Source organism: Eulemur rufifrons, chromosome 5, assembly GCF_041146395.1.
Source record: "Eulemur rufifrons isolate Redbay chromosome 5, OSU_ERuf_1, whole genome shotgun sequence".
In the NCBI taxonomy this organism is placed as follows: domain Eukaryota; kingdom Metazoa; phylum Chordata; class Mammalia; order Primates; family Lemuridae; genus Eulemur; species Eulemur rufifrons.
In genome coordinates, this window is record NC_090987.1 from 21,215,373 (window position 1) to 21,281,120 (window position 65,748).

The 65,748-nt window shown below is 51.9% G+C and overlaps 1 protein-coding gene across 1 annotated transcript; it reads left to right on the forward strand.

Moving 5' to 3' along the window:
* Nucleotides 1-35,227: 35,227 nt before the first annotated feature.
* ZBTB7C (zinc finger and BTB domain containing 7C) lies at nucleotides 35,228-48,638 on the forward strand. Its single transcript, XM_069468012.1, has 2 exons — nucleotides 35,228-36,438; nucleotides 47,987-48,638. Exons 1-2 carry the CDS (start codon nucleotides 35,228-35,230, stop codon nucleotides 48,636-48,638), a joined length of 1,863 nt encoding a protein of 620 aa, XP_069324113.1.
* The last annotated feature ends 17,110 nt before the right edge of the window (nucleotides 48,639-65,748 follow it).

A 65,748-nucleotide genomic window follows, 5' to 3' on the forward strand; every position in this document is an offset into this window, starting at 1 on the left:
GAATGCACAAGGTCTGTGGGTTCCCCCTCCCCGCCATGCTGCAGGAATTGTGTTTTAAGGGAGCACCGTATCCAACGTTTTTGCTTGGAGGATTTGCCTTCTTACAGGAAATCCAGTGTCCTCCTCGTCACCTGAATGCACTGGAGCTTTCCCGCCCCGTTGCCTTTGTTCGTAGAATTCAGATGGTGTCCTCTCCTGTGGGTCCCCCCATGCCTCTGCCAGGCCTGCGAGCACAGCGGGCCCTCGACAGCAAACAGCTCAGGCTGTGGGGCCAGACCGGGAGGCTCCAGGTTGGTTCCGAGCTCTGCTACTAACTATTTGCATGAGCCTCTGCCGGTCACTTAGCATCTCTGACTCTCAGTGTTCTCATAAGGAAAATGGGGATCATTCTAGTTACTTCTCAGAATAGTTGGGAGGAGTTACTGGAAAAAAAAATGTGTTAAGACTTTGGCACAGTGCCTCACATGAAGTAAGCACTCAACAGATAGTAACTATTATATTAGTATTATTATTATTATTATTTGCAAAATGGGGCTCATGGTACCCACTTTGACACAGTTGTATTAAATAAGATGGCAAATACTGGAGTGTTTGCAAAGTTTAAAACCTGTTTCACATCACATATTCATTCACTTAGCAAATAATACTAAGCCTGCTCGGGCTACCGCAAGATCACAAACACATAAGACGGGGCCCTCAGAATCCGTAAGGGAGATAAAATAATGTTCACGTGTGTCTCCAAGGCAGCAGAGGAGCGACTTCTCCTTGAGCAGGAGGCCCTCCTCACGGTCTACATGAACCCTGGGTACGGGCTCCACTGTGGTGAGGAGACAGGACTCTGGAGGGGACAGGAATAGGAGGGGATGCCAGGCAGCACAAGGACTCATGTGAGCTGTGGGACCACACATGGTGCTGGGGGAACAGGAATCATGCAGATTACAGAACACGGGGTGTGGCCCTATGGGATAGTAGGGAGGAATGCAGGCTCTAGAGCCTGCTTTTGGGAATTCAGTCCCAGTTCTACCATCTCTACCATCTCCTTGTGACCTTGAGTACATTGTTTTATCTTTTTTTTTTTTTTTTTTGCGACAGGGTCTCATTCTGTCACCCAGGCTAGAGTGCAGTGGCATCATCATAGCTCACTGTAACCTCAAACTCCTGGACTTAAGCAATCCTCCTGCCTCAGCCTCCCGAGTAGCTGGGATTACAGGTGTGCACCACCATGCCCAGCTAATTTTTCTATTTTTTGTAGAGACAGGGTCTGGATCTTGTTCAGACTGGTCATGAACTTCTGACCTGAAGCAATCCTTCTGCCTTGGCTTCCCAGAGTGCTAGGATTCCAGGCATGAGCCACAGCGACTGGCCTTTGAGTAGTATTCTTAACCTCTGTACCTCAACGTCCTCATCTATAAAATGGGGATAATAACAGTATCTACCTCATGAAGTTGTTGTGAGGATTAAATGAGATAATGCATGCTCTTGGATCAGTGCAGGGCACGTAAGTCTAAGAGCTCAGTGATCACTCACTGTGGTTACCATGGGGAGAATAGCAGTGAGAAAAAGAAAAGCCCAGGATGCCGGTGGAGGTGAAATAAATGCCATGGGTGGGGACCAATGAAGGTGACCAAGCAAGAGAGTGATGTGATGCAACTTGTTTGCTAGGAGGACGAATCAGCCAGCAGTGTTCAGAGTAGACCAGTGCAGGGAGAGAGGAGAGGCGGCCGCACTCCCTGACCTCTGGCTGAGATGGCCCAGGCATGGTCAGGCACCAGCAGGGCTCCTGGAGCGAGAGCTGGAGCCCCTCGAGGACTCCCACCAGGGCCAGAGTCACTGAATCTGCTGCTGGAGACCAGCAGGGCCCTGGCCAGGCGGGGAGGGGTCTCTGAAGAGCCCAGACATTCATAATGGTCCCAGAGTCTTTCTGTGCTGTAACCACCATTCCTTGCAAGGAGCCCAGAGCTTAGTTCTGCATGATCAACACTCAGTTTTCCTCTGAAGTTATTTACTACAAGATAATAATAATAGCTAATGCTATGGAGCACGTCCCACCAGCCAGGCACTGTTCTAAGTATTCCCAGTACCCTGATTGTTCTTCGAATCCTCACAACCACCCCAAGAGGTAGATTTGACTACTATTCTCCCCACCTGACAGATGGGGAAACTGAGGCACAGAGATGCTCCATCACTTGCTCAGTGTCATACAGCTAATAAATAGCAGCGCAGGAACCCAAACCCTGGTCTAGGGACTGCTTTTTTACATCTTTGTCAGTTCATGTTTGTCAGGTGACACAAAGTCATGTCTGATATTCTTTGGTAAGGGGAATCCTGGGGAGAGAGGTGGTGAAACCCCTGGGTGTGCATCACACGGTAAACATGCTTGGGTGGAGAAATGGGGTCTTCTCCTCCCTCCTTCTTGCCCTCCTTTCTCTAGCACACTCCATCTCTGCCTCCAAAGCCGGCTCTTGGGACAGAGTCTAGGCCCCTGGAAAGCAAGGACTATATCCTCTTACCTTTTCACCCCCCACCCCAAGGCCCAGCAGAGGACCAGACACAAGGGAGGCCCTTGAGTTCCGCTGGGCTGGTTTGAATGAACTCATCCATTCTGAGATGTAATTGACTGATAAGATGTTAATGATACCACTCTCAGGGACTGGGCGTTTTAATGTGGGCTAAAGCACAGGTTTGGCTTACCCCAAAGGAATGAAGGTTTGATTGTGGAATTATAGGCATCAGCCGGCTGGGGAGGGTGTGGGGGTCTGTCTGTAGGAAAGGGGCTAGGGTGACAGCGGTCCTCCCTGGCTCCCAGATAATGTACCCTACACAAGCTGAGCCTCAGCCGGGCTGTTCTGGGGCTGGAGGACATGCCCCCTGCTTGACTCCCAACACCTCGCTCCAGCACAGTGGGACATCCACCAGGGGCAATGAACAAGGAAGCTGAGTACAGACGAGGCCTCGTGCCCACAGAAGGTTCCAGAAGGCTCCTCGAGTGTGGAGGAAGAGGGATGAGGCTGTCTCTGCAGCCACCCTGGAGAGTCTGTCTCAGTTTGTCTTTAAAGGTCCCTTTCAGCCAGCACGATCCGCAGTTCACTGTGGGCGATCCGGCACGTCTGGCTGCCCACCCCAGGCCCACGGAAGGCCTTCCTTTCTTCAGGGACGAGACAGGAGGGGAAAGTCGGTTCCTCGCGTGGGTTGCTAACATACGGCTCTTCACAGGCTCATGATCGGCAGGGGCAAAGGGGTTTCCTTACACAGGCACCGTTGACAGTCAGGGAACTTCTGTAATTCCATCGTCGTCAGCACTCTGAAATGGATTTTGCTGCCGTATTGGGCAGGAAAGCCCTGTTCCGACAAATTCCATTACAGAGAAGAGTTCAGCGATAATAAGAGATTTCCATGTTCCTGCAAACGGCCTGCGGAAGGGCTCAGCTGGTGGGGTTGGAGGCAAAACCTGGCGTGGCAGGCTCTCTCTGACAGCATGCCTTCCGTGGAGAGAAAGGCTGCGTGTTTGCTTTGCTGCCTCTGTGTGAGGAGGAGGGGTGGGTGAGGAGGGCAGGGATGAGGGGTTAATGAGAGAGGACAAGGGAATGCTGGGAAGGGAAGAAAGCTGGCCTGAGAGGTGCTGATGGAATTTTAGTTTGGTATCAGTCATAGCCCCTCGGGCTGTGAGTTCTGGAGAGCCACTTGGAAATCAATCATTTAGGGCAGTGTTTGTCAAACCGCAAGTGGCACTCTGCTGTGGGTCATTTGATCAGTCCAGTAGGTCACACCACTATCTTTCAAAAAAAAAAAAAAAAAGAAAGAAAGAAAAATAGAATAGAAAATAACATGCATCACATGTGTAGGAAGTATTGTTCAATACCACTTTTATTTATTTCAGGATTGCATACATAGATTTATATCTGGTCATGAAGAAAGATAGTATAGTGGATTATAGTTGGAAAAAGTTTGAGAAACACTGGTCTTGTCTACCAATCTCTGTGTTTTCATTTTAAGAACACTGAGGTTCAGAGAGGGAAAGCCACTTGCCTAAGATCACCCAAACTGAGAAATTCAAATTCAAGACTCGTTACTTGTGCTGTCCAACCTGGAAGTCGTAGCCATATGGAGCCACTGGGCCCTTGAAATGCAGCTAGTCAAAGTGAGATGAGCCGTGAGTGAAAAATACACACTAGATTTTGAAGACGTGGTACAAAAAAAAAAAATAACGTTAAATATAGCATTAATAAGTTTTATACAAATTACATCTTGAAAATGCTACTATTTTGGATATACTGGGTTAAATAAAATATATTACAAAGATTAAAGCCAACTATTTCTTTTTATTTTTTTTTATGTGACCAGGAGGAAAATTTTAAAGTGAATATGTGGCTTGCATGCTATTTCTAAAGGACAGGGCTGGTCTATGCCTTAGGGACGCTACTGCCTGTGCTGGCCCCTGGAGCATGTTTTTTTGTGCCTGTGGCTGTCTGACCCTTTCTGCTGTGGCCCCCCGGGGAGAGCTGTGTGGCTGCCCAGCGTCACCATCCTGGGGAGATTTCAGCGATGCTTGATGAGTGGTTACACTAGGGCAAGTGGGAGAAAGAAGGCATGAATCCTCGGGAGAAGAGGCAGGAGGGAGCACAGGGGCTCGCCCAGGCCTCCCGTGTGCAGCCCTGACGGGACCCACTGAGACCACAGCAGCCTGTGTGTGGGGACAGCTTGATCCATGTCACGTGGTACCACGCCAGCCACCAGACTACATAGCAAAGCAAACAAAAGAAATATGAGGGTCACAGCACCTTTGGGTTTTACTGGGACTCTCCCTCTTGAGGACTCTTTCCCCAGGGCAGGACCTGGTACTTTGCGGGTGCTTGATAATTCCTCGTTGAATGAATGAATGGATAGTGGAATCATGAGTGATGAGCCAGAGGGCCCAAATCCAGCTATATGCAAATCTCCCATCACCTCCGGCCCTGAAGGAGCTGTCTGAGGATCCAGCTTGTGGCCGTCAGCTCCATCTGACTTGGGGAGATCATGGCTGGAGGGCAGCTTGCTCCTTCATGCAGCAGAGGCTGGGTCAATGTCATCATAGCCACTGTCACATTCAGCGGCTGCACCTTTGAGGTGCCCACCTGCCCAATGGAAACCCCCCCCACACCCAGCACCCCTCACCCCCACCTTTGAGGGCTCACCTCCCCCGACTTCCACGCATGCATCTGAGGCTGAAAGCAGCTAAATGCTTTGGTATCCGTTCGGGGTGCCCTGGCTGTGCTTCCTCCCCTCACTTCTTTGTTCATTGGTTTATTCAACAATTCGCCTCGAGCAGCCGCTCTAGGCCAGGCCCTGTACTAGGCTGAGGCTGGCTGGCTGGGGCAGGGTACTCCCACATGTCTCACTCCAGCTTTGTGTGCTTATTGCAGGGATTATCAAGGAGAGGCAGGGAGTTTGGGGTGTGAGCGCATTGCGGGGGTTCCATATCAGAAATACTGGTAGGATGTCTTTAAGTATCACCCCATTGCACCCTCTAAATTGCCACCCTACTCACATAGTTACATGTGTGGTGAGAATATTTAAGACTCAGCAAATTTCAAGTATACATTATTATTAACTATCGTTACCATGATGTTTATTAGGTCTCTAGAACTTACTCATAACTGAAAATTTGTACCGTTTACCCAATATTTCATTTCCCCCGACCCCCAGGATTTTCTGATTTTTTAGGAATGAACTTGTATTGCCTTTAGAAAAAGAAAAAGAAAAAAAACAAAACGGTAGAAGGGGAAATGCTTTTCTTTTTTATTTAACCATATGTCATAAATTTCTTTCTATTCTGTTCCTATTGCCTTTGCTGGAAGGGAACTTCAGTGCTGTCTTGGCTAAGTTCGGACACATGTAGGAAGTTACAGAGGTGTTAGAGCCAGGTTAGTGCTTAGTTGAAACTTCCTCCTCGTTTAATGAGATTAGTTGAAAAATTGAACGTGGTCAGGACTCTGGATGGGGCGTAGGGGCCACGTGCTCCTGCAGCCCTGTGGGCTCTCGGCAGAGCAGTGCATTTTGGGACGCCTGGATTCAACAGGCAAGTCCCAGGTTCCTTTTGGAGCCATTTTAGTAGCTGTCTCAAGAGCTCCCTAGGTCAAGGGGTTGCACGTCCCTCCGTAACTTGAACTAGACTCCTGCCAAGGCCACAGCCCTGCTTCCTGCTCATGGGGTGCTTGCGTCTTCTCTGCTTGGGTGGCCGGTCAGCCACAATCTTAGTGACTGGCGAGGTGCTTGGAAGTATTTGGGGTCAGTGTCCTGCATATTAAAAAATTGCTTTTCTATTTGGGGTCAGTGTGCTAGATGTAGCCTGGATACAGAAAAACTACTAGTGGCCCTTAGTTTTTCTGGAAAAACCCACTGGAAACCGCCCCCCACCCCCAGCACCCCTCACCCCAACCCCGCCCCCCTTTGGGCACCCCAGTGCTTTCTGTTTTGCTTTTTCCCCAGGCCCTCACCACCTTGAACTCTATGGTTATATATAAAGAACCTGTTGCAGTTACCAGACTGTCGATTCCTTCATTCACTCTTTGAGCCTCAGTTTCATCATAAATTAAATTAAGAGACTAATTAGCTGCCTCACAGCTTTGTTGTGAAAATTAAAGTCAGGTCACAGCAGTAAAGTGACTCACAAGGCGTGGGGACATAGAAGTGGGGTCCCATCATCCCCCCACCTTGGGGATGAGAAACGTTCATTTTTCATCCCTGCCTCGCCTCCCCAGGGCCTGTCCCACAGAAGGGGTTCAGCGGGCGTTTGCTGAGCTTGCCCGAGCAGGCCCTGGGGAGGAAGGAGTTAAGGGAGGGCGGGGTGAGGGAGCAAACCTTCCTCTGGCTCCCAGTGCTACGTGCCAGGCACTCTCTCGGGTGCACATAGATGGATTATGTGTTCGGTCTGAGAGCAGAGCTGGGGACTCCTGGGAGAGTGGGCGTTGGGAGGATGGGGCGTCTTCAGCCCGTGTTTCTGATGTCTGCAGGTGCTAGGGGATTAGCTGACAGCAGGTGAGGCCTCTCTGTTTAACCGGAACATTCTCCTATTCAGATACAGAAAGGAGTCACCTGCCCCTTCCCCACTGGGACGCCAGCCTGAGGGTTCCTGCTCTTCCTGGAGCGGAAGGTGAAGCCCTCAGATGCCATCCTGGGAGTGGGGAGGCGGGAGGGGGCCTGGGGGCCTAAATCAACCCAGAACTGTGACATCGCTGAGCCAATGATCTCAGCCAGGCCCACCACACGGGAAGAAAGGCTGCTCTGTGGCTTCTTGGAATTCCAGGCACCAGCAGATCCTGTGGAGGTTCTAGCAGGTTCTTCCTCTCTGGGCTGGCTGTTACTACCTCCATCTTGCTCATCCTTGTTGGGCACTGGGCTAAAAGCCCTTTGTAGCATCACCAACCCCCTTGGACAAGAAGGTGGGCAGTTGCAGCCAAGACTGTAGGGCCCCACTTGTGTCCTTTGTCCCCCATAGGACAAGGTGGTCATTTGGGAGGGGAGAGAGTGACTCGTGGAAGCTCAAGGTCTCTTGAGCGGCTGTTTGGCGATGCAGCCGAGGGCAGCACACTGATGAAGCTCACATGTGTGTGTCTTCGTGATGCCCGGAGCCCTGTGGGTGGGGAGCAGAACTGACAGAACCTACAGAGGCCTGTGCACTGGGGAAATGTCAAACCCCTCTTTTCTCTCCTTGTACCCTGTGCCACCTCCTGCCTCTCTGTGCACTTTGATAGATGACCTACTTTGATGCTGGCGAAGTGTGAGTTCAATTAACTAGAGAGGTCAAAGGATCAAGGGAAATTTGAGAATTTAAATAAAAAGGTGCCAGTATGTTAATAACTATGTGACCATCACGAAAACATCGCTGAATGGAAAGGACCTTGGACAGCAGGAGAGCCAGGCATCGGCTCCTTTGAGCCAAGTGTCCTTGTGCCTGCCGCTTGCCCTCTGTGTGTCCCAGGCTGCAGGGCCCTGAAACCCCCCGGCCGAAGGATGCTTTGATTCTGTTTTCTGTGTCCAGCCACAGAGAGCATCTTTGAAAATAGGCCCTTCCTCTTCTCTCGATCCTATCACTGGAAAGTTTGTGTGGGCTAGGAAAGCCAGGTCACTGTCTCAAACCGAGTTCCACCTGTCGCTGGCCTGAGGGTGTCACGAAAGCCCTCCTCGTCACCCAAGAAGGCTGCCACGGAGGCGGCCTCCATGCGTGGCTGCACACAGGGGGCTGCGAGGCTCTCTCTGGAGGTTCCCTTGGTGCTGTGTGGTGCTCACCCCTTCCTGCGACAGACACCTGCTGAGCCCCTGCTACGTGCCAGGCCACTGCTGGAGGGCCAGAGTGTCACGAGGACAGGGGAGGTCCTGCTCCTGGCTGGGCTTGTTGGGAGGAACGATATCTCGGGAATGACTGACCACCAGTGGAGGGGATCTTAGCTGAGGCCTCGGTGAGGACAGAAACCCACTGCAGGCCCAGCCCGGGCCTGAGAGGCAGGGACAGGGCCTTCGCCCTGTGGAGCTTGTGTCTCTGTCGAGGACTACAGGAGACCAGTCAGAGCGAGGAGAGGAAGGGGAGGACGAGCAGAGGGGACAGGGCACTGTGCAGGAATGTGGGCCAGGGGCCGACAGGCCGCACCAGGCCTTGCCCCCAGCTCCAGCCCAGCCGCAGGAGGGCGAGGCTCTTAAAGAGAGGGGGTGGGAGGCCAGGGTGGAGACCAGCTGGCCAGCCACAGCCAGACTTAGCCCTGAGAAAGGAACAGCAAAGTCTCCTTGGGTGGGGGGGAGGGAGGGCAGGGAAGGAGAGGAAGAGGCCTTCTCCCTGCTCAATCTCAGGACTTGTCTTAATCCTTTGGCCCAGAAGAGCGGCCTGCTGGGAGCCTGTCTGTACCTGTCCGCACCCCCTGCCTGTCCCAGCCCTGAGGACTCTTCTGTTTGCATTGTTCCCTGCACCCCACACCCAAGCCCGAGAATAAAGATAGCCACCCCTGCCCACCACCGCCCGCCCTCCCCGCCCGGTGACTCAGGCCAGGCGCCTGGTGGCAGCGGCCCTGCTCGGCCTGGCCCGCAGCGCTGCCTACATCTGCTCCTGATTTGCCGCCCGGCCAGTGGCCCTGTACGTCTCTGGGACCTAAATGAGGGTGGGGTTTTTTTCCCCTCTAGATTAAAAAAAAAAAAAAAAAAAATGGTACCTCTGTCCCCCTGTGGTGTGCAGATTATTATAGTGTCTGCTTGCTTCGAGGGGACAAGAAAGACAGTGAACTGGGGCAAGTCCAGTCTAATTGCGACGTACAGCTGCCCGAGGCCTCCTGTCCACTCTGGCCAGTTCTGAGCCAAACCAGTTCTCCACGGCCAAACTGAGCCTGGTTTCCACATCGGTTCCTGTCAGGAAGCTCCTCCGCCCAGTATGTGCTGTTAAATAGGATCCTTTTCATTCCTTTTCCTCTTATAAACTTCCCTTTCAGGTCATCCTGAAGGGAGAGTGGCCCTGTGGCCTGGAGGGGGAGGGAGCTCCACGCTGCACTCCCAGAAGGGAAGTGGCTCTGGAGGGGAGGCCGGCAGGGGCTGGCCAGGGTCAAACATCTGAGGTCCCAGCCCAAGGACACAGCCCGGAGGGACTTCCTCCTCCACAGAGAGTGCGGCTGCCTCACTCACCCCGGGGGCTCCCCGCTGCCACCTTTCCTCCATTGCCCCCAGGGAGGTGGGATTTGAGGGGCATGGAAAGAGTATCCCATCCTAAAAATACCCCCCACCTTCTCCCATCCTAAAAATATCTTGGCCACAAACTTCCCACAGACGGTGGAATTCTACCTTCGCCATTTTGGTCTTTGCTTGTTTGCTGGTTGCAAGAGCCCTGGGGAGGCACTACCAAGGCTTGGCCTGCTGCCCCACGCTTGTCTATTGAGTTGCAAGAAACTGGCGGCCTCCCTCAGGAGTGGGACCTGGGAGGAGGCTGATCTCAGCCTGGGAAAGGTGACCTGGAGTTGGCGCCCAAGCCAGCGGATACAATCGCCCAGTGCTGGGGAGGGAGAAAGGAGAAAGGGCGACAGCTCAGGGAATTACCTCCTCCTGGTCCTGGGCTCCAGGCTTCATATACATCATCTCATTTAGTCCTTGAATCCATTTGGTGACACAGGTATCTTTATCCCTGTTTTGGGTCTTCCTATCCCATTTTACAGATGATGAAATTCAGAAAACAAAGTATCACCCCAATCTCACACAGCTGGGACTAGGAATCACAGCTCTCTGATTCCAAGGGTCGATGCCTACCTCCTACCCCACACTGGCTCAAGGGAACATCCATGCTTCATTCATTTATTCCTGCATTTATGGAAAAATTATACGTAACATAAAATTCACCATTCAGGTATATAATTCAGTGGCATCAAGTATATTCACAATGTTGCACAACCATCACCAATAGCCATCTCCAGGACTTTTTCATCATCCCAAATGAGACTCCGTCCCCAGGAAACATGAATGCCTCCCTTCCCCTAGTCCCTGGTAACCACAACTGTACTGTTTCGGTGAATTTAACTTTTCCAGTTACCTCATCTAAGTGGAATCATACAGTATTTGTCCTTTTGCATCTGGCTTGTTTCAGTTAGCATACTGTCCTCAAGGTTCATGCACGTTGTAGCAGGTGTTAGAATGTGCTTCCTTTTTAAGACTGAATAATGTTCCGCCATGTGTATATATCACGTTTTGTCTATCCATTCATCCACTGATGGACTTTTGGGTTGTTTCCATCTTTTAGCTATTGCAAGAAATGCTGTGAATGTGGGTGTACAAACATCTATTCAAGTCTTTGCTTCCAGTTGTTTTGGTTATCTATCCAGCAGTGGACTTTCTGGGTCATGTGATAAGCCTGTGTTGACTTTTTTGAGGAACCACCATACTGTTTGCCATAGCAGCTCTGGCATTTTCCATTCCCACCGGCAGTGCACGAGGGTTCCAATTTCTCTGTGTCCTTGCCAACACTTATTTTCTATGTTTTTGATAGCAGCCGTCCTAATGGATATGAGGTCGTATCTTCCTGTGGCTTTGATTTGCATGTCCCTAAGGATTAGTGATGTTGAGTATATTTTCATGTGTTTGTTGGCCATTTGTATATCTTCTTTGGAGAAATGTCTATTCAAGTCCTTTGTCCAGTTGTGAGTTGAGTTGTTGGGGGTTTTTTGTTTGGGTTTGTCTTGTTTTGTTTTGTTTTGTTTGCTGTTAAGTCATCCACACTTCTTTACTCAAAATTACAAATAACCAGAACTTTTTGAGAGACTCTAACGTCATCATTTATGTTTCTAAAGAGAACCCCTGGGTAAGCACAGTACCCTCTAGATCTTCTAAACAGTACCTGTAGTGGTAGTGCTTTTCTGTAAAGTATGTTTTATTACATTCAAAATCTCTGGAAATCCATAGCTGTTGTGAAATTTTCATTTTTCATACACGTATTAAGTACCTACTATATACCAGGCACCATGCTACAGTCATAAAAAGGAATATGACATGGTCCTTCTTGTTAATAACCTTAAACTCTGCTGGGGAAAGTTACAATACAAAGTGATTTCTGAACCCTGCATCTCAATGTATAATCCGATGGGAATTTTTGCTGTATTCGGCAGGGCTCTGAGATAGGCAGGGGCTCCAGGGACAGGGCAGAGGGCAAAGGGCAGAGGGGAGAAGCCAGGCTCAGCAGGAAGCTAAGGAAAGGGTCAGAGCAGAAATACAGGAGTGGCGGGATAAGCCCTTGCTCCCCACAACACGCACAGATGCCCGTCTCTCTTGGGCTTCTAGTCCCTGCAGACCTGTAGGGGAGCAATGAGATGTGTGGATGTGAAGCATGACTCGGGGGATCTGTGGCCTCCTTGGTCCTGTTTCGGGTGGGGGATTTCCCTTCTCCAGGAGCACGCTGTGCTGGAAAAGGTGTGGGCTTTTTCCACACTGAGATGGGGCAAGTTCTTTCCAGTTTTGCCAGGGCCTTGGCTGGTATCCACTGAAATGGGGGCAGCCTTCCTCCTCCTCTTCCTCCTGCTGCCTGTCAACCTGGACCAGCAAGATCATGCCAGTCCTTTTTTCCAGATGACACCATTTCATGGGAGTATTGTAATGGCTTTCACAGCTGGAGGCCAGGGCCAGCCTACAGCTGGGCTTCAGGGAGCCAGGCCCTGGTGAGGACGACTCCAGAGCCGGATGGGCAGGACCAGCCTTGTCACCTTCCAGGACACTATGGCCTACAAGTATTGCTCCATCCCTCATTCACTAGTCTGTGAGCTCATTGCAGCTGACGCTTTTGTCCACGGCTATATGTCTAGCAATGCCCGGCACACAGACTGGCTTCACATGCATTTGTTGGGTGAATGAAGGGATGAGTCCCTTTCTGCCTTCTTGGCACTCACTTTGGTGCCCTTTGAAGTCACAGAGACCTGGGTTTGGGTCCCAGCTCCGCCACACGGGAACACTGATGTTTTGGGTGAGTTCTTCAGCTCTGTGAGCCTCAGTGGCCTCACCTGTGAAATGGGTTAGTGATTCCCTGGCAAGCCCCATGGACAGCACGTGCATAAAGGGCCCAGCAGGATGCCTGCATATCCCTTCCCTCTTCCCTCTCCAGGGGGGAGACCTGCCTCTCCTGAAGCTATTTTCCAACCATGTTGCTCCCTGGGCCTCATATCAGATCTTCTTTCTCATTTGCCACCTTGGCTCCAATCCTGCCCTTCATCCTCACCTCTCCCAAGGACAAAAACTGCTCCCCTGCTACTCCACTCACAGTGCAGTGGGGAGGCTTACACACTAGTGGTTAAGAGCATAGCCCAGGATAGGAAGGAACGGGGTTCGAGATGATGCATGTTCAGCACAAAGCCTTGTCCCTGATGCTAATAGAGGTTCCAAGTAAATGGGGGTGGGGAGGGCAGACGTGCTTTCTTAGGCCTCTATTGACCCCAGAGTGGATATTTCTTTGGCATGTGCTGTGAGCTCTCGCAGCTTCCTGCCGTGTGCCCAGCCTGTCCTCAGGCTGCTCACAGTCTAGGGGAAGACACAGGAGAAAGGGAGATGAAGTAACTCAAGGACCACCATGGGGCAGCTCTTCAGGCCTGCCTGTGAGTCCAGACATGTGCAGGGATGAGAGACAGTGGAGGGAAGAGACGAATGGGGCGGGGAGGATCTTTCAAAGGGAGGGAGCGTCAGCTGGACCTGGAGAGTGGCTAGGGCATGAGCCAATGAGGAAGGGAAGGGCATTTTCCGACTGTGGTGGGGAAAATTGGGAAAGGTGAGAGGCGTGCCACCCACAGAAACACCTGGACGGGGTGAGCCCAGTGATTATGGGACAGTGTGCTCATTGATTCAGCCCGTCAGGCCACAGAAATGCATGAGCACGTACTCTGTACCCTGCCCTGCCCTGGGGCGGGGGATACCAAGGTGGGTGGGAGGCCGTGTGGGCCCTCCAAGAGCAGAGGTGGCCTCCCTGGTGGGCGCAGTGTGCCCTTGACAGTGACTGCTCCATGTCACTTGGTGAGCCCTGGAATAGAGCTTGCCCTCTTCTCAAATCCAGGGGCCCTGCTGGTTTCTCCTGCTGTGATGGTCCTCGGCCTCCACCTGAGAGGGAACAGTGTGTTCCAGCCCCAAAACTCTGACCATAGAACTGTGTAGATTGTGAAAGTGAAAAGGTCCCAGAGCTCTCAGACTTTAGGGAGCAGCTGACCAAGATGCTGGGAGCTTGTTAAATCTAGAGATTCCAGGACCCCCCTGTCCAAAGGTTCTGATTCATAGGTCATGGGTAGGGCCTAGGGAATATGCATTTTTGATAAGCTCCAAAGTGACCTTTATTCCTTCTGAGAAGCAGTGGTTCTCAGCCTTGATTGCACTTGGGGAGACCCTAGGACACTAAAGCCTAGAACACGAAAGCCAGGCCCAATCCCCAGAGCGTCTGATTCAGATGGTCTGGGATGGGGTCTAGATGCTTGAGTTTTCTAACAGCTTCCGAGGTGTCTAATGTGCAGCCTGGGTTAGGATGTATAGGGCTCAAGTTTGAGTGCCACTGGTTCCAATCAACCATGTATTAGCCAGGGTTCTCTGGAGAAGCAGAACCAATGGGATGTCAGGGGCAGGGGCAGGGGAGAGAGAAAGAGAGGGAGAGAGATTTGTTTTAAGGAATTGGCTCGGCCGGGCGCGGTGGCTCACGCCTGTAATCCTAGCACTCTGGGAGGCCGAGGTGGGCGGATCGTTTGAGCTCAGGAGTTCGAGACCAGCCTGAGCGAGAGTGAGACCCCATCTCTACTAAAAATAGAAAGAAATTATATGGACAGCTAAAAATATATATAGAAAAAATTAGCCGGGCATGGTGGTGCATGCCTGTAGTCCCAGCTACTCGGGAGGCTGAGACAGGAGGATCGCTTGAGCTCAGGAGTTTGAGGTTGCTGTGAGCTAGGCTGACGCCACGGCACTCACTCTAGCCTGGGCAACAGAGTGAGACTCTGTCTCAAAAAAAAAAAAAAAAAAAAGGAATTGGCTCATGCGATTGTGGGGGCTGGCAAGTCCAAAGTCTGCAGAGCAGGCTGGCAGGCTGGAGACCCAGGCGAGAGGTGATGTTGCAGCTTGAGTCTGAAGGCAGTCTGGAAGCAGAGTTCCCTCTTCTCTGTCTTTTTCTCTTAATGACTTCAACTGATTGGACAAGGCCCACCTACATCCTGGGGGCTGATCTGCTTTACTCAGAATCTACTCATTTAAATGTTAATCTCATTCAAAAAAAAAATAGTTTACAGCTTCACTTATTTGTGTTTGACCAAATATCTGGCTACCATGGCCTGGCCAACTTGACACATAAACTTGACCATCATACCCCTCATTTCACAGCTAAGGAAGCAGCAAAGTGGAACAACTCATCTAGGGTCCCAAAGCCGCTTCGTCCATTGCTGTTGTGTTAATACTTGTCGTAGTCTTATAGATTATAAAACAGTGAAAGGACCTGTAAGGTAAAGTCCAATTCTTTCACTCACAGAGGGAAGCTATGAGTCAGGAGGCTAACCAGCCTTTCCAAGTCATGCATTTTGGCAGGGACTAGAGCTAGGTCTTAAGCCCAAGACTCCTAACATCCAGCGGCTGCTCCTCCTCTACTTTAAATGGCACCACAGCAAGGGCACAAAGAAAAGTACCTTCCTGTGAACGTGTGATTGTGGCAGGGAGAATTGGGAACACGGGAGGGGGAAGCTATAAATTGACTCTGCCTCTAAGTAGAGGGGAGAGTCGGGAGGCCTGCCAGTGGTGGCCAACTCCCTGGATTTATAGCCAGGTCCGGATGGTATCTATAATTTTGTGGCTGCTTCATCTATGCTTGCGTTTGCACACTTAATGCCATAACCTACAGATATGGTCTCTGCACACTCGCTTCTCGCTTAGCATTAAATATGGCTTGTGAAATAGATTTTGCTTTAAATCTAAGCCCAGATATGATGGTTGATCTTGTGAGTAACACATTACCCCCACCCCCGCCCCCCGAGGGCCTGGCAGCACCCACACCAGTGGGGCGTGTGGATCCTCTGAAATATGCATGTGATGCCCAGAGACTGAGATCCAAAGAGAGGCGAGAGGAGGCAGGCTGTGGGCAGATGGGGGCTCCGGAGACAGGGCCGCAAACCACGGCTGGTGGGGCCAAGGTGGGTGCTAGCCCAGGCCCCTGGGATGCCTGCAGAGATTATGGGGGTTTGGGCATGTACAGCATGGAAGCCAAAGGTAAGGACTGGCCAGGAAAGGATGCCTGGTGGGCAGGTAAAAGAGAGCAGCTTCCACATGCTGGAGACAGGAGACCTCCAAAGACAGGCTGCCTCATACTAGAAGCTTCTGGGCATTGCCGGCTGGGGCTGGATCCAGGCACTGGTTGGGAAGGGAAAGAGGGACAGGCAGAGGGCAGAGCTGGCCAGTCCTGACACTGAGCTGACTCCAGGGGTGGGGGTGGATTGGAAGATGAGCTGCCCCACACCGCCCCATATGCCGCTCCTCTCTGACAACAGAGAGCAGGTGTCCTCGGAAAAGACCACTCCTCCAGGAGCCCTAGAGGGAAACTGGCACATAGAGGAGGCCACAGCTACCTGTGTGACCTCAAGAGGCTGGTCCAAGCCAGTGCCAGGGCAAGAGGTCAGGCCTCCAGGCTTGTATCCCAGAGGGCTCTGTCCTCTAGTTCGGAGCTTCCCAGCCAGTGGCTCTGTGCCCAGATACTGGCCGCTCACCCCTCTTGTCAGCTGAGCAGGCCAGCAGCGTCCTGAGAGCCCTCAGACTCCCGTGTGCCGTGAAAATGTTTCTCTATGAATTCCATGCCTGAAAAGGTTTGGAAAGCACAGCCTCGGCTAGTGTCCCCTGAAAGTGTGCTTGTCACACCAGTTCTGCAGGATATTAAAAGGTGTTAGGCAAAGTAGAAAGATTAAACAAGTTTGGGAAATGCAGAGTTAAACAAAGTTAAATGTGTTTCTCTACCATGGGCTTTCTCATGGGGGTGTGTGTGTGTGTGTGATATTCACTGTGAATCTCCACCAGGGCTCTGGTATTCAGATATCTCCAACATTTGGGTCATTTGAAGTTCATAGTTGCAAGTGTCACTCACTTGAGATTCAAAGTCCTGGCAGCAGGGTCCAACTGGCTGAGCCTGGTTTATGTGCTCATGAACTCATTGCCAGGGGGTGGGAGTGGAAGAAGCCCCCTCTTCCGAAAAGGGAGGCAGGATTCTGCTTCCTGCCATCAAAGCTTTCACCAAGGGGCCTCTCCCAAACCAAGAAGACCTGCAGGATGCTTGGCAGGCAGAATCTTTGCGGAGTCCCTTTCTCGGGTACAGATGGAGGATGCTTAAGAACACCCCGAGGGAGCCAGGTTATGCGAAGCCTTCTGTGGGCTTTGTTGCTCTGTGCCCAGTGTCTCCTGCCCTTTCCTCTAGAGCAGAGCTACTGTGTGCCCCTGTGGCCTCCATCCTGCTCCTCCCACAGAGGCCTTGCCTGCCTTCAGCCCGCCTGCTTCTCCCTGTCCCTATGGCCATTCTTCTCCTTCCCTCAGCTCACATGGCTAGTGGCATGGGCAGAGTCTTCCAAGGAGACAAGTCATGGATCTGATGAGCTCACACACGTACTGCTCTGAAATCCTGGAATAACTTGGGTGCAGGATGAAAGTAGCTTGAGTGGTTTGCACAGTGGAGCTCCTGGTTGAGCTCTCCCCTAGTGGGAATTCCCAGTGGTTGGAATGCCAAACCAGGGAACATCCCATCAGGTGCCAGAAGAGGTGTACATTGGGGTGGCTAGAGCTTAGTGGGGAGCCCTCCACTTCCCCCATCCAGCAGCTGCCTGCGTGTGGAGCCAACTCTGCTTTTGTTTCCAGTGGATTGGGGCCACCTTCTCGTTCTCCATGGCCATGTTGCTCAAATTTCCAAGATAATTATCCAGCTTTGTGTTGACATTGACTCGGAAAGACCTGCTTAAGAGGACTGGATTGCCAGAGATCGGTATCACTATTGTCACCATCCTTACTCATGAACAAACCTGCCATAGAAGTTCTGGGTTGGGTGCAAAAAGGCATTTGACATGATTTGTCCCGTGGAGGCTCTTACCTTCCAGTTGTGTAGGCTTCGATTTCCTCAACATCTGCAAAATGAGGGTGTTAAACCAGGTAATAATCCCCACAGCCCCATATGACTGTCAATTCCTCTCTGCCCAGTGAGCACGTGTTGAGAACCTGGAGCACTTCTTATTGAGAAACCAGCCATGGCAATTGTCCATTCCCTTACTGTACGACCCTATTGTCACCTCTCCTTCCTTCTCTCCTTTTTCCACACCTTCCATATCCCTGCTTCCCCTTGCTCCCTTTTCTCCCTGTTTGAATTCCATTAACTTCCCCTCCTTCCTTCTTCCCACCGCCATCCCGTCTGTCTCCCTGCCTCTGCCTCTCCTGACCCGTATTCCTCTGGGAGCCCCGAGGCAGAGGGCTGCCCCCTCCCAGGTAAAGCACAAGGTGCCCAGGTTGAGCAATCTCTGGTGACAGCAGGAATTCTTTCTCTGGCATTGAACGGGGCAGGGCAGTACCTCTCGGGTGTGGGCTGGGGCAGAAATCACTGCACTGTTTGTCTAGTGACGCTGGGTTTGCACGGTCCTTGAAGGCAGTGGAGGTGGGTGGTATATACAAGGATAGTCCAGGCTGACCTACCATCCCCGCTTGCCTGGGACTGAGGGGATTCCCAGAATGTGGGACTTTCACTTCTTAAACCAGGAAAGTCCTGAGAAAACCAAGATGCGTCGGTCTCACCTTTTGACTTCGTTGGTGGGAAGTAGGGAGGGTTACCTCAGGGGTGAGAATGGTGTCTTTGTCTCCTTTCTGGGGCCCTGGCTGGCAAAGTCACAGACTTCTCCCCGCCCACCAGTGCCTGGGCCTCCACCCCCAGTGGAGAGCTGAGCAGGAAGGGGAAGAAAACTCAGGTTCCGGATCAGTTGCTGTGGCTCCCCATGTCCTGGCCATGACGAAGACAGCAAGCTAAGTGGACACATCATTGTCCCTCCCTGGGCCTCAGCATCCTCAATTGTAAAAGCGTCTATCTAGGAGCCTTCTTCAGACATCTGCAGGCAGCATTCCTAGCTCTGCCAATCATCATCCCAGATTTCAGCCATTGGATGATATCAGATGGAGCTCCTAGAATAGAACAGGTCACTAACATACTGCAGTCTTAGGATATGTGACTTTGCCACTCCTGGTCTCAGAAAAATGGGTGTAAAAATAACCATCTCACAGGACTATCATAAGGATCAAATGAGGCAATATGTACAAAAGAGCCCAGCTCAATACCTGGCATATAGTATGTGCTCAAGAAATGTTACATGAAGTTAAAACTGCTCCGGATATGTCCTGCTGTGCTTGGGATTCAGGGTTCTACGACTGTAGCAGGATATTGTGTTTAGCACAGAGGATATCGCGGACCAACAGTGTGGAAATCAAGCGGGACTTGTGCTTGCAGCTCATCCAGGTCCTCCTTGGACAGAGGGAGAGGAAGCCACGCCCCACTCCCGGGGATCAAGCCCCTTCAAAGGTGTTCCCTCACCTCTCACACTACGCACACTCGAAAACAAAATACAGTGTTTCCCAGTGGCTGTCTTTGTTATGTTTTGAAGTTATACTAATATTGGAGCACTATTGGACCAAAGGTTTTCAGAGGAAATCCTTTTTATCCCAATTTATAAATTGTTTAATCAGAAGAAACAAGACTCTCATATTTCCCTTGGGAGAGTTAGCTCTCGTAAATTTCCTGTCTTAGCATGTTGCTGTCCTTGCCACATGTAAGAATGGGGAACAGCATGTGTCCAGGCCCGGTATAAACCAGCATTTGCTGTTTACTGAGGGCTTTGCTGTCCTTTATTACTTATGTTCCCAGGTCATGCCCTCAGTGTGAACATGAAGGTGAATACTGACTCCTTTAAGGTAAATAGGCCTCCATGTGCTCAATAAGTCGCTCAACAAACATTACACCAAATGCCTACTGACTCGAAGCTCTGGGCTCCATTCTGTAGAGGGTACAGAGAGGCCGCCCATTCTTACTGTCAAAAACTTACATTTCCTTCCTGTGGGCCCCATCCTTTTGAAGATGAGCATCATTTTTGAAGCTCAAAATATTTCATGGGCCCCTGCCTGGCTGTACACTCCTCATGGGACTCAGTAATGTTTTTAACTGCCTTCATGTTGAATCCGTCCCAAACCCATCTGCGTGCATTTGAAAACTAGCCGTGCGTGTATGAGTGTGAAGTTACTGTTCAGCACGCTGATGGAGTGCTGGTTCTGAAGACCCCCTGCTCCATCTGCAACTGCCTGAGGGGCTCAGTGAGTGTTCAGGGCTATTGGAGGGAGAAGAGGGACTCAAGGATAGAGGAGGTGACGGAGGAAAGATGAGGCCAAGAGCTCTAAGGTGGGTGGCCCCTCAGTGGACAGTCCGTGGTGAATGTTGGGGTGAAGGAGTATAGGAAGAAATGACATTTTCCTGGCAGGTTATATGAATAATCCAACCTTTGGTCCATCCTACTGGTGTCTGCTTTAGGAAAGCTTCCTCACTACCCTTGTCTCTGTGAGCTTTCCATCTGGGTACACGTTGTTCCTTTTATCGTCTTCATAATGAAGGTCCATCAGTCTCAAGCTTTGTACATGGCCTGTAGCCATTCCCGGGGTGTCCTGCCTCCCCTTGCCGTGTGATAAGCCCCTTGGCCTGTACGGGCCAGACAGGGTCATATTCCTGTCTCTACCGCTGGCCAGTCCCATCCCGGCCCCAGCCCTCCATGGTGGTGGCTCAGTCACCACCTTTCAAGAGGCTGGGGTTGGACTGGGCTGTGTTTCTGTCCACCCCTGGCAGCCCCTCTCACCCCGTGGGGACGCCTGACAGCCCAACACTTACCCTGAGGCACCCACCCTAGTCTGCCAGTCCCCGACCCAGCACGTCACATCCCAGAGCTACTTCTCCCTTGTGCCCCCCACGCCCATCACGATAACACCCATTTTCCAGCCACATCTCCACGTGTTGAGGGCTGGAACAGGGGGAAGGATGGGGACACGGAGGACAGGCTCCAAATTCAGGAAGCCTTCCTGGAGGTGACACCTGGACCAAGTCTTAAAGGAGGAGCAAGTTAGCCCAATACAGGCGGTGGAGCGAGGAGGTTGGGGGGATTGCGTTTTAGCTGAGGGGACAGAATGAGCAAGGCTGAGGTGGTGGGAGCTGGCACAGTGGGGACGCCTCCCATGGCGAGCGAGGCGGTGGGAGGAGCGGAGCGGCTGGGCCCTGGGAGCACGGAGGAGAGCAGGGCTGGAGCTGGGACCTGGGGGAGGGAGACCCACAGTCACAGCCGAGGCCCAGGAGCCGGGTGGCTGCCTTGGAAACGGAGACAGGCTGGCAGAAGTGGAGGGCAGACTTCCCCAGCCCCGCTCAGGCCACGCCCGCCTGCCTGCCCTTCTGGCGGACTGCAAGGCATCTGTCTGCTCCTTCCCTCCTCCTCCTCCCCTCTGCCTCCCCTGCTGGCACAGACTCCCCAGAAAAGCTAAAAATTCATCTCATTTGACCCAAATCAGAGGGTGGATGAGCTGGGCTTTATTACGCATTGGTTAAAATGGGCAGTGTGGGAGAGGATGGGCTGCGTTATAATTGTATCTTTGGTCACCTCCACCCACCCGGCCCAAAAAAATGGTGGCACTGCCTCTGTTCAGACACCGTTTTACAAAGGGGCTCTCCTCCCTTCAACTTTTGTTGATTAGTCTTGAAAAATAAGCCTCTGGCCTGGGAAAGAGTGGGGAGGAGGGAGGAAAGGTCACATCCTCCCACCGCAGGGCAACAGCCTGGGCGGTTTGGGAGATGTGTCCCTGGGGACAGGGCTGCGGCTGCGGCTCCAAGAGAGGCTGCGGTGGAGGCTGTTTTTGAAGGAGCGGTAGCAGCTCTTTGCAGTGTTTTTCTTTATGATCCTTAAGCTCCTAAATTGTTCTGTACAGTTGAGTGTACAATGTATTTAGAACTGAGCATCAGCAAAACTGAAAGGAAGACTGTCGCTCTGGCTTTGAAAGAAATATCTTTGGAAAGGGCGTGGAGCAGGTTAAGAAATCATGCATAGCAGTCAGCGTGGTAGGAAGTAACAGCCCTCTCCAGGCCCTCTGGCCCCTCCCTCCTTCCAGGAGCCCCTGGGAAGCGGATTTTGAGTCTGACGTGCTATGGGACATTTAGGAAGGCTTGCGTGTGAGAGCTCTGATGTGACAGTGAGCTGTAGGTGCCAGGCGGTGAGGTTGCAGGTGTTCTATGTGTGAGTTGTTTGCATGCTCAGGAGGGCGCCAGCCAAACAAGAAACATTGTTCATTTTCACGTACTTCTTGTTATGCACCTGCCTTCTCTTCACAAATCGTAAGCTGGAAAACCCGTGTGGATCTCTCCTTCTGTTCTCAGCCCCCACTAAGCATAATGGGAGATATAGGGGAATGATAACCACAGATGTTTACTGTCTTGTTGGAGACTCAAGATTACACACACAAAAATCTAGAGAAGACAGTAAATAGGCAAGGGCCAGAGAAGAGCATCCTGCCTCCTGAAGGAGTTAACTAATGTGCATTAGTTAGCTGTTGCTGCGTAACAAAATGCTCCAAAATGTTAGCAGCTTAAAACAACAATAAATATTTATTGTCCTCATGATTTCTATAGTCAGGAAATCAGGAGCAGCTTATCTGAGTTCTGGCTCTGGGTGTCCCATGAGGTTGCAGTCTAGATGTTGACTGGGGCTGTGGGGGACAGAGGGACCTGTTTCCAAGGAGGCTCACTCACATAGCTGGCAAGTTGGTGCTGCTTGTTGGTAGGAGGCCTCAGTTTTACAAATATTTTTCCCAGTTTATTTGTGTCTTGATTTTGTTATGCAATTTTGGACGTGCATAAATTTTTAAATCATTTACTCAGATTTATCAGTCTTCTATTTTATGACTTCCGGGTTTTCTATCTTACTTAGAAAAGCATTTTCTCTTTGTGATTCTAAAATAATTCTCTGATATTTTATTTATTTTCTTTTCATGATTTTTCTTTTGAAGCTTTGCTATATGCATCATGTGTTTTGGTGTAAGGTGTGAGGAAGGGATCCAAGTTTTGTATTGTTTTGTTTCCTACAAAAATCCATCTTAAAAATTGAAATTCCACCTTTATCACATGCTACATGCATACCTACATCAATTTATGTGAGTCTATTTATAGACCACCCATGACTTTCTATTGATCTGTCTTCCTGTTCGTGATCTAGCACCAACTATTTTATTTTTATGGCTTTCTAATATGTTTTCATATCTGGTAGGGCTAGTCCTGCTATTCCTGTTACTCATCTGTTTTAAAAATTTCTTGGCTCTTCTTAAATGTTTATTTTTCTATATGAACTCTAGAATCAGCTTATCTAATTTCAGTAGAAATTCTGGTTGATATTTTTATTGGGATCATATTGCACTTATTGAACTATTTAGGGGGAAATGGCATCTTTACAGTATCACGGCTGCCTATCTAGGTACAAGGTATATCTTTCCATTGGTTTAAGTCTTTGTAAGAAGTGTGTCAGTCTTGTTCAAGACGGTCTTTGTGTGGATCTTGCACGTTACTCATGAACTTATTCCTAGGTGTTGTTTCTATTTTTGTTGCCAAGTAAATGAGGTCCTTTAACATATTTTTGAAATTATCAGTTATTTATATAGGAAAATATCCAATCATAGCATCCACAAATAATGATTCTTTTTTTTTTTTTTTTTCTTTTTGCCAACTCTTTTTTAACTTTTTAACCTAGTATTTCTTATTCAGCATTTCTGATCTGGAAACTTCAAAGGGGAAGACTTCCTAGGTGTGAGGAAATGACTGAGCCCGTCCTGGCTCAGCAGTGGACCAGCCAGGCTTCTTGGGTGGGGGTGGGGAGGGAGAGAGTCTCGTGCTATGGGAATATTTTCACTGTAACGTATGATTGTTTGGAGACCCAAAGTCTCAGAGCAAGTGGATTAGAGGTGGTGGTCAGAGATGGGGGTGGTCAGAGAGGGGTGGGATTTGGCGGAGGAGGTAGTTACCCTGTAAGGTGCTAAAAGGTGAACTATTCTCCCTGGAGGTTAGGAAAGGAGTCCAGTCCGTGGTCGGAGGCAAATGTTGGCAGAGGGAGGGTAGGCTCCTGTCCCCCAAGATTTGCACCAAACATCCAGGGGAGGGCTGGACTCCGTGGGGGCACTTGTGATGCACCATCACACAATGTCCCCATGAGTGCGTCCTGGCACTGGATCCCAGACAGCTGTGCAGCCCAGACACCTGCCCATGACTTATCCCTGAGTGCAGGACCCAGCCCACACTGGATTCCTTACTGGCCCCTACTTCACAGTAACATTTTGCCCTGGGTTAGTCTTACCATTGAAGCCAGCACCCCCCTCAAAAGCAGGTCATTTGTAGACCCTCACACAGCACAAAGCCCAGGCCAAGCACATGGTGAATGATCAATAACATCTGATAATCCACTGATATTCTATGAGTAAACCACTCGTGACAAATGACTTTCCATCTCACATCCTAATTGCCCCCTCCTTGGAAAGGGCTCCCGGAACCGAACAGCTGTCAGCTTCTGCAGTGGGCAGGGGAGGAAATTATAGCAGAGGAGAGACTGGGCTCAAGTATAAATAGGAAAAGGAAATGCTTGGACTTTCTCAGTGCAATAAAAGTTCTATATAATAACATTATACGTAACTGTGCAATTAAGCCTGGAAATTGCAAGCTTCCAGTTTGTTCTTTCCCAGCCAAACGCTAGGTGGTTCTCATGGTGGATGGCGTTTGCTGAGTAGAAAAGTGCAACTTCTGAGGCGAATCTGAGGTTTCACTTCCTTTGGAAAACACAGGCAGGGGTGGGATCCTTGGGCCCATCCGGCTGGGCCTTGTCTCCAAATTGAGGTGGACAACAGCAAGGAGGCAGCAGTGTTTGTCGAGGGCCGAGGCATGACCAGGACATCTTACACCTGTGACGAGTACTTGGCTGCGACCCTGTTCTCCTTCCTCCCACAGCTGCCACCCCCACCGGAGCCCCGCCCCGGCCAATCCCACACTGAGGTCTGGGGCAAGAGAAGGGCAGGGGAGTGGCTTCATGGGTGGGAAGATACAATCTCCTAACTGGTTTCCAGCCGCCCTTCCCTCCCCACTCCAGGACTGCCTGTGCGGACACCGTCCTCAAATCAGCTTCTTCCATCCAGAACCTTCCCTGACTTCCTTCCTCTGGGCTCCTAAACAGTCCAAATGCACGTGAGGCCCCTCATCTCCCTGCCTTACCATCCCACCCATAACCAAGACCCCCACCATGGTGGGCTGCAGCCGTCCCTGCTCTCTGCCCTGCTCGCTTGTCTCTGAACTCACTGAACTCCCGTCTTTGAACCCAGCACCCCAAACCACCTGCTATTCCTGTCTACACCTGCCATGCTCGCTCAGCCTCTGTATCTTCCCTAGCACATGCTGTCCCCTTTGCTGGAATGTTCTCCTTCCCCTGCCCCACGCCCCAGGCTGCCTGGGGCCTCACTTCCTTGGTGGAGAGCCCCACCTGAGCCCGGCAGAGCCCCTGCTCTCTGACGCAAAGTGCTCTAGTTTAGGTCTTGTCTTTACTCGTCTCCTACTCTTCATGAGTTCTTAAGGCCAGGAACTCTGTCCCTGTCACCCTTTTCTCCAGCCCTTAGCACGATGGGTAAACGCAGCTGAGAGGGAGTTTGATTCTGTCTCCTCTATGTTGTGTCTCTGCCAGGCATACCTGAGGTCAGGAGTATGGTAGGATGAGTTGGGTCCCTGTCTGTTCCCTGCCCCACACACCAGCCATTGGGGGTGTTTGTGATGAATCTGTGCAGGTTCTGAAGAAGCGCCACCCCCAACTCCCTGCCTACCTCGGCCACTGTTGCAGTGGCAGGAAGACAAACCCAGAGCCGTCTCCTCGCCTCCCCTCTGGGGCAGGTGGGAGCATATCAAGCATCTTTCGCCTGTGGAGTCGCCATTACTCTACCCATAACCCCACCTTGACCTTGAACATTCATCTTCTGAAAGCCTCACTTTCCTGTGTTACCTGGCAGGTCTCCGAGAGACCTAAGGTAAAGGTGGAAGGAGGGCAAAGTCAAGGTCACAGGAAACCTGCAGTCCGGTGCAGAAGCCCCAAGACATCCCAAGTTGAGCTGGGTATGACCTTGGAATCCAGGGAGCCAAAATATATTTAAGTGGATTAGTGTGTGGGCAGCACGGAACCCTAACAGCCTCCTAGTCTCACATAAAAGAAGGAACTGAGGCTCGAAGCAGGGCTTGGCCGGTCCAAGGTCACGCCATTCATCAGCTGCAGAGCAGAGCTGGGATTTTAATTAGGACCCTCCCCCAGAGGGTTTGGCCCCCCTCTGCTAACTGCACCCCTGGGCACTTCCCAGACTTTGACTTCGTGCTCTCCGCCTTTGTCTACTCCAGCTGTGACCCCACACTTGGCATCACTTCCCTTTCTGCCCAGTGTAAAGCCCCCAGGCCCAGCAGCAACGGACTCGGCTTCCGGAGCCCTGACTGCAGCAGCCGGGGCCTGCGGCAGGTAGAGGCAGCGTGCGGGGGCTGCCACACCTGCAGAGGCCAGCCAGCCATACAGCTGCCTCAGTGCCTTCTAGAACGAATATGAAAAGATCCCCGGGAATGGTAGAAACATGGTACTGCTGTACCCAGGCGTCCACACACAACCCCTTAAATACCTAGCAAAATCTAAACCATTCCCGCTTCTCTGCGGAAGACAGCCCTCTGGGCAGAAATGCTAGAATGAATAGCTGTCCTCAGTGGGCTGAGGCTGTCCCACCCAGCCCCACCCTCCCAGGAGCCACCGGAGACCAGCCAGGGACACCTCCTGGAAAGGCCACCAGAGGCAGCTGGGATTCTGCAACTCAGTAACGCGTGGCCTGGTGCTGTTTATGGGAGACAAGTGATTTATTTTATTATCTAAATTTTCAGTGGTTTAATAAGGTTTAATAAGCCTCCCAAGGAGTTTTCTGGCTCAGGAAATCGCCTGTAATAAACACAAGTAGTAAATCCTTTATTTTGAACATAAAGAAAGAGGTGTGCGATTTTTCTTAAAAGAAAACAAGTCTTCCCCCTTTGTCCCCCCCACCCTTTAATAAATAAAGGAGGAAAAAATAATTAAAGAACAACAGCCTGAAGGGCACCGCTCTATTTGCCTGCCCCAGCCTCCCATGGGCTGTGCACCGGCCTCACAGGGGCCCCTCCCCATGGCTGCGCCCCCCTCAAACGGGACAGAGCCCTCACTCCGTGCCAAGGCCAGGCAGCCCCTGAGAGAAACCTCTTCCTCTGTCCTCCCTGCAAGTCCACGGCACGTAGAAACAGCAATGGCCCCAGGGAAGACGTGAGCTCTGCAACCCATCCCACCCCTTGCTTTGTGGCCTTAACCTCACTTTAGTTTCCTGTCTGTAAAATGGCCTTGCGTGCCACCAAGGAGGTGAAATTGCTTTGAAAGGTAAAAGGTTCTGAGCCACCCCCTGGGTGAGGGGATGGGAGCAGCGGCCCAGCACAGCCACCTCAGGGTCGCCCAGACGCCAGCAGTTAGGGTCCTCCAGGGGCGACTGAACGGCTCTGAGCTCAGGGACCCCCACACCCATCCCCAAAGCCCAGGTGTGACGCTGCCCCTCCCTCACGCTACCCTCTTAGGTCCCCTTCAAGCCTGTCCTTGGTGTATGTTTCATCCCTGCCAAGAATGTAGGGGGCGAGAAGCCCATCCTGCCTATTGCCCCTGCTCTAAACTCCTACAGTGACCTCAGACCCTGTTCTGCTAAAAACCAAACCAGTGGAGGAGCCGGAGGGAGGGTGGAGGAGGAGGTGACGATGAGGAGGCTGGAGTCAACAGGGTACTGGTTCTCTACGGTGGGCAGAGCCTGGGCACCGAGCCGGGAGGTCTGGGGCTCTGTCACTCCACTAGTTCTGTGGCCTTGGGCAAATGAGCTCACCAGCAGGAGCTTGGGCTCATCAGCACAGTGGAGAAACAATCCTTTCTGTATACAGGGATGCAGGAAAGCCTACAGAGAAAACTGCACTGGAAGAAGCTTCTCTGCACGTAAAACTCAGCAGGCACGTGGCATTGTTAGCCCAGGGGCCTCAGCAGGGAATGGGGAAGCAGAAGGAAGAAACTCAGGCCTCCAGATGTGGAGACACGGAGGGAATCAGCTGGGATGAGAGCCCAGGAGCGCCTGCTTCCTGGGCCTGGCCTCTGCGGGGCCACTGCCAGCCCTGTCCTGGGGGCAGGGGACAGGGCTCAGCATGGAGGGGAAAGGGGAAGGGGGGCACAACTGTGTGAGGTGGGGAGGGCCTGGGCCCAGCTGTAGGGAAACATCTGGATGGCCATCGCCTTTGGCAGAGGAAGAAAGCTCAGAGTGATTTGCGCAGAAATGCTGAGGACCTGAGTGGGCCTGGCTGGGCTGGGGACGGCGGGCTCCAGGTGCGTGCTGGCAGGGTGGCAGAGCAGGTGAGGTCGGCTTCACCCAGTGTGGGCGCTCTGCCTGGGGTGCTCGCGGCAGGCGGGGCACAGGCTGGAAGTTGAAGTGGCCCTGCCCAGCGTCCCAGCCCACATGTCTGGCCCCAGCCTCTGGGGCCGATGAGGCCCAGGGGCATTCCGGGGCCAAGGGGTGTGGCCGCCTTGCTTGGGGAAACTGCCAGGACTGGGTGGGGCGCGCCCAGCAGAGATCTGGGACTGGCCAGCTGCTGGGGCCAGTTCTCCCACCCTTTATCCTGCCCGACCCACCACCCCCTTGTGGGTTTCAGTGCTGCAGACCACAGGGAGTCAAGACCTGCTCAAGGGACACAGGTAGCCACTGCCCAACCTCATTCCCAGGTCTGGAGAGGAAATCCACATCCCTTCTCACCCCTGTGTGCACACCGACGCCCCCAGCCCACCCTCACCACAGCCACTAATTCCACCAGGTGGCTTGGAAGCTCCAGGCCTGGGCAGGGGAGGAGGCAGAGGCTGGAGATGGGTGGGGCTGGCGCCGGGGCAGTGGCAGTCTGCCGGCTGGGGCCAGCCTGCTCTGGGGATTTGGCAGATGGAACCGCCATCCTGAGCCCCAGACTTGCTGAGCTGAACAGGATTCAGGGAGGGGCTGGACTTGTGGATCATAGCAATAGAATTGTCCCAAAAGTCACACAACCAAGGCAGCCATGGAGGACAAGAAAGCTACGGGACTCGAGCAGACATCCAGTCTCTGCCCTGCCATTTTCTAGATGGGTGACTTGGGGCAGATCACTTAGCCTCTCTGATTTCCATCAAACAGGGATCATTATACCAGCAGTAAGAATGAAATGAGTTAATATAAGTGCCTTACGAACGGTAGGGTTCTGTTCAAATGTCAGATGTCCCCAAGGCAGAGGGTTGGGGCCATCCCACTGCCTTTTGTCACTTCAAAGCTATCCCCACTGTTTATTTTATTTTATTTTATTTTATTTTATTTTATTTTATTTTGAGACAGGGTCTCACTCTGTCACCCAGGCTGGAGTGCAGTGACCTGATCACAGCTCACTGAAACCTCAAACTCCTGGGCTCAAGTGATCCTCTTGCCTCAGCCTCCCAAGTAGGAGTAGCTAGGACTATAGGAGTGCACCACCACACCTACCTAAATTTTAAATTTTCTGTAGAGACAGGGTCTCACTATGTTGCCCAGGCTGGTCTAGAACTCCTGGCCTCAAGAGACCCTCCGGCCTCAGCTTCCCAAAGCGCTGGGATTACAGGCATGAGCCCCTGTTGCTTACCTGAACTGATCTCATTCATTCAGTGTCTACCACGTTCCTGCTTGCTGGTGCCCTGGGAATAATAGAGACATATAAGAAACAGACCCTGCCCTGGTGCAGAGAAGTGTGTAGACAACCCAAGTGTGTCTGGTGCATCAGGTTAACTCACTCCACTCACACGCCACTCAGTGAGATCCATGCAATTACTTACCCATTTCCCAGGTAAGGCAAGTGAGGCAGCAGGAATTGATTTACCTACACTGAGCTGGGTGCAGTGGCTTATGCCTATAATCCCAGCGACTTGGGAGGCTGGGGCAGGAAAATCGCTTGAGCCCAGAAGTTTGATACCAGCCTGGGCAACATAGCAAGACTCCATCTCTTAAAAAAATGAAGAAAAAATATTAGCCAAGTGTGGTGGCACATGCCTGTAGTCCAGATACTCAGAAGGCTAAGGCAGGAGGATTGCTTGAGCCCAAAAGTTTGATGCTGCAGTGAGCTATGATCATATGATCATGCCACTGCACTCCAGCCTGAGTGACACAGTGAGACCCTGTCTCTAAAAATAATAATAATAATCATTTGCCTACATCTCCACCTCATATTCCTGGTAAAACCAAGCCCAGAACATGGGTTCTCTACTAGCCAGGCAACCTTGCACCTCGTTGGGGGCCCTGTGGTCTAACCGAGGGGGCACAGGCTTGGTCATCAACACATCCTAGTTCTAGTGCCAGCTCTGACACTGATTTGCATGTGGCTTAGGGTACAGGCTTTTCTCTGCACCTCAGATTTCTTGTCTGTAAAATGGAGATACTTTTTTTTTACCAGCCTTACCTGCCTCATTGAGTTAGGAGTACCTGACACAGGAGGTATGAAAGGACCTTAGAAGACTGTCATGCCCTACACATGCCAGGGGCTGGCCCTGGGAGCTGGTAAGGCCCGTTCTCAGAGTGCCTTTGGGGGAGGTACTTAAACAGCACAGATCTCTGCAAAACTGTGTGGAAGGCACATTGGTTTCTGGTATGGTCCCATCCCCACCATGACACCTGTTAGGGGTCTGTGTCCTTCCTGGACTTCCCAATTGCTAACACTGGTTGAGCACATACTACGCATCAGAAGGTACTTCATGTGCATTACTCATTTGATCTTCATAGCAGCTCTGGGAGGTAGACACTGTTATCATCCCCATTGTACAGCTGAGAAAACGGAGCTTAAGGAGGGAAATGGCCAAGACCCAGAGATTGTTAGTGGTGGAGCCGGGATGTAAACCCAGGCTGTCTGGGAGCAGAGCCCTCACCCCCAACCTCTTCATGAACTCCAGGCACAGGGCTGGCTGAGAACAGCTTCTGTGAAATCCCACTCAGGTAATCCATCCAGGGAACACATATTTTCAGAAGGGCTTCTGGAAATCCAAAGCCTTCCAGTTCCAAATAATGTAGAGCACGTTCTTCCTGCCCCTCTGTTCTCTATCTTTCTTTTACAGCTCAGAAAAGGCCACCGCTCCTGGAAGCCTTCCCCGCCCCCCAGCCCCAGGGGTCTGGTGCCCTTCCCTCCACACCTGTCATCCGCACTCAGTACTGAGTCCCCGGACAGCTTCCTTAGTCACCTGGCAAGCGTGCATCTCCGCTCCCTGGTGCTCATCCCTCCAGCCTGGCTCTGATCAAACCCCTAGACTAAGAGACAAGCTTCAGGGGAAGGGGTTCAAATCCCCCTGCCCTGGAGTTGGACTCGTGTGGGCCGGTGTGGTGAAAGGGAACCGATGTGAGCTCCGGCACCAAATGCAGCTGGGTTCAAATCCTGGCTCAGACACCTGCTGGATGCGTGGCAATGGGCGAGTCACCTGCCCTCCCTATTCTTGTCTCTTTATCTCTAAATTGGAGGTGCTGATACAAATACACACCTTTCAGAGTTGTGTTGGTTGAGGAAGGATTAGCGGTTTGATAACTGACCCACGGCAAGCACTGGATAAATGGTAGCTGGCGTAGGTTATTATTGTAAAGGCTGGCTGGCCCCTCGCTGGGGAGAGAGGGGAGCACAGTCTCTCTCTGGGAGTGTAGGCGCTCTCATTTCACAGTTGAATTAGCCGAGGCCCAGAGATGGGAAGTGCTGCCTTTGTCAAACAGGCTTGCTTGGACCTGAGTTCTAGAACCTTCCACTGAGGGCAGAGGCCCAGGGGATGTCCTCTGGAAAGGTGACCACCCCTAAGACAGTTTCAACCCCCTTTTGTTCTTCCCCTTTAACCTCTTCCCTCCGTTTCTCCCCTTCTCCTCTTTCCTTCTTCCCTCTTTATTTTTGATCTGCATATTTCTTTCTGTCCCCTTCCTACCAGAGGTTTGTATTTTGCATCAAGCTTCTACTAGCTGTTGAGAGTGTTTTGTTTCATTTTGTTTTCACGTGTGCATGTTTAATTTTTTCCCCATGGTGTGTTATTCTTAGAGACAGAACTGCCCCAGCTTGGGTGACGGGAGGGCTGTGGGGCAGGGCACTAGGGGCATGGCACCAGGGCATGGGGATCTCAGGGTCACCAGGGAAGCTCCCAGCGTGCGGGGTGGGGGCACTTCTTCCCAAAGAGACAATGAAACAGCAAGTGGCAGCCCCTGCCTCCTGACACAGCTCACGCGTCCCACTCCCACCCATCCCCACCCCTGAGGTGAGTCTCCCGCCTGGAAAAATAACCCCGAACTACTCTGGTTTCATCCTTTCCCCAGGAACAGAACAAAGGCCACAAACCAAGGCACAGTGAGACGTCACTGCTGGGCAGACCAGCCTTCAAGTCCAGGGTCACGGGGCCTATTGCCCCCTCCCTGTAACCGGACCCACTCTGTCCTTCTAGCTCCTCATGGTCATGACGGGTGTTATCAGACTTCTCATGACCATCTGGTCACGTGATGAGGAACCAGAAGCCCAGAGAGGTGGAGGGGCCTCCCAAGGTCACACAGCTATGGTTTCCTGATTCTGTGTCACAAGTAGACGTTGCTCCCGAAGCGCAGGAGATGGGACATTTAGCATAGGACAGCCACTCTCCATTCTGCAGAGGGCTTGGCCACAATTACCGCAGTGAGACACTGCTCACCAGCACATGGTCCAGCGGGTTCCAGCTCCTCTATTCAAGAAGGCAGAGAAAAGCTTAAGGAGTGGTGGGAATTTTCCCTGAAAAGCATTTTAAACCATTTTCATCTTTAAAGGAATAAGCCCTTAGCAAGCAAGAAAACGGCTCTCCATAAAGAACTAATTTCCTGGGGTTTTACTGACTTTGGCTTCTTACTTAACAGTCGGGTCGTTTCATTTACAAACGGTCTTTTCAGATGACAAGGCCCCTCTGAAGGTCAGGACCCTGCTACCTACAGGCTGTCTTTATGGGAATTAGAAAAAGGTGTCACTTCCTCAATACGTTTACTTCCATCAAAACATTATCGTAACTTGCAGATTTTGTTAGATTGAGACATTTAATTGCCATCTGCCAGAAAATTGTCATGATAAATATCACAAATCTATAATGTCTATGAACTAAATAGTGTCCCTAAATTAGCAATCTATTGCAGGGTAACGACACAAAAACCTAGAGGCTTACAATAAGAATAAGCATCTGTTGCTTCACGGTTTCTGTGGATCAGGAATGTGGGCGAGGCTTAACTGGGCAGTTCTGGTTCAGCATCCTTCGTGAGGCTGCAGTCAAGATGTCAGGCAGGGCTGCTGTCATCTGAAGGCCCGACTGGGGCTGGAGGATCCACTCTCAAGGGGACTTGCTCACATGACCAGCAAGTTGGTGTTGGCTGTTGGCAGGAGCCCCTCACTCACTTCCCTCCCACTCGTGGCCCCTCCTCAGTCCCTGGCAACCACTCATCTGTTCTCCATTTCTGTAACTTTGTCACTAAGAATGTCGTGTAAATGGAATAAGATAGTATACAACCCACTGGGCCTGACTTTTTTCACTCAGCATAATTCCCAAGAGATTCATCCAGGTTGGTGCTGGTGTCAAGAGTTTGTTCCTTTTGATTGCTGAGTTGTATTCTGTGCTACGGATGTGTACAGCGTGCTGAACCATCTGCCCATTCAAGGATGTGTGGGTTGCTTCCAGTTGTTGACTGTTACTCACAAAGTGGCCATGACCATTTGTGTACAGGTTTTTGTGTGGACTTAAGTTTTCATTTCTCTGGGGTAAATGCTCAAGAACACAACTGCTGGGCCAAATACTAGTTGCATATTTAGTTTATCAAGAAGCTGCCAAACCTTCTTCCAGAGTGGCTGTGCCATTGTACATTCTCACCAGCAATGCATGAGTGATCCGTTTCTCCACATCCTCACCAGCATTTGGTGTTGCCACTGTTTTGGTGTTTTAGCCACTCTAATAGGTATGTAATGAGATCTCATTATAGTTTTAATTTGCATTTCCCTAATGGCTAATGATGTTGAACATCTTTTCAGATAAGATGGCTTCTTTGCCATCTGTGTACTCTTTGATGACCCTTGCTAGATTTTTATCACAGTGGTTATGTCCCCTTAAGCTCTATTAGAGGAGGGGGGCCTTCTTGGTTTGTTCTCTGTGTGTCTCCAGAATCCAGTACCATGCCTGGCACAGGGGGAATACCCAATAATATTTAGGGAATGAATGCATAGACCGTGGGGTGTCTGGGCCTTTGAAAGATGAGAAGGTGGAAACACAACACGGCCTCAGCTCTGGGAAACCTCCTGAGCACCTGGCCAGGTGGGTGTGCTTAGGGAAGGCCCAGGCTGCTCCGTGACAAAGGAGAAGGCGAGGGGGGAGGAGCACCCCTCACCCTGCGAGTGCTGGTGCCGCACTCACAGCACACTGCGTGGGCCCGGCCCCTCCCCCCGCCTCTGCCCACGTCCAGAAGATAAATGTGTGAGGACCCCCAGAGCTCTGCCCACTGGGGTGCAGGGCTTTTGAGTTTTATTTTGCTTTTTGTTTTCTCTCCACTTTAATTGTAACACGATAAGGGTGAGGCCTTTGCTAGGATTTATCCACGGGCCACGTTCAAGCTTTGCCATGAGGAGAAGGGCCCTACATACTCTGGCATACACTGAGGTCTATCCAGCTCCAGTAGGTTCACTTGGGCAGGGAGTTGTGCTTCCTGAAAGGAAGGGACACTGGTTGTCCTCTGTGCCGCCCCACTGTCTCCTGGTGGCTACCACTGGCCACCCCTCACGTATAACATTTATAATGATAAGTTGTCTGAGAAGAGACTTCTCCCCACAGGGGTTTATATTTTCACAAGGATAACAGAATACAGACATGATAAATTAACTAACAATGCACTTGGATTTGTACTGAATTTAAATGTTTATTTATGGGTGAAACAGCTCACATATATACCTATGTAGGAAGTTAGTATTTTAAATAAACATCAAGAATTGCAAATGAAAGGAAACTTCATCAACTAAGATGAACCAAGGAGTAAGGTCAGTAGGCAAAACATGTGCCATAAGGGCCCTATTGGGGCTGAAAATGGCCTGCAAAATTAGTTTTGAGCTTCCTAGTAGCCAGTGCAATGTGTGAGTCTGTGACAGAGTCAGAGGATCTGTGAAACGAGCCACAGCATTTTCTCAGCAGAAGCAGTGAGTGGTCCTTGACCCGCAGCCGTTGCGCAAGTAAGAGGTGGGGACCGTCCCTGCAGCGTAGGGAAGAGTTGGGTTTCCTGTGGCTGTCTATCATGGTATTCTGCAACTGCACATCAACTAAGTGGAATGCCGTGAACTCAAGCCTACGAGAAGCCCCTACAGCCTTTGCTAAGTAGCTGACACCAGCTGCCCATGAGAAGCCTAGCTCCAAGGGTCTTAGGGGTTAAGGGAAGAGAGCTCAGTGGCCCAGTGAAAAGCCCCAGCTTACGAGCTGGGCTGTGAATTGCAGGTGAGACCAGGCAAAGCTGAGACTTAGGAGGACCGGCCTCATAGTGCAGGGAAGCCCTCACGCCAAGGGGTCATGCTCACTAACGGGTCTCCCTCTCCGTGTGTCTCCGCAGGGCTCTGGCTGAGAACATGGCCAATGGCATTGACGAGCTCATCGGCATTCCCTTCCCCAACCACAGCAGCGAGGTCCTGTGCAGCCTGAACGAGCAGCGGCACGATGGCCTGCTCTGCGACGTACTGCTGGTGGTGCAGGAGCAGGAGTACCGGACCCACCGCTCCGTCCTGGCCGCCTGCAGCAAGTACTTCAAGAAGCTCTTCACGGCCGGCACCCTAGCCAGCCAGCCCTACGTCTACGAGATCGACTTTGTCCAGCCCGAGGCTCTGGCCGCCATCCTGGAGTTCGCCTACACCTCCACGCTCACCATCACCGCCAGCAACGTCAAGCACATCCTCAACGCCGCCCGGATGCTGGAGATCCAGTGCATCGTGAACGTGTGCCTGGAGATCATGGAGCCTGGGGGGGACGGGGGGGAGGAGGACGACAAGGAGGATGATGACGATGATGAAGATGACGATGACGAGGAGGATGAGGAGGAGGAAGAGGAGGAGGAAGAGGAGGATGACGATGATGACACGGAGGATTTTGCTGACCAGGAAAACTTGCCTGACCCCCAGGACATCAACTGCCACCAAAGCCCCTCCAAGACGGACCATCTCACGGAGAAGGCCTATTCAGACACACCCAGGGACTTCCCTGATCCCTTCCAGGCCGGCAGTCCTGGCCATCTGGGCGTGATCCGGGACTTCTCCATCGAGTCTCTGCTGAGGGAGAACCTGTACCCCAAAGCCAACATCCCCGACAGGAGGCCCTCCTTGTCTCCGTTCACCCCGGACTTCTTCCCACACCTCTGGCCAGGGGACTTCGGTGCCTTCGCCCAGCTGCCCGAGCAGCCCATGGACAGTGGGCCGCTGGATCTGGTCATCAAAAACCGGAAGATCAAGGAGGAGGAGAAAGAGGAGCTGCCCCCACCCCCGCCGCCACCCTTCCCTAGCGACTTCTTCAAGGACATGTTCCCTGACCTGCCCGGGGGGCCTCTGGGCCCCATCAAGGCGGAGAACGACTACGGTGCCTATCTCAATTTCCTGAGTGCCACCCACCTGGGGGGCCTCTTCCCACCCTGGCCGCTGGTGGAGGAGCGAAAGCTGAAGCCCAAGGCCTCTCAACAGTGCCCCATCTGCCACAAAGTCATCATGGGGGCCGGGAAGCTGCCGCGGCACATGAGGACCCACACCGGGGAGAAGCCATACATGTGCAACATCTGCGAGGTCCGCTTCACCAGGTGCGCATCCGCAGCCCCCGGGTGGGGACAGGGGTGCCGGGGACAGGGCCAGAGGCCGTGGGGGGCCAGCAGAGAGGGACACAGAGGGCTGGGATGGAGAGAGAGACCCAGCTGGATCCCAAAAACATGTTAAGTTCATTGGTAGACAGGAGTAGGCATCACTTCGTGCGGTGACTTTCAAACTCTTTTGGGGGTTAAAGTATTTCTCAAATACAATATTAGGCGGCAGCCCAAGACATAAAACAGGCCAGGGCAAAGCTGTTCTGGTTTGGAAGGAAGTGAGGGGCCTTAGCACCTTGCATGTTGGGCTCCCCGCTCTCCTTCCCCGTCTGAGGCTCCCCAGTGTGCAGGGCGGCCCCCGCATTTTATTTGGAGAAGCAGCGGCTGCTGTTTCTGAAGCACGTTCTGCCTGCCAGGGCCTGTCCCAAGTGATTACGTGTACTGTCACCCAGCCATGCCCTGGGAAGATGGGGGACACTATTGCCTCCATTTATAATACACCTCCACAGGCTGGCTGGCCGCGTCTAAGCATCTAAGCGCAGCTGGAAAACGGCAGGGCGGGGACTTGAATGCCAGGCCACGTGTGACAGCAAGGTCTGTGGCCAGGAGACTGCAGAGACTCCTGTCGGCTCTTTCAGTGATATTTGGGTCGCACCTAAGGGATGGGCCTCTTTTTATGTTCTCCCCTTCGCCTTTCCTTGTTAGGGAGAGGAAGCACTTAATGCCGTTATAAAATTTGAAGTTTGAAATCAATATATTATTAACCTTTCCTCTTTCATAGACTGCATCCTGTTCAGCAAATGTGTGTTAGGTGTCTTCTCTGCACAGCCACTTTTGCACTCAAACCTGACTGGTGGGATGATGTGGGGTCAGATCTGTCCCCAGCCAGGGGACATTTTTGGGAAATATGGCCTGTTAGTGCCATTTGTGGTCCCTGGTGCAAGGCTGATCTTCTCAGCCGTGTCCACCATGGGGAGGGTTCCAGTGAGTGGCTCTGTCATCTCAGTGTGTCGCCTGTGCACAATGCCTGGCCATACCTGCCCCGTGATCATGACCTGTGAGACAAGGGCCCTCCCCAACACTGTCGCTGCCCCCTCCAAGAGCCTACCTTGAGAGACCCACGCTTGTTCTAATGGCCTGGCTGGCGCCCCACACCCTTGTGGAGATGTATGGTTGGGAATTGCTGGAGGCTCATTCTTTTGATTTTCCTCAGTGGGCCCAAAGCTTTGCACTGAGGATGGAGTGAAACTTTTTGAATCAGGCTGGAATCAGGGACTGTGATTTTCCAGGGGCAAAGAAACATGAGTCCTGTAATGTAGTGAGACCTGCTCTCTTGGGTGGCTTGGAAACTCTATTTGAAGTTGCCAGAGAAGGGTTTCAGAAATGTGTTCGTGACAGTGGCCTTGCTGAAATAGCTCTGCAGGCCCTTCTGGTGACTGCTTTGAAGGACAACACTGATGGCTTCCAGGTGGCTGCTTCTGTGAGGGAAACCCCAAGCAGAATCTGTCCCAGATGCTTCCGGGGGCAGTTGGGGAGAATCTTCCAGGCAGAGGGGCAGGCCTGCACACCCGGGGTGTGTCCCCGTCCCCCTAGCTGCTGACTGCCCCAGCTGCCCACAGAGCTGGCCTCGGGGAGCTCTGCTCCTGTTACCCCACAGAGCAGCTGGACCCCAAGTCGCCCAGATTCACCCCCTCGGTGTCCCTCCAGGACAGCCGGCCAGCCGAGTGCCACCTGGGTGATGCTGCCCTGCCTACCTTGGCCCCCAGGGCTGGCTGGAGCACCAGAGCAGAGCCTGACAAAAGCACAGGGATGACAGGGACAGCCAGATGCACACACCACACCGTTTAGGCGTCTTCAGTGGGCCTGGCTCCAGCCCCCACTCTAGCACCCTGGGAATGACTTCAAAGACACAGGAAGCTCTTCACAGGCCAGAGCCAGGCCAGCCAGCCCAGAATCAGCCTGGAGAGCTCTCTCCTGCCACTATGAGCCCCACCTCCCATACCTGTCCCCTTGGCAGATGGCTGACCCTGGGAGCACCTCTCCCTCCTGGGGAGCCCCGGGCTAGTGACTTCAGTGGGATGTGCATCTCCAGGCACCAGTACCGCACAGGGAGCCCACCCGGCACCCCAAGTCCCCATCTCCTTTCCTTCCCCACCCCTCCCCCTGGGACTTTGCCAGGCACAGCCTTCCGTGAGGCCCACGCCGGGTCTGGCCGCTCTGTGGGCCCTGCCTTCCTAGGGAAAGCTTTAAACTCGTTCAGCCACTGCAGACAGACTTCTCGCCCTCTGGACACGGGAACATTCTCCAGGAGGAGGCCTCCTGGTGTGGGCAGCGGTGCTGTGCTGTATAGGAGGGTGACATTCCAGAATCTTCCCTCCCAGCACATTCCTGGTGGTCACTTGGGGTGGCCTCTGTGTCTGCAGTCCCCCCTCCAGGCCAGATCAGCGGTGGGGCGGCTGAGGCCATCCAGCCATCTGCCCTGCCCTCCCCCGTTCCTCCTGCTGGCAGAATGACAGCCATCTGGCCCCAGGCCTGTCTCCGGCCAAGCAGCTGCATTCCAGCCCCATCAGCACCTCCCCTGGCTCGGTTCCACGGGGCGCTGACCCTCCTGAAAAAGATCAGACAAGCCTTGGGTCCCCCTCTTCCCAGGAGGGGTGGAGGAGGTTGCTCGGGCCTGTCTCCCTTTAGGGACTTTATTGCTCAGAGCAATCAGGGCTTGTCTGTGTCGGACCCTCCCCACTCCCCTCCCCACGCATTCTTCAGAGCCACTGGCCCTTGCTTCCCACCCCTCCCCAGAGCTGCCCTGCAAGGATTCTTTTCTGTGCTTGAAGAGCCCTGAGCCTGGCCTGTCCAGGCTGGGGTTTTCCTGTAGTTCTCTCTGCAGTCCAGGCCACTAGCAGCCTTTCCGTGGGGACCTTCTTTTTGGCAGAATTCCCCCAACCACGATCCATACCCTTCCTCCCACCTGGAGGCTCTTTGGCAGCCACTTAAAGCAGCGGTGTCTGCTTCCCTGACCTAGAACTCCCAGGCTCCCTTACAAGGCCATGCCACTTCCTAAGACTGGGCCCCGAGGTGTCCCTCTTGCTGCCCCCGCCCAGAGGCAGAGAGGGACCCTGGCCACACCGCCCTCGATCCGTCCTGTTGGACCCTGATTCCCTCTCTGTAGTCGCAGCTGAGCTTCCGCGCTCTGGCAGCCCTTGTCTTCTCTCTCCCTGATGCTGGGGAGAGCTGGAGTCCCTCGGGGTGTTGGAGGGACCCACCCTTCCCCTGCACGGGGGTCCTTTTGACCAGGCTCTGAGTTATAGGGTCCCAGATGCCACCTTCCAGAGTGTCCACACCCCATGGGGATGCCAATCCTAATGACTTCAGCAGCTACAGCCAAGGCCGAGGGGTGTGGGAGTTCTTCCAAAGGAGCCCCCCTGCCCTAAGGCCCTGCCTGCTGCTGTCGTCCTGTGGTCTCTGAGAGGAGGGACAGAGGCCTCCCCACACTGCTATGGTCTGTTCTTTGGTGCCAGGAACCCCTCCCCTGAGTCAGCTCTAGATTTCAGCCAGTCCCACCAGTTGTCCCACCACTGACCCGTTCCAGTTATGAAATGCCCCCAGGCAGGGCCTCAAAGACTTCAGCCAGCCCCGTGCTGTCCCCTCCTAGCTCGGATCACCCCATAATCACTCGGGCTCTGAGTCCCTCTGCCTCTGTCTGTGTTTACACTCCCTCAGCTTGGCCCAAGGGCACGGTTCTCCTCCTGTGCTGGCCATAGAGAGACAGCTCCTGTCCCGTTCAGGTCTGACGGGAGGAGGGGAGCAGTTCCAGGGCATAGGGCAGAGGCAGTCTGCTCCAAGGTGACCCCAGGCCCTGTTCATCAGGGCCCCTTTACCTCCTGTCCCCAGGGAGCCTGGGAGCCAGGGCCACAGGTAAGGACTGTAGGGTTCTGCCCAGGTGACACCTAGGACAGGCCTTGAGGAACAGGGACCATGTGATCCAGGGAAGAGTAGAAGGCATTTGTCCTCATGCAGACGGACACTGCTGTGCACACAGACATCACAGGTGGCCCCTGCACGCCTCGTTGCCCCAAGTGCAGCCGTCACTGCCGACTGGGACTGGGTCCTGTGAAGGCCTCCGTGTCTCCATCCTCTGAACTCCCGCCAGGGGGTCTTGCCTCCTGCCTCCCCAGGCCCTTCCACCGGGAGCTCCTAGAAAGCGCGGCTGGCCAGGCTCCCTCCTGCAGCCCCTGCCCTAGCGGCAGCCTGGCTCCCAGGCGGGTGTGCCCAGCCATGTCTGATGGGGCAAGTATTGAGGGTGAGAAACTGCAAGACGAAAAGAGACTGGCCCCAAAGACAACAGATGGGGGACGTGCCATCCTGGGAAGGGCTGGACAACCTCTGCGCCCTAAGAAGTGGCTCTGTGACACGCTGTGCTTTCCCCAGCCCCTGCCGAGTCCCTCTCCAACTCCCAAAGGCTATAACTTTTCGTCCCCCACCTTCCTCTGGTGACAGCTGTCTGCTCTCCAGACAGGGCCAGGAGCCCGCCTTTCGCTTCCCCTCTATTTTCTTTCAGTCCTCCCACTCAGGACGGCTCTGGGAACCTTGTTAAGATAATGTAATGTCGTTAGCAGTGGTAGCAGGAAGAGTTTGTCTCAGACGGTCAGGTTACAAGAAGTGTGGGTGGGCGCTGCCGGGAAGGCCTTATCCTGACGGGGAGCCGCCCTGGAGGCCAGGGGACCTCAGGCCGAGGCCACAGCCCTCTCCTCTGATTCAGGGAATGAGCTCATGGGGACTCGCACATCTTGCCCGAGCATGAGCTCTCCGAGCTGGGAGGGGGAATGTAGATCCAGGCTTGCAGCCTGTGACCTCGGCTGGGCCCCCAGTGCAGGCAAATGGAACGAGACGGCAGACGAGGGGACCAGGCCCAGAGAGGAGCATGTCGGATTTGGACTTGGGGGGTCTGAAATTGCTCCACTGGTCTGTCAGCGAATGCACGACGAGCACGCTCTGTACCTACATTCCGCGCCGTGCACGCGCAGGGCATGATAGAGCATCTGGAAGGTTCTCATCAAAGCAGGCGCCGATGCCATCCTTGCCTCATGCTGAGTGAGGGCTGGAGGGAACGTGCCACGTGGGGAAGGTCACTGAATAAATGAATGGAGGGCTCACCAGCTCTCGGTGGATTGAGGCGTTTTAGAAAGAGCGGGGGGCCCAGGTTCGGGGTCCCGTCCTGTGCTCCTGTGTCTGACAAGCTGTGTGACCTTGCCCAAGTCTCCTCCCCTCTCTGGGCCTCAGTTTCCCATGTGTAACTTGAGGTGGTTGTAGCAGGTGTTCCCCAAGGTTGCTCCCAGTTTTATGACAACGTTGGTATATTGCCCAAGATCAAGGAAGCTATGACCATATGTCTGTACCTCTCTTTGCCTCTGTTTCCTCATGAGAATGAGGGTAACACCAACTCCGTAGGCCTTGGTGAGCCGAGGCTTAACTGCCTGGCCCGCAGCTAACGCCTGGTCCGTGCTAAGGATTAGAATCGGGAGGGATGTCCGTGAGTCTGGGTTCCTTTTCTCATCAGCTGGGGATCGCTGCTTCCCTGCTCGTGAATGTGCCGTATCGTCTTGCTGCCTGCAAGGCAGGGCTCTGGGAGCTGGGCGTGCACATGGCTCTGCTTGCATGGGGGGCAACTACGGGAAATGGCACACGTGGTGGCCCTTGTCCTGGAAGTAATGGCTGCCACACGTGGCAGGCGAAGGTACTGCTGACACATGAGCTTCTGTTGCCCCTCCTTGTGCCGCAGGTGACCTGCCTCAAGGGGCGGTGTTCTGGAAGGTCAGGGACCTGGGTCACAGCATGAGGCCCGGGTGGACAGGGCAGGCTTTGTGGAGGACCACCTCTGAGTTTGATCTTGAAGGATGAGGGGGATGGGATTTGAGCAGGAGATAATTTCTGCCAGGGCAGTTTGCAAGAGAGAACTGGGAGATAAAGAGAAGGGTGCAGGAGGGAAGGGCCAGGAAGGCAGGGGCACCCTGGCTGTGGGCTTGGCCTTCTGGGAGGACCCCAGGGATGGAACATCGGTGTCCAAACACAAGAGACATGCACAGAAGGGGAAGAAGACAGGGCTTACTGAGCATCCACCCTGCAACGTGGCAGCTCTGTGCTGGCGGACTGGCCGTCCAGTGCATGCCGGTGGGTGTTCAGAGATGCAAAGTGGGCCCGAGCGTGGCCTGCGAGGGGACTGGCGTGATCCACGTGGGCCAGGCAGGAGGCTGGCAGAGTCGAGGAAGGAGCTTGTAAAGAGCCTCGAAAGCCATGCTAAGGGATAAGTGAGCACGTGGCCACTGGACAGAGAGCCCAGAGAGGCCTCCGTTCCTGAAGGGAAGTAACTAAGATACAGCCTGGATCATATTCCACCCAAACTCATGCTGTTCCCACATGCAGGCTAAATTTGGGAAGAAGCAAGGGTACAGAGCCGTCACAAGTGAAGCCAACCAGCCGAAACAGACTCCAGAGAGAGATTGGGCAAAAGCCCACTATCCAGATGCAAACACTCACGGAGCACTAGGGGTCAGCATGGTGCAGCCCAGCACCCATTTTAGAGATCCAGAAACTGCGGCCCAGGGCAGTGAAGGGACCTGGTCCAGTTCTTGGAGCACACCTGGCACCAGGCCCAGCTCCGGCAGTGCACATGTCATAACAACCAAATGTCTTTCATTACATGAAAAGGAGGCCGTGTGGCCCTACAACGTCATTCCCTCTCTGGTCCTTGCGTTCCTTATCTTGAACATGAGAAAACTGATTTAGATCAGTGTTTTCAAGGTCCTGGAAAGGGTCCTGCTAATAGTGCAGGTTGCTGGGCTCCTGACTCAGACTGTGAATCAGAATGTGGTCAAGTGCTGCCAGTCAACTAGATGATCCTAAAGTTTTTTCCAGGACTAGCTTATCACGAGCTTTGCCCACTCTCCCCGCTGCTTGCCCCCACTCCCATGAAAAGTCCTGCCCAGGGCCGAGTTCCTCCCATTGGCATGCCCAGTCTTCTGACCACAGTGGCAGAAAGCTGGCTACAAGTGCCCTTCTTTGATTGCTCTGGTCTGTGCTTTTGAGACAGCCTTTATAGGTCACAGGCCTGGGAGTCTTTGACGTGAAAATGCACCATTTCTCATCCCCAGAACAGCCTGCAAGCAAACCACACCCTGGTAGCTGCCCACATATCCTCTGCCCCTAACTGGCTGGATACCTCTTGGAAGCTCTTGACTTCCGGGGGCCTCCTTTCTTCATCTGTCCAAGTGAGGAAATCTCACCAAGTGTGTTGACGCTCACACAAGCCCATCAACCCTGGACAATGGGAATTAATGTCTGGCCCTGGGTACGACTCTGCACGGAGAGGTTAAGTTGCCTAAGGTCACCAGCAAATTGCTGGTGGGTTTGCAGCTGGAGCAGGGCCTCCCAGACTCCCAGAGGAGGCCTACCCCTGCACCGTAACTTGCCTCTGAATAGTGATCTTTCAGGGCCACTGAAATCGTGTATTCCCCTGCCCGTGGCAGATGCTCAATTCAGAGGACATTGTAGACACCTTCTCAGCACTTCTTATGCTGTTGAGCCGATTGCCACTGAAATGAGATTTATTTTAGATGCCCTAATGAAAAGTTTGGGAGAAGTTGTGGATATTTATAGTAGGCTCTTGGCATTTGAAGAGTGACCATTTGCATTGTCCATTGTTTGAGAGTGACCCTAAGGGTCAATGCTACTAATTATGTGTAATAGTGACTTTTTAAAATTTCAGAATATTATGGGGGTACAAACGTTTTGGTTACATGAATTACTTTTGTACAGTTTGAGTCGGAGTTATAAGTGTGTTCATCACCCAGATAGTGTGCATTATACCTGTTAGGTGTGAATTTCCCCATCCCCTCCTCCCCACTCCCACCTGTATGATTTCCATTGAATTTTACTATCATATGTACACATGAGTGTTCATCATTTAGTTCCAGTGATAGTGAGTACATGTGGTGTTTGTTTTTCCATTCTTGCAATACTTCACTTAGGAGGATGGTCTCCAGTTCCATCCAGGTTGTTACAAAATGTATTAGTTTACCAATTTTTTTATGGCTGAGTAGAACTCCATGGTATACATGGTATACATATACCACATTTTATTAATCCACTTATGGATTGATGGGCACTCGGGTTGTTTCCACATCTTTGCAATTGTGAATTGTGCTGCTATAAATATTCAAGTGCAAGTGTCTTTTTTATAAAATGTCTTTTTTTCCCTTGTGCAAATATCCAGTAGTAGGATTGCTGGATCAAATGGTAGGTCTACCTTAAGTTCTTTGAAGTATCTCCATACTACTTTCCATAGAGGTTGAACTAGTTTGCAGTCTCACCAACAGTGTGTAAGCGTTCCTTTCTCTCTGCATCCACGCCAGCATCTGTTCTTTTGGGACTTTTTGATAAAAGCCATTCTCACTGGAGTTAGGTGGCATCTCTTCATGGTTTTTATTTCCATTTCCCTGATGATTAGAGATGTTGAGCATTTTCTCATGTTTATTGGCCATTAGTTTATCTTCTTTTGAAAAACTTCTATTCATGTCTTTTGCCCACTTTTTAATGGGGTTGTTTGATGTTTTCTTGCTAATTTGCTTTATTTCTTTGTAGATGCTGCTTATTAGCCCTTTATCAGATGCATAGCATGCAAATGTTTTCTCCCATTCTGTAGGTTGTCTATTTGCTCTATTGATTGTTTCCTTGGCTGCGTGGAAGCTTTTTAATTTAATCAGGTCCCATTTATTTATTTTTGTTGTTGCTGTGATTGCCTTTGGGGTCTTCTTCATAAACTCTTTGTTTAGGCTGACATCTATGAGAGTTTTTCCAACTTCTTCTAGAATTCTTATAGTTTCATGCCTTAGATTTAAGTCTGTTATCCATCATGAATTAGTTTTTGTGAGAGATGAGAGGTGCGGATCCTATTTCAGTCTTCTACATGTGGCTATCCAATTTCCCCATTTGTTGAATAGGGATTCTTTTCCCCAGTGTATGTTTTTGTCTGTTTTGTCAAAGATCAGATGGCAATATGAGGATGGTTTTATATCTGGGTTCTCTGTTCTGATCCATTAGTCTATGTCTCTGCTCTTGTGCCAGTACCATGCTGTTTTGGTTACTATAACCTTGTAGTATAGCTTGAAGTCTGATAAAGTGATGCTTCCCAATTTGTTACCTTTGCTTAAGGTTTCTTTGGCTATTCAGGGTCTTCTTTGGTTCCATATGAAGCATAGAATTATTTTTAATTAATATTATTTTAATTATTATTTAATTAATATTATTTTAAATTATTTTTTAATTAAATTAAAAAAATCTATCTCCTAAGGTTGTGGTGAGGATTAAATGAGATGATGTGTTTAAAGCCCTACCCAGGTGAGTTGAGCCCTCTGCCAGGCCCTGGTGGGAGAAACTCACTGACCACCTGTGTTTCTATCAGAGCCTGAGCGAATCACTATAGGGTAACAGATGGTACTATGTGTCCCCCCTTACATTTTTACACAGGTCACAGTGCAGTGGGGAGAAGGAGGCCTTGGCTCCCAGGGTCCCAGCTCTGCTGTTCCCTCTGGGTGATCTTGGCAAGTTCCCCTGTCTGGGCCTCAGTCTGCCCAGCTGCAGAGTGAAGGATGTGCTAGGCCATTGGTTCTCAGCATGTGGTCCATGGACCATCCACAGCATCTGGCAATTTGTTAGAAATGCAAATTCTTTGCCCGCCTCCGAACACCCCAGACCTACTATATCAGAACCTCTGGAAATAGGGCCCAGCACTATTTTATCAAGTCCTGACAATGGCTCTGATGCACACTCAAATTTGGGACCCACTGGCCTGGATGCTAAGGCCCCTTCCTGCTCACACATCCAATCCTCTGGGTGAAATCTGGGTTACAGTGCTGGTCCGGGGTGGGTATCACAGCAGGGTACTGTGTAGCCTGGGGGTGGCTGGTGGGGCATAGAAGAGGCAGGAGCAGGGGGATGTGGCAGGGAGGAGGGTCTGGTGTGGGGAGGAACAGCCAGCTTTGGGCAGCAGCATCCCCTTTCCTCCTCCCTGCCCACCCACACTCCTCCCTCTCTCCCTCCCAGGGGCCCTCTAGCCCTCCCGTGAGCATAGGTAGGAAAACTGAATCTGTCCTCTCTGATTCTCCTCCCCTGGTGCCAGCCAGTGTTCATGGGAATGTCCTTTTCTCTCCTGCCCCACCTCTGGGGAACTGTTTTGAAAAGGAGAGCCCGTGAGACCTCTAGTGGCCAGGGATACCAGGAGCCCAGGGCCTGTGTCTACGGTCCAGGTGTGATGGTTTAAATCTGACCATTTTTAGGGAGGACACCTGGGCTCCACACCTGCTCTGACCTCAAAGCCAAGCCTGAAATTATATGCAGACGCTCCACCCAAACCACACCTGCAGGGGGGAGGTGGAGGCTGGACACAGAGCTTCCTGGCCTGCCCGCCCCGCTGGGGAAGGCTGCAGAATAATCTTGAGAGCAATCCTTGTAGCCTGGCTGCCTGCACCTCAGCAGGGCTTGTTTACCCAGTGCTCAGTCTTTAGGAAAACAAGCCCTGAGGTCAGTTTTCCTTTCAAGACCACCAGGAGGTGTGTTAACTCCAGCTCACACAAACCCAGATTCTCCCCGTCAGCCCTGGTCAAATTTGGATTTGGGCAAGGGGCTGAACCTGGGAATCTAGAGGGCCACATGTGGCCTTGAGGCCGCAGGTTACCTACCCTGCTAGGTTCAACTCTGCACAGAGAGGTTAAGTAAGTTGCCTAAAGCCACCCAGCAATTTAGTGGTGGGTCCGCAGCTGGAGCAGGGGCTCCCAGACCCCCGATAGGAGCCCCACCCCACACCATACCTTACCTCTGGTAATACCACTTAAACCCTGAAAAGTATTGCCCTAGATTAGGCTGCATTCTTGTTGCACCTGGCTCTTTTGTAAACCCTGAAATTGTGCAAAGAGGAGAGCCCAGGGCTTAGGATAAGAAACCACCACGCAGGAGACTTGAACAAGGTGTGCCCGGGTTTCTGTAGCCTCCCAGCTTAGTGCCAAAGACAGACAGATCTCAACAGCCCAAGGGCTGGGATGGGATCAGGGGCTTTGGGCAAAAGCACAAGGATGAACCCCGAGGGGAGATTGTTGCCTGGAGAGAGTGGGTGTGAGATTAAAATGCAATCCAGTATCAGAAAAGGTTGCCGCACCATCAAAGAGCTAAGGCCAGAATGCTGACTTAGGGGGAAGCACCTTCCTAGCAAGTCCATATTCTAGTATGTGAGATAAGCCCGGGATAAAGAGGGGGGCTCGGAGCATGTGTGTGAAAAGAGGCTTGGGAGGGCAGGGGGAGGCCTTTCAGGACACTGCTCCTTCCCCGTCTCTCTAATCCAGGTGAGTAGACATACCTGTTTGGGGTGGGGCAAGAGTTGAAGGGAGATCCTAGCATGGGCCCCATTTGTGGGATTTGACTCCAAGGCACTAGGGAGCCTCAGCAAGTTCTGGAGGAAAGGGTAGCAGAGGGTTAGGATTGACCCTTGTGCTCTGCATTGCAGGCAGGACAAGCTGAAAATCCACATGCGGAAGCACACGGGGGAGCGGCCCTACCTGTGCATTCACTGCAACGCCAAGTTCGTGCACAACTACGACCTCAAGAACCACATGCGCATCCACACGGGCGTGCGGCCCTACCAGTGCGAGTTCTGCTACAAGAGCTTCACGCGCTCCGACCACCTGCACCGCCACATCAAGCGCCAGAGCTGCCGCATGGCGCGGCCCCGGCGCGGCCGCAAGCCCGCAGCCTGGAGGGCCGCCAGCCTGCTGTTCGGGCCCGGCGGCCCGGCCCCCGAGAAGGCGGCCTTCGTGATGCCGCCCGCACTGGGCGAGGTGGGCGGCCACCTGGGCGGCGCCGCCGTGTGCCTCCCGGGCCCCAGCCCGGCCAAGCACTTCCTGGCAGCGCCCAAGGGCGCCCTGAGCCTGCAGGAGCTCGAGCGGCAGTTCGAGGAGACGCAGATGAAGCTGTTCGGGCGCGCCCAGCTGGAGGCCGAGAGGAACGCGGGGGGCCTGCTGGCCTTCGCGCTGGCCGAGAACGTGGCCGCCGCGCGGCCCTACTTCCCGCTGCCCGACCCCTGGGCCGCGGGCCTGGCCGGCCTCCCCGGGCTCGCCGGCCTCAACCACGTGGCCTCCATGTCCGAAGCCAACAACTAGGCTGGTCCTGGCCCACCCCAGCCCCCCAGCCCTGTCCCCTCTCCCGCCAGGCCCACTCTGCCCCACCCGGCGGGTCTGAACTTTTTATTTTAAAAACACAAAGGGAAAATGAAAAAAATATATGTATCAGCAGCAAGGGCATTTTCTGGGCCTTCTCAGGCAGCTGCCTCCCTTTTTGCTGGTGTCTGAGATGGGCGTCTCCTCCGGAAGGGCCTGGAGCCCGAGCCCCCTCTCCCTGGCTGTCTCTCTGCCTCTCCCACAGAACTTGCACGGCCCATGCCACCGAGGAGGGCCACACGCTGCGTGCCCGGGAGCACTTTGGAGCTGTGTGGGCTATTAGGAGGTGGGTTGCTTGGCCTGGAAACGAACCAGGTGGAGCGGGGATGAGGGTGGGCCCTGCCAGCACTGCTCTGAGGGGTCGTTTGCCAGTCCCCAGCAGTCCCAGGGTCCTTCAGAGAAATGCCCACCTGCCACATAGACAGAAACACCCTATTGGCAGGGAGGCCTCCCAGAGACAAGACCCTCCTGACAGTTTTTCCCTTACCTGTCCTGTGACCTTGGATAGGTCAGGCCTCTGTACCTGGGTGTCACCCTGCTATGGAAGGCGGGCTGGTAATTTAGGTTCTCCCCCCGCCCCCGTCCCCCCCAAAGAGAACCCTGAAGAGGATAGAGCTTTGCACTCCCAAATCCCTGGTGAGACAGTTTATTTTCCTGGACTTAGTGTTATCACGTCCACCTCTATATTAGCATATTAGCATAGGTGGAACTAGCCAAGAGTGGCGGGAGGTTGGGGGCCTCATTGCCTGACGGTAGCGCACAGGCAGCTCTGGGAACTCGACCTGCTGCCTGCTTTCCGGGCGGGTCCCTGTTCACCTCTGGACCCCATCTCCACACGCCCTCTCCAGTGCTGCACAGAGTCTCTTGGGATGCCTGGGGCCAACATCAAAGGGACGGGGGCCACTTCTTAACACCTGGTGACTGCCTCTCTTCACCTGATTCCTGAAAACAGAAAAAACGCCTGGCTTCCCAGAGTTAATGTTTGCTTTTCGAGTTGTGGGTTCCTCCAGGCCTTGGCATTGCTGGCAGTTGCCTCCTCTGCTGCGTTTGAAACCCCTCAGCTCCTTCCTCCCCACTCTGGGGGTGAAGGAGGAGTGTGTGGCTCCCCAATTTTGACTAAAGGGCTCTGTTAGGACTGACACACGTTCTCCTGGCTCTTGAGTTTGTAGCAGATCGTGAACAGGAAGACAGCTATGCTGGCCCGGTGCCTTCCTGACCGTCTCTCCCCGCCCCTGCCCTCCCCTTGCCTCCTCTTCCCTCCCTGCTGAGCTTACCTTGGTCTCTCAGCAGCCCAGAGAGGAGGAGAGTCCATCCGCAGAGAGGGCCCAGGGCTGGAGTCCCCAGTCCCCATACTGTGGGCACAAGAGACTTCAGCTCTTCCTGTCGCCTTGGCTTTTTCCTGAGCAAACACACAAAACAACAAAAAGGCCAGGGAAGAGCACAGACTCTGTCCCTCTCACAGGTCCTCAGGAGAGACCCTCCTCACACCAGCTGCCATTTCAGCTTTAGACACTCCGGTCCTTGGAAGTCCTCTGCCTGGGCGGCCACCTCTCAGATTCCCGTCTCCATTTCAGACACTTGCCTCCGGGACCCACCAGCCGACGTGCCCGTGTCCCCCCATCAGCCGAGGGATTGGGGCTGAACCAAACTTTCAAAGGAAAAATGAACAAATTGGAATCCAGTGGTGTTGGGGCTTTTGTCTTTATTTTGTAAAGGTAATGACTTCTTATAAACTCAATTTTTCAGATGACTGGTTAGTTCTTTTTGTTTTTTCTTGCTGCAGTTTGGAGTTGTACATTGTAAAATATCCAAAGATGTTGAGTACTGTATGATCAAGAACTTGAAGCAAATGGGTTGTGGGGGGAGGAGTCGTCGTGTTTTTATTTTCTTTCTTTTTTTTTTTTTTCTTTTTTTTCCTTTTTGACGTTTCAATTTCCCTGTCTGTCTATGGGAGAACTTTGGAATTTTTTCTATTTATAACTCCTTTTTTATGTGATTGCTCTATGTAAAATGACACTCAACAAAGTTTGCCTTAGTGATTCAAGGGACAATCTTCCATAACTTTGGTTGCACGCCGCATCCCGCCGAGAAAAACTCTCAGCTAATTTTTCTGGCCTATTTATTAAACAGTATTAATTGACTTGATTAAATTACATTGAGAGTTGCACTTCTGTGAGATAGGACTTCTGGAAGTTCACAGGACAGCAACAAGCCAAGCCAATCTTAAGGTTTTGACTCTTGGGTGTCATAAACTTAAAATAATGTCAAAGGCACCTTTACCAAAACCACAAGTCTTTGATCCTTATTTAATAATTTTTGAAGGACGGTGTCTTAGGTAAAAGCAAGCTATGCTGGCCTGACTCCCGGCTCCCTGGTTAACTTTGATTGTTCCCTTCCAGTTCTCACCTGAGTCAGCAGTGGGCGTTGCGTGGGCGGTGTGGGCAGAACTCGATTCTGCGGTAGTCTCTTACCTGTCAGCCTCGTGAGGGACTTTGGGGCACCTGTGGGCCTGAGTGCAAGGTGTGTGCCCGTGGCGTGTGAGCGGGGAGTGTCACGGGTTGCTGACTTTCAACACAGCCATCCCGCCGGCTCCCTGGCCTGGCTGCGGGCGTGGCCTCCTTCCTCCTGTGCCCTGGCGCTGGACTTGGGCTTCTCTCCCTTTCTTCACCTGAGCCTCTTCCCGAACAGAGGACAGCAGATCCTGAAAGAAGGAAGGAAATACACGTCTCTCATCCAAAGGGGTCAGCTCTACTCAGAAGCCAAGCACAGACTCAGTAAAAGTATTCTTTGAACTGCGTTTCTGGACACCCCAGAGTTACCCCGGGGCCCCTTTCTGTCTCCGATTCCCTTCCTTGCTCTAGTAGGTGCCTTCCAGCCAGCATTTCTCGGTACAGAGAAAAGGACGGATGTGGGTTTCAAATCGGGACTCCCCTGGGCTGTGTCCTCAGTGCCATCACCGCTCCCCTCTGGTCCTCACTTCCCTCCCTCTCGTAAGAAAGGAAATTGAGTGTATCGGGGCGTCTCCAAGTTCAACACCTAGACTCCCCTCGGCAGAGGGCGCAGCCCATGGGTGGACTAGAGGTGGAACTCTAAAGAAATAGCCTGCAGTAGCCTTCCCGTAGTGTGAAACTCCCTTGAAGTCTCCTGCTTTGGCTTTGAACTTCACGCTTCTACATTCTATTACACACATATATACATTTGTCTTAACATAAAAATATTGTCTTGAACTACCTGCCAGTCAAATTGCTTGCCCCTTCCCCAGAAACTTACTGTGAAGTCAGAGTGTTCCTTGGCTGCCTGCAGCTTTGGGGGAACCCCTCTCCCAGCCCTGCTCACGGCCAAGGGCTTGAGGCTGAGCATAGCCCAGAGCAAGAAACATAAGGGCAGGTGCTCGTCCGAATTCCAGTCGGCTCAGGCGTTCTAGGGGAATGGTTTTACCAAAAGTGTACAGATTCCAGGAGGCACCCGAGAGCTCAAATGGAGGAAGATAACCTCCTAACACCTGGAGGTGTCCTAAAGAGGAATGAGGTCCCTTGTGAGGGGTGTGCTCTCAGTCATGGGAGGGGTTCAACTCTACCTTTCAAGAATGCTGGAGAGGAGATTCTGCATGGGAAGGAGGGCTTTCTAGATGGTCTGTGGGCCCCTTCCATCTATTTTGTGAAAAGGTGAACGTATATCCCCACGTGACCACAGACGGACTGTGCCGGGGGCGGGGGCAGCAAGTGAAAAAGCAGACTTTAGGCGCATTCACAAAGCTCGGCTTGGTGGCCCAGGGCTGCCTGACCCTTCTCCCCAACCAGTGACCTACAGCAAATCAGGGCCAGGGAAATGGGACTCCGTAGAAAAGGCCCTGAGTCTTATTTAGAGCCCCTGAACACGTGACAAGGGAACAGGTGCACCAACAGGAAGTGAGACTCTCACCTTGCACCTTTATCTGACCCAGAACCTGCCCCCACCGGGAAGGACAAACCCCTTGACAGACACACACTCTCCTGGGGCCTTGTGGGCTCCTTCTCCCTGAGGGCGCCGGCTTCACAAGGGAGGGTAAGCTGCCACGGCCCCTGGTCTGAGAGTCAGTCGCTCAGCCAGAAGCAGAGAGCCGGGGGGCACAGGGGACCCTGCAGGAGGGAAATGCAGCTCAACACATGTGCGGAGGAACAGAGGCCCCTCCAGGGACCTGGGACACCCCGGGACAAATCCTGGAATGGAGGAGGTTTGTCTCCAGCGACCCCCAACTCCCAAACCCCCCAGCGTTCTCCTTTTCCCTCTCCTGGTGCCCTTCTTACCCCACCTGCCCCTCAGCGGGTGGGCGCCCTTCCTTTCTCTCTGTCCTCCCCTCTGCCCAAACCTGCCCTGGAGAAGAGGCCCTGCCGGAGTCCCCAAGCATGAATGTGACTCACTGGCTCCCTCTCCTGGCCTTTGCAGCCCCTGCACCACCCTGGCAAAGCAACCTCAGGTCTCCAGCAGCAAGCAAGCGTGGCCTCTTTGGGCAGAGGGGCCTGGAAGTCACACCAGTGGGTCGTCACCTGCTCCCACCCATCTCTCCCCTGCCCCACCTAGCTTCCTGGCTCCGGCAGGGACCGGGAATGCCGAGGCTAGCACGTAGCCGCTTTCCCTCCCCTCGAGTTTGAAGGCTGAGGACTGAGTCAGACACGCGTTTCCACAAATTGATGGAAGGATTCCCTGGCGGTGGGGGGGGGTCCTGCTCCTCTTCCCTCCTTGCCACACCCAGGGCAGGGGCTGCCATGACCTTGAGTGGCAACGCCCAGGTGGTGTAAACCAAAATATCTGGGCCCAGAAAGGATCTGACAAATAAAGACAAAACATCTCAAATTTGTCTGGGAAAACCTGGAATCTGATCACTTTATCACGCCAGACACACACACACTCTCTGTCATCAGAGGAGTGGTGCACAGGCTGATATCATCTCTCCTTGTAACAATAGGAGACACGGCAGTGCATGAACAAGACCCGGCAAAGCCATTTCCCCGCAAGTCTCCCTGCTGGGATATTTATGACGCACGCTGGCGTTTTCATCCTTGCAGTTCCTCTCTTTAACCATGAACTCTGACCCTGACAACAAAAACAAAACAACAAACAAATGGGTTTCCAGAATAAGGAAGGAAGATAGAGTGAGTCAAAGCCCTTTCCTGTGTTCCTCTAAAAATTAATGAATTAAGCACGAACCCTCTGAGTACATAGGTGCTTCATGCCTCTCAGAGGACTCTCACACCCATCCATCATCTGGTTTTACAAGGCACATAGCAGCGCCCCCGTTTGTATCAGTTGGGGTTCTTAGTTAAACACCAGAACCCACTCCAGGTAGCTTAAATAGAAAAGACATTAAGTGTCTTACAGAATTTTCACAAAGCCCAGAAAGTCAGGCTTGCAGAGCCACCAAGATCAGTTGTGCAGGTTGCATACTGCACAACACCACCTCATTTGAGATGCCATTCACACCCTTGACAGATTTGTAGATTTGTCACACAGTAGATTTGATATGATGATAATTCTCCAGCAGATGGCAGTAAAGTGTCTCAAAGGGGTGCCCTGGTCTAATTTGCACAAAGTCACTAAATGGACAAGGGGCAGGACGTTGGCTGGAAACCAAGAAGCAGGGGGCGGGGGGGGGGGGAAACTCCCCAAACCACAGAGCATCAGATTCCTCCAGTAGAGACTGGGTTTGCTGATGCCGCTAGGCACAGACCCCCCAGCTCAGGCTTTGGACACTGAGACTCTGTCCCTGTGGCCCACTCTCTGCCACCATCCTCCCTGGAGCACGGATTCCACAGTCTGCACTTCCTCTTTTGCTCTCTGCAGCGTGGAGTCCAGCGCTGCACATCTGGTCGGAGGCGCCCAAGCCCCACGTCTCAGCCTGACTGCAGCCGGCTGGGAGAGTAGGCTCCGGCTCTGGCCTGAGAAGGAACTCTGCATGCAGAAGAGTTCTGGGAATGCTGGTGGCCTCAAACATGTCACATATCCATGCAGTGTTTTGCAGGTGAGAGGCTTGAAGCTCAGTGAGGCAAAATGATGAGGACAGGTGTAGGAAAAGGGCAAAGTCACACCCGCAGGAGGGCAGTGTCTTCTGAGTGGCAGGTGTCCAAACGCTTATCTGTTCCCTCGTCATTGAGACCTCCAACACTACACCGTTCCCTCTGGCTGATTTCCCACAACACCTATGGTGTCCCCACAAACCAGCCCGAGTCCCGATGGAAATCACGGAGGGGAGGATGGCTCAAGCCCTTCACTGTGCCCCTGGGAGCTGCACTGAATATTCTCCCACCTGAAGGTCGGTCTCTCCATGAGTGGGGACAAGTGACAGAGGTGGGGTAACTAGCTGGACACTGAGATATTCTGATGTTTAAAATTTCTTTCCCTGGGGCAAGGCTGTAGGCCCTGGTGAAATTTAATCATAGCCTCCAACTTTATTTTATTTGGACATCAAAGACAAGTGTGTCTCTAATCTTCTCAGTGAGACGTGCATGAGAAAGAGAGCCCAACAAAAGCACTACATGCAGGGATTTGTATAGGCTATTCATTCTCCTGCAAATGCATCAGCCAAGGTTCTTGTATATAAGTGATGAGAGACCAACTCTAAAGCAGAAAGGGGATTTATTTAAAGGATACTGTGAGCCGGGTGCAGTGGCTTGCACTGCCTTTGGGAGGCCAAGGGAGAAGGATTGCTTGAGCTAGGAGTTTGAGACCAGCCTAGGCAACATAGCAATACCCTGTCTCAAAAAAAAAAAAAAAAAAAATTAGCTGAGCGTGGTGGCACGCACCTGTAGTCCTGGCTACTTGGGAGGCTGAGGCAGGAGGATCCCTTGAGACCAGGAGTTTGAAGCTGCAGTGAGCTATGATTGGGCCACTGCACTCCAGCCTGGGTGATAGAGCAAGACTCTATCTCAAAAAAAAAAAAAAAAAAAAAAAGATAATATAGCTCAGAAGACTAACAGGAAATTGGAAAGCCAGTCTCAGAAAGCAGGCAGTGACTAAACGAGGCAGGACATCAGTGAAACTGTCCAAGATCATGCCCCAGGTCTTCCTAGGGGACTGCCCCTGGCAGCACCAGGAGCTGCCACTCCATGACTATTGTCTCGTCTGTGCACCGCTCTCTCCAGATGCAAAGTCCCCGGTAGGAGCAGCCCAGTAGCCAAGGCATAGGTCTCCAACCTTTAGCTGCCAAGAGACTGGAGATAAGATAAAGGAGACTGAAAAAGATATTCCTGGCCCTCTTAGCTTCTGCCGCACACTAATAATGCTCATTTAACGGAAATGTCTTTACACATAGGCGTGTGACTGAATGCAGGATAACCAAAAAGCAGCGAAGGTTGACTATAGTCAGAGTGCTTTTCCTAAGCAAAATGGTCATTTTCTGTTATTCTCATCTGTTTATAGAAGAAAGAAACATCATTACAGCTTCTGATGCCAATAACAGTGTCTAACCCTTTTATATTTTACATGTTTCAAAGAGTCTGACATAGATAATTAGAGTTTTATATTTCAACGTTTCTTATTTATGATTTGGGGATTTTGAAAATTTCCTTTATCATCTATCATTTTCAATCCTTGTTGATCTCCGCTAAAGGTAGCCTGATGGTGTTACCAGGGATTAGGAGGCTGGTTTCTAAGCCTTTCTCTGCCACAGATTCTCCATGCAGCCTTGAGGAAGTCACCTGAGTCTCTCTGTGTAGGGACAGGGGTGAGGTTGGCGGGGATATGGGAACTCTCTCCCCTTTCCACTCAATTTTACTGTGAACATAAAACTGCTCGAAAAAAATATAGTTAAACAAATTAGTGTGATAAAGAATACACGAGTGCCTAACATTTCACTAAGTCATTCAACAGACATTTACTGAGTGCCTACTATGCGTCTGAATTTATAGATAAACAGCAAGAGGAAAGTAGGTATTTCTTTTCTTGCTAGAGTGAGACTTGGGAGCCCACGAGCTGGCGAGAATCTCCGCGCCCCCCCCCCCCCCCGGGGAAAGATGAACCGCCGGGTAGGTCGCCGCGACTGGTGCGCGGGTGTAGACGGACGGGCGATGCGGAGGGTCCCGGCGCCGACCCCTGGAGCAGAGGCAGCAGCGGGAGCGGCGGGACGAGCGAGCTGGGCTGGCAGGCGGGGTGCCGGGGAGGAGGCTCAGAAAGGGCCCTCGAAGCAGAGTCCGCGCCCAGCGGCGAGGAGGAGGAGGGAAAGAAGAAGGAGGGTGGAGGGGAAGAGGGAGGGGAAGGCGGAGGGGAGGGGAAGGAGGGGAGGGCGGGGCCAGCAGGCGCTCCCCGCCCCGCCGCCAGCCCCAGCGCCCCCGTGTGGCCGCCTTCCGCACTGCGCCGCGCGGGGAACAAAGCCCGCGGCGGGGCGGGGCCGGCTGGGAGGTGGGATCGGATCACCGGGACCCCCCGGAGGACTGACGCCCCGAATAAAAGCAACTGTGCCTCTAGACACGCTGCAGATTACTCGGAAGGGGACAAGCAGGGAGGGGGGAAGCAGGGAGGGGAGGAGCGCTGTGACTCAGGTCACCCAGCCCAAAAGCTCCAATCTAAGCGCCGAGCGGGCTGAGATCCGAGTTTGCGGGAGAGAGGGAAGAGCACACTGCTATGGAGCCCGAGCTTCGGTTCCTTCCACGGGGTCCGGCACAACCGTGCTAGGGGAGAGCCCAGAGGGTGGTGGCCTCAGATGTCCCACCCTCGGAGAGGCAGAGAAGCACTGGGCGGGGGGAGGTTCCTGCCCCCGGACTCACGTGCACACAATCAACCGGGAGATGACTCTCCCCTGTCCAGGACCCCCACCACCCCCTCACACTGCTCAGGGACTCCTTGGTTTCTACCATCTCCTGCTCTCAGAGGCTACCCTTGCTCAGTGCCACTGTCCTTATGGGCAGGAGGAGGAAATGCCACTTCCCCAAATAAAACAAAACCCAGAGCTGCCCAAGTTGGCAACAGGAGAAGGCCCTTGTGAGGACAGGCCGTGGGCGCCACCACTCCTGCTTCTATGCTCTGGCCGAGCTGGGCATAGGGCCCTCTTTCCCAGAACCTTCCTGCCTGGCGTTGGCCAGGGGGTCAGGGGTAAGGGAGGCGAAACAGATGCAGACCCTCCTGAATCTAGACGCTCTGCCTTCGCAGACAACAGCCTGTCCGCTCAGCTCCCTGGGCCCATTCACCTTTGCCCACTTCCCAGTGGGGGCCACAGCAGGTCCCCTTTCCACTTCCCAAGGCCAGTCCCAAGAAGCAAAAGTACAGAGAAACTCCTGGGAGCACCCACCTTTTCTCCAGAGACTGACACTCTGCAAGATGGCCTTGTAGACCGTCTCCCTCTTGTACAGGAGCCGGAGAGCCTAAGCAGTTAGTTCCCCCTGAAACCTGCCTCCCACCCCTGCTTCTTAGCTTCTATACAAGCACCTTCCTCTGGTGGTGGTTTTCTCAAAATTACTACCCAGGCCTCAATACTTGCTAAGGCCCTGCTGAGGCTGTAACTTGCAAGCTTTAAATGAACCACCTGCACAGTGTGGTTAACAGTTGATTAAACACAGGCGTTGTGGTCATTTGCATTATTGCTGTGGACTCTTAGACATCAGGCCTAATGACCAACTTTCTTGGGGAAATCTGTCTTGATTTATATATTCTAGACCAGGACAAATGTTTTCTTTAAGGGCCCAGATAAGAAATATCATGGGCTCTGCAGACCATACAGTTTCTGTTGCAACTAGTCAACGCTGCCCTTATGGTAAAAGCAGCCACAGACCATAGTCTGTGGTCTTTGAATGCATGTGGCTGTGTTCCAATAAAACTTTATTTATAAAAACAAGCATCGAGTGCCTTAGATCACTTACCCCTGTTTTAGACCTACAATGTGTATTTTGGCATCATGACTTAATTGTGTGGACCTCAGCTTGGCCTCAGAACATCTGGGTGGCAAGGCCAGGCCTGTGTCTCATAGCTGGGTGACCCCTGAACTTCATTTTCCTCACCAAAAAATGAGAGCAATCATGGATATAGCAGATGAAGGAGATCACTCAGACACCACATTCTTTAGGCCTCTGTTGTGAGCTGAAATTAGCATAAGAGTTAAATGCTCTCCGGAGCACGTTTATAAACTCTGAAGTGCTCTACATTTATAAATTGCCCAGTGTGAGTTTGAGGACCATCTGAGGGCTAAATCACATGGGAAAGAGGGCAAAAGGTCCTGGTAGACCAGCCTGGAGCTCTGTGCTTGACCTGATAGGTCCCCGCAGAAGCCGAAGCCTTGAGAATATCATTACCTGCTTTCTTGCCTTCTTAGGAATACTGTTTAACAAGCTGATGATCCGTTGCAGCTCTTTAATTGCTCCATGCTTCAGTTTCCGCCTTTCGGCTCCAGTGGAGCTGCCTGCAGCTGCAGGCAGAAGTTCTTTCCAGAGCTGTTGCAATAGTGAGCAGAACGAGGTCCCCTGTGATGTGGCCGACCTCAGGCCCTGGACCTAACACCTCCTGCCCAGCTTGATCATTTGTGTCACTCCATCTTACAGCACCGCGAGGCTGTAAGGAAGATGGGGACTGGGCTGTCTCTTTGCATCATTCATTCCTCTTTGGGGCTGGGGACCCAGGCAGGTGCTTCAGAGGGGCTGTGCCGGCACCAGCTCCTCTGAGAAGCACACTGGACTGGTGCCCTCCCTTTCACACGGGCTGGGCCGTCGGAGCTGCAGGGTTCAGGCTACATGGGCAGTTGGGCACCACTCCAGGGGCTTCTGTGTCATTTCCCAGCAAGCTTCAAGCAACAGAAGTTGTTAGGTGGGGCAGACTTTTAAAGGCCCAGCCTCACTGGGGACCCATCACAGCCTTCTGCTCTGGGACTCACGTTCTCACAGTTTTGCCTAACCTCAGAGGGTTCTGCACTCCCAGCAGACGAAGATCCTCAGTTCTAGGCCCACACGCTGATTTTACAGATGAGGAAACTGAGACCCGGAGAAGGGAGGGACAGGCTCTGCCAGGAAGCAACACTAGTTCTAGACTCTGGGACTCTCCCAGTCCGCCGTGGCAGGCAGCTTCTTACATCAGCGTTAATTACATGTTACTTATTGAGTCCCCTCCCTACTCTTCCACACCCCACTGTATCAACAAGACAGCTGCTTGGACCCTCCTGGAAGTAGGGCCCAGCACATTGGGTCTCAGAGCTGTTCGCAGAGCCCTGGGGAGCGGGGCTGCCCTGCGTGAAGACAGAGGGTCTGTCCTCACCTCCCTGGGACCAAGGTGGGCCCCACAGTGGAGCAAAGAAAAAGGTTAGGTCACTGAGAGCAGCCTTCCCAGCCTGGCCCCCTTGCTCTGCCTCTCCAAAGGGAGGTGGCAGGAGGCGTCAGCCATTGAGGGAGCCTGCAGGGTCCAGCTCCCCAGGCCCTGAGGCACGATGACCTCATCAGGCATTTCCAGCTTTTATGATCTGCCAGCAAGGCCAGCAAGTGACGCAGGCCGACCTCCCCTGGCAGCATGTTCTCGCGGGCAGTAGGTGGTGATCTCACCCCTGCTGGAATGCCACTGCCATTCGCATACCCCTGGCCAGGCCACAGGCCACCGGGCACAGGCCCGGGCACTGAGCAGGGGCCAGAGGGAGTGGAGTGGCCCAGATGAAGAGAAGGAGTCAGCAGGTGAGCTGAGGACGTCACCCAGGAGGCCAGAAACTGGAGCTGGGAGGCAGAGAGAGCTCAGGCCTAAGGAGATCAAAGAGTGGGTTTGAAGTGAGTAAAAGTGAGTGAGACAGTTGCCCAGTGGTCCTCCCGCTTGGAATCCCCAGCGTGGCCCTCGGGGGCACCTTCAGCTGCTGCTCACTCTCCGCTTGCCTTCCTCAGCTCTGGGATCCCACACAACCCATGTCCCCCTGTCCCCACGCCTGCCACACACGCACAAACACGGCCTATGCATCTGGGCGGCAGATCACTAGTACTGAGTTCCAATCTTGGATGGGACACCTGATAATGGAATGACCTTGGACACCTTACTTTTTCTCTCTGAGCCTCAGTTTCTTTGCAAAATGGGAATAACACCAACTGTGTCTCCACAGGGCTATGGGGAGCCCATAAATGAGGCAATGCATGGTGCCTGCAAGGGGACACGTGCTCAGAAAAGGGTAGTTATTGCTGTTACTGAGCATATTGTTACTGAGGTAGCATCTGTCTGCCTCACTGGACTTTGAACACTTCAAGAAATTATAATATTATTCCTGTTATTACAAAAGACACAACTGAGGTTCAGAAAGTGTAAACAGCTACTCAAAGTGACACAGCCAGTAGATCACAAAGTCAAGGTTTACACATGATATGTCACTGCTCACAGCCCCACAGGTCACTGAGCTCCAGTGTTTTGGACTCAGTTATACAGGTAGGTATTAATATTAACTCAGCACATTTTAACTGAGTGCTTACTGTCTACCCGACCCTCACCTAGATACCGTCTACATGCAAGGAAAGAAGAGATGATCGGGAAGAGCTACTAACACATAATCATTTATGTAAATGTAAATAAATGGGAAAAACTTCAAAATTATGATGTAATAAAATGACATGAGATTTCATCAGATGGAAAAATCATTTTTATAATTGTATAAAACAAAATACATAACAAGTCATTTTTTCCTCTGGGTATAGTAGTAATAATATAGGCTAAGTTGCTGTAACATAGACCCACCACCGCAATGGATTAAATAAGATTTGTTTCTCTATAATAGTATAGAGGTGAGTGGCCCAGACTAGCAGGACAGCTCTGTTCCACAAGGGCATTCAGGGATCCAAGTTCTAGCCATCTTTTTGCTCTGCCATCCCCCAAGGTAAGGGTTCTCAGCCTGGAGTCCAGGTTGAGATAGAACTCAAAGGGATTTGCAAACTTGCATAGAAAAAAATTACATCTGTAGTTTCAAAAACTTCTACATGAAATTCATCATTTCCTTCAATTGTGAATGTGACAATAAACCACCGTAATAATAGCAGGATCCAGGATTTTGTTGCCAATAGAAATCACGAAGATTTTCATATCACATTACAATGTTGAAGATAGCTCAAAATATCATTTCGTGTTTATGCTATTTTAGAATTATAGTTGTTGTCAGCCCTGCTGCTAGATTTTTTATTTAATGTTAATAAAGAAATAAATTTTTACTATGTCACACATGCATATGTTTGTGTGTTTCAGTTATTTTGATATCTGTATTTTAATACAATTGGGGTTTTTTGTAATCTTATGTATTTTATTTTATGCATTTACAAAAGCATCCCGGTAAAGTCCATAGGCTTCAGCAGACTGCCAAGGGAGTCTATGACACAAACACATTAGAGACCCCTGCCCCAGGGGGTCGCCCTCACGGGCATGGTCAAAGCGGAGTCCCTGCACGTTTGTGATCCAGCACACGGAGTCCAGAAAGAGAAGGAGGGAAGGGTAAGCTGTTTCTGTCTAGGTGAGGGATGCGAAACTTGCCCCTATCATTCCACTCACTTCCTATTTGTGAGAACTTGGTCATGTGGCCACACACAGCTCACTGCAAGGAAAACGGGATAAGGTCCCTAATGTGGGACTGTTTATCAGAGCTATTACAGGAAGAAAGGGAGGAAGGAGGAAAAGAGGAAAGGAAGGAAGGAGGGAGCGAGGGAGAGAAGGAAGGAAGAAAGGAAGGAGGAAAGGAAGAATTTTGAAGCATACAAGAGTTGGGCTTTTCTTATCTGTAAAAGTAGGAGGTGGAGGCAGAGTAGTTGCTTTTCATTTTTGTTCAGTTAGCATCTTTCTTCAAAGGAAGTCCCATCATAGAGATGAAAGCAGGTATCTTGGCTAAGTGGGACCCCGAGCCCTGCCAGCACGGCCTCCCCTTCCTGATCCTCTCCCCAGGGGGCTCCCTGAGGCAGCTCCCAGCAACCCCCAGGCCAAGAAGTTCCCCACCCACGGTCTGGGCAGTCTCTGAGGCCCCTCCCAGCCCTGTCCTCTCCTGATGGATGACCCTGCAATTCGGACGCTCCCAAAACAGAGAGACCGGTCTCCGTGGGTGAAGGTAGAGGGGCAGGGAAAGACACGTCTTGAAGGAAAAGTAGAACTGAGAGTAGCCCAAAGCAAGGTAGAGAATGGCATTCTGGGAGGGGAGAGTGGCGTAAAGCTCTGGGCTGGGAATGCAGAGGCCTGTGCATGAGAGACCAGGTCTGAGAGGCACCGAGGAGGACAGGGACCAACCCTGGAGAGGCCTGGCGGGGCCAACACAGCCGCACCAATGGCTTTGCTCTCAATAGCCTCGGCTCATGGGCCCCCTGAATGGAGGCAGCCCCAGACACAGAACTTTCTGGAGCCTCCTATTCTTGGTTAGAAAACCTGGAATGTTCATCATTTGGGGGGAAATACTCAAATCAAGGATAATACTCATTTTTTATTCCACTATTATTGATTAAACTCCTACTTTGTACCAGGTACTAGGAGAGATTTTCATTCTGATGAGGAGAGAGAGCGTAAAAAGAAACATATAATCGATATATAAATCAGGAAGCAATAATGACTTTGCTATTGATATCACAATATAAATTATTATATTGCATAATAATGAGCATCAGATAGATGCTAAAAATCCCAGTTGTTGAGGAATACCAGTGAATACAATGATCTATAAACACTGCTTTTATTTTAGTGGTTTTTTTTTTTTTTTGTTTGTTTGTTTGTTTGGTTTTTTGCAGTAGTAATGGCCTTTATTGGTTGCAACAGAAAGTGTAAGAGGAGGGGATAGGACAGCTCCTGCTCCCAAGGTGACATACTAGACTCTGTCACCACCCTCTAAAAGTAAACACGGCTTTTAAAAGGCAGAATTTTAAAGTCAGACTTCTTTCAAATCTTAACTCTACCACTGCCAGCTATATAACCCTGTGCAAGTCACCACTCTGACCCTCAGTTTTCTCATCTATAGCATGTACCCACCTGGTAGAGTTTCTGTGAATATTCAATGAGTTAATACATATAAGCATTTAGTACAGAATTTGGCATATAATAGATATACAGTCAATGTTTTTGTCATTACTATTATTATAATTATTAACTAAAGCTACAAATCCTAGCTAAACAAAAGTTTCAAAATTGTGTATAGCATATTTAATTCAGAACTATTGAGGACTTCAATTGTGATTGTTCTGTATGTGTGTATAAATATACATGTTTTCATGTATGACCAGATTTGGGTACAAATAAGGACCCTTTTATGTTTCAAAATAATTAAATGAGCAATTACTGCCCAAGGTAACAGAAAATCCAGCACCTCCCTCCAGAGATATGCTTTGGCTTTAACCATAATTATTCCAAAGAATTCAGTCCAGGTTGCAAATACCAGCCAGAGAGCTGCCAAGTGTCGATTGAGTCTTCTTGCTGCTTCCATTGCAGCCACATGGGGGTGCTGCTAGTCACTATTCCTGCACCCCCCTGTGGATGCTCAGCCAGAGTTGGAACAAACCCATGCTAACAGTATGACTAACGGTATGACTAACGGTAACCGGCATTGTAAGGGACCACAGACCCCAAATCCTGGGCTCTGCTGCAAGGGTGTTTCTCTTTCTGTTCATACTCCCCTAAATTATGCTAGGACAGCTGGGCGGGGAGGGGTTTTTAACCGCAGCCTTTCCTACCTCTCTAGGCCCAAGTGATGGGTGGGTCACCAGTTTCTCCCTTTCCTCCTGCTCAATCCCCTCGACTCCTATGCAGACTGGCCTCCTCCTCCCTGGCCACCAAACTAGCACGCCAGGAAGTAGGAGGCGGCAGACTGACTCAGCCATGAAAGATCCTATTATGTGCCTTCTCCCAGGGCAATTGGTACCTTTGTGACTATTGATATTTGCATACAAAGAACATCCCCTGCAAGGCAACTTTCTGCCCAGAAGCAACTGGCATTCTCTCAGGTAATAAAAATATTAAATAATAACAGGAAAATGGCTAATATGTAGTGAGTATTATGTGCCAAGCTCTCTGCTACCTCACCCCAATCTATGAGGTAGGTTCTATTATTGACCCCATGCTACAGATGAGACAATGTGGCTTTATCATTCGTCCCTCGTCACACACACCTGAGTTATTTGCCTTACCCTCCTATACATATGTGCCTGCCCATGTAATATCCCACCTGGAAAAGAGAAGTAGTGGAATTAAATAATTCCTACTTTTTTGGTCGTGTTACCCATATTAATTTTTTCTGTTACTTACCATTAAGTAAGATTAGAAAATATTAGAGTAAACAAATGGCAGCGAGCTAGTAGAAATGGTATTGGAGTAAAATTTGGAGACTGTGTTCTAGTCCCAGCTCTGCCAATATTTTGATGTATAAAATAGGGAAAATCATATCACCTCTCTGAGCCTCAGTTTTCCTGTCTGCAAAATGACAGGTGGACTAAATACTGTTTAGGTCATTTCTTCTTCTTTTTTCTTTTTTTTTGTTTCATGTCCTTCCAATGAATTAGCTCACTTCTAACTCTAAAATTCTGTCATTCTGTAAAACAACCACACTTTAAATCCTGACTCAATGAGGCATGACAATGTATACGTGCGCCCATGCATAAAATGCTGCAGGAATAACCATTTGGCTAAGCCATCCATTTGTTCATTCCTTCCAGGCGGCTTGAAGGGAACCTCTCAGAAAAGATTAGCAGTTTGAAGCAAATGACTGTGAAATCCCCGGGAGAGCCAGATGCACTTAATCCAGGGCTGGTTATTGGATCACTTCTGATTCATCTCCCTTGTCTGGTCTTAATTTGCTTGTTAATAGCTTGTCCTCTTTCTCCCCTACTTCCTGCTATTGTCCATTCTTTGTTCTTTTCAGGAATTGGGATCACAACATGTCACTCTTTCATTGCGAGAGAGATGGTTCTGCCACCATGGCCGCTCCTTGGTCCTCTCCTCCCAGAGCCCCGCTGGGGACCCCGGCCCCTCCCACTCTCCCAGCTTCAATCAGGACACCGCATTGTAGAAAGCGCAGCAGACTGCAGCAGCTGCAATTTTTATCATCCCCCTAGGAGCCAAATATTGAAGTATTTTAGTGGAACTCTGAAGTTCAGTGGGGTGGTACCTTCATTGATTTCCTGTCCCA

Bases quoted from the DNA above. Each gene is read 5' to 3' on its own strand.
- ZBTB7C (XM_069468012.1), top strand. From the start codon at position 35,228: ATGGCCAATGGCATTGACGAGCTCATCGGCATTCCCTTCCCCAACCAC. The intron at 36,439-47,986 runs GTGCGCATCCGC...TCTGCATTGCAG, and splicing joins TGCGAGGTCCGCTTCACCAG to GCAGGACAAGCTGAAAATCC.